Genomic DNA, 69,612 nt, shown 5'->3' on the forward strand with positions numbered 1-69,612 from the left:
TAAGGAGTGATCATGAAGAGCATCACTGAAGCATGAATAATTTTCATAGTGTCGCATAGTGGCTACTGCACATCTACCCTGCTTGGCCACCGTGCCTCCCGCGCTCAGCCCGAGGACTACCTCTACCGACCGCGCCACCAGAGGACCGATCACTCCTTGTTTGAATTTTTTTTTTTTTAAACAAGGAGTGATCATGAAGAGCATCACTGAAGCCTCCCTACTATTGCTTGGTTGAAGGATTTTAGAAGCCATGATTTGGAGTCACAAACCCTAGTTTGTTTGCGCATTTTTCTTCAAATCAGGGGGACAGTGAATTTTTTCAGCACATTGGACTCAAACAGACGTTGCCATTAGATCCAGAAGGTTGTTTGTAGTCAGGATTCATATAAAACTTTTCATTTTTAGAGACAGAGCTCTAGGAGGCAAAATTTTTTCCTTACAGGCCCTACCGTATGGTTGTACAGACGATTTGCATATCAAAAAATAATTTAAAAAAAAAAAAAGCTAGGTGCTACCAGATGGCCACTTGCACTCCACCAACCACTGGCTAAGCTATCGCAGGCAGCCCCGGCCTGGCCACCGCCGGCGGGACACCCCGTCGCAACCTGCACCAGCGGTGATGCCAACTTTCTCAACCTCCACTAGAAGCTTTCGCCTGCGTGCCACTTCTGACAACTTTGCACCAAGTCAGTGATAGTTGGAAACTTTGATCCATTCAATGGTACAATTAGCCATCTTTGTCCGCTGAGCCCACGTGGCAATTTTTGCATCATCGACGCATCCCGCCTATGACACGTGACAGTGCTTCCATGTGGTGCCTACCACATCATCTGCCTGCCACGTGCATCCACATGGCAACCATCTAGCCTCTTTTTTGTTATGACAGGCTGACTAGCCATCAATTTTAAGCTAGTGAAATGCTGATGTCAGCACTGCATCACCCACCTTCTTGCACCTCTCCTTCAAGGTCATTGTGAACCTACCTTCAATTTTTTGGCCATATCTTGAGCATACGAAGGTATTTTTCTGATCCAAAAGAAGCACCAGAAAGCTGGGTCCAAGACAAAGACATTGGTGTAGGTATTTTTAGGTTTTGATTTATTTTTGTTGTCTATTTTTCTGTTAAAGTCCAAAGTTGTGTTTTTGACTCTAGCATGAATATCTTTTACATCCCATGTCAGTTTTTTGAAAACTTTATATTTTTTGAAAGCTGATTTTGTCTACTTTTCACAAATGTTGCCTTTCTCCTTAGTTTTTAGCCCATGCTCTTTCTATCATATTTTTGGTATTTTTTCTATATGGTGGATATCTTAAATGTTTTAGGCCTGAGGATCATTTTCCTGGCATGGTTTCCTTTGTTTTGAGCTGTATTTTATTTTGTTGCAGCTTGTTTTCAGTTTTGATCATTGTAGCTATCATTTTGAAGCACTTTTATGTATCGCACTGAGATAAAGTGCCACTCTTACATTCTGGGAGTCATGAACATTGTTTTGAGTAAGTTGTACATGCACTATTTTCATAAAGAACCATGGGGGGATAGTTGTTTGCTATTCTAGGCATTCTCCCTTTGTCAAGTGAGTGTCCCTTCCATGACATTAGCCCCATGCAAAGTCAGTTTGATCGTGTCTTTATAGGTGTTTGTACCTCTTCCTCTCTCATTGTTCTTGGTTCATCTGCATGAGACTTTGGCTTGCCTTCTTAGTTGCCTGTCATCTCACCCCATCTGCATTAAGGAGGGGTTATGCTATTGTTCTAATGCATTCATGGTTTGATGGTTCGATAGTGTGAACTATGTATTTAGTGGTTGATCCTATACACAAGGCAATTGTAGTGACTGGCTACCTATGCATTGCGGTGAGATGGATCATCTACCATATAGACATGCTCGGTTCATGCCTTCTTCTTCCATGGAGATTCTTCAGATCAGCAATTTTCTTTTTGATGGCAGATTTTGCAGCTTCTTCATGCTTCAGTGATGCTCTTCATGATCAATCCTTGTTCCTATTTTAGGGGACATTTCCCTTGTTGGAGGCTTCTTCAGTTCTTCACTAGGTTATTATCTCTTTTTGGAGAAGGGTTTTCCCCATTGGGTTTCCTCCTTTGCTCCAGTTACAGAGATTGCATTGTTCATGGGTACCTAACATGGCCTCATTGTCGGGACTCATTCTACATTTCTAGATTTTTGCATTTCTTAGTTTTTTGAGCTTAAGGCATTTCCCTAAGTTGCACTTAAGGGGGGGTGTTAGAGTAAATAATTGATTTACTAATTATTTATTCTATTTACTTAAGTTTACTTAGGTAAATGCATTTTATTTATTAGTTGTAGTCTAGGAGTTTGTTATAAGTTGTTGACAATACGGGAGTTTGTTCTCTCCTAAGTCATACCTATCCTCTCACCATTGTTCGAGGACTTTCCACCTCATGTGGATTTATGCTTAGCTGTCACACTTATCTCCTAGCATCTTCTAGCTTGTTCTAGGAGATTCCTTGAGCTCTTTATATTCGACCTCCCTCATTGCATTTCACAACAACTTCTTGCATATTGTAAATACATATTTTCTTGTGTTGTAATATCTTCTTCTCTCTCATGTCCATTTAGGGTTTTTCCCTTGCTCCATGCTCTTCCTTCCTTGGCTTTCCTTTAACAGATTTTTGCATGCAGGTGATCTTGGGCATCTTCGGAGTTGGATTTCATCAACTCCAACATGGTATAATTTTTGCAGCACTGCCCAACGACCACTATGCCTCCTGCGCTTAGCCCAAGGACCACCTCTGCAGACCGCACCACCGGAGGTCCGATGTGACAACACCGCAACCCGACCGTCACCGGTGGGCCACCATCCCACCACTTCACTAGCAGATACGCCAAAGGCCACCACCACCACCAGCATCTGTCACCCACTTGCGGCCCCGCCGGCACTTCTACCTATGTGGAGTCTTCTGGATGCATGGCACTAGTCTGCGGGTGACATGTGGTAGGAGTTCCACATTGGCACTTAGCCACGTGGCCCCTGCCACGCCACTCTTTAGCCACATGGAACCCTTTTTTGCCTCGACAACTGACAGGCCATCAAATTTTTTCCTTGAAATGCTGACATTAGCACTGCATCATCATCCTCTTGCACATCTCTTAGGTCCTTTTTGACCTACTTACAATTTTTTGGCCATAAATTGAGCATACAGAGGTATTTTTCTGATCTGAAAGAAGTGCCAGAAAGCTAGTTCTGAGATGAAGACATTGGTGTAGGTATTTTTAGGTTTTGATGCATTTTTGTTGCCCTTTTTTAGTTGAAGTCTAGAGTTGTGTTTTTTACTCTAGCAAGCATATCTTTTGTGTCCCATGTCAATTTTTTGAAAACTTTATATTTTTGAAAAGTTGGTTTTGTCTACTTTTTAAAAATGCTGTCATTTCTTTCAAATTTTGGCCCATGCTCTTTCTATCATTATTTTGGCATTTTTGCTATATAGTGGATATCTTGAGTGTTTTAGGCCCAAGGATCATTTTCTTGGCATGGTTTCCTTTGTTTTGGGCTATACTTTGTTTTGTTGCAGCTTGTTTTTGGTTTTGATCATTATAGCTATCATTTTGAAGCACTTTTATGTATCACATTGAGTTAAAGTGCCATTCTTGCATTCTAGGGGTCATGAACATTATTTTTGAGTCAGTTGTACTTGCACTATTTTTATAAAGCACCATGGGGGGATAATTGTTTTCTATTTTAGGTATTCACCCTTTGTCAAGTGAGTATCCCTTCTATGGCATTAGCCCCATGTAGTGTCAGTGTGATCATGTCTTTATAGGTGTCTGTACCTCTTCCTCTCTCGTCATTCTTGGTTCATTTGTAGGAGACTTTGGCCCACCTTTTTAGTTACCTATCATCTCACCCCATTTGCATTAAGGGGGGGTTATGCTATTGTTCTAATGCATCTGTGGTTTGATGGTTCATTAGTGTGAGCTATGTATTCAGTGGTTGATCCTATATACAAGGTGATTGTAGTGGCTAGCTACCTATGCATTTCGGTGAGATGGATCATCTACCATATAGACACGCTCAGTTCATGCCTTCTTCTTCCATGGAGGTTCTTCAGATCAGCAGTTTTGTTTCTGATGGAAAATTTTGTGGCTTCTTCATGCTTTAATGATGCTCTTCATGATCACTCCTTGTTCCTATTTTAGGGGGCATTTCCCTAGTTGGAGGCTTCTTTAGTTCTTCACTAGGTTCTTATCTCTTTTTGGAGAGGGGTTTTTCCCTTTGGTTTCTCCTTTTCTCTAGTTACAGAGATTGCATTGTTCATGGGTACCTAACATGGCCTCGTTGCCGAGACCCATTCCGCATTTTTGCATTTCTGCATTTCTTAGTTTTGTGAGCTTAAGGAATTTCCCTAAGTTGCACTTAAGGGGAGGTGTTAGAGTAAATAATTAATTTACTAATTATTTATTCTATTACTTAAGCTTACTTAGGTAAATGCATTTTATTTATTAGTTGTAGCCTAGGAGTTTGTTTTAAGTTGTTGACAATATGGGAGTTTGTTCTCTCCTAAGTCATACTTATCCTCTCACCTTGTTCGAGGACTTTCCACCTCATGTGGATGTATGCTTAGTTGTCACACTTATCTCCTAGCATCTTCTAGCTTGTTCTAGGAGATTCCTTGAGGCCTTTATAAATGATCTCTCCCTTATTATATTTCATATTAACACATTCTCATTGTAAATACATATTTTTTTGTGTTTTCATATCTTGTTGTCTCTCATGTTTGTTTAGGGTTTTTCCCTTGCTCCTCGCTCTTCTCTCCTTGGCTTCTCTTTGACAGGTTTTTGCATGCAGGTGATCTTGGACGTCTTTAGAGTTGGATTTCATCATCTCCAACATTAGATATCTCAAAGTTAGCAATTTGGGGTCTAAATAAATCTAGAAAATCCTTTCTTACATGTCCATTACTTTTGCAATGAAAACAAGCACCTAAATTACCAAGTCGAGAAACTTTCCAAGAAAAAGCTTCAGCATCAATATTAAGGGAGATATTATTAGGGAATACAATTCTAGGTTTGATAGAAACTAGGACCCTAGCATTTAAATGTGAGAGAGTAGTCTTTGATTGTTCTATTTGTAGAACCAAGCCAATAGGCTTCAACAACTAGTGAATAAAGGGCCAAAATTCAACATTCAAAATCTCAATTTTGACCCGATTCGGTGAAGCCCTAGCAGACACTTCTTCTACATTCTGGGATGGTGACCATGCGAAGGCTCTGAATAGAGATTTACCCATATCCCAAAATTTCTTTCTTAGTATACTTTCTTGCATACTATGAGTCTTGACAAATACAACAAAAAACCCTCTTTGAACCATTCTACATAAAGTAACATGAATCCCAAGTTTCTTACCCTAAACACTTACAACCCATTCATCAAAAAACTTGTGGGAGGAGAAAAATCCTTTATGTAAGAATGCAAAAAAAATTGCAATATATTTATCCAAGATTGTTCAAATTTAATAGCTCTTACCATATCCTCATTCAACAAGAGAGAAAGGGTTTTTAGTTCATGGGTTGGGATCTTACCTTCCTCATTTCATCCACTAACACCAGATGTGGAGTTGCCTCCATCCCTGAGTCTATCTCCATTGGTTGTGGCTCTATCGCTTCGAATTCTTTCTAAAGTGTTGCTGCAAATCTTGCTAGAAAAGAAAGCAAACAATGGGCAAGAGGTTGAAGACTCCTCCACCACTACCTTAAATGACAATTTCTCAAGCACTTCATTTTTCTTATCTTAGTCATGGGTGTTATTTAAAATCTCATCAAATTTTATCATATCCTCATACGTGCCTCTTCCACCTTCAACCATGATTGCCTTCCTTTAGTTTCTCATGAGTGATCCAAGGTGGACATATAATGGCAGGGTAGGGAAAGATTACCAAAAAATTATCAAAGAATCCCAAATGACACACAAACAACAATCACAAAAGAAAATGGAGACTCAGAGATGCACACCAACAAAAAACAAGTACCAAAAGTAGTAAAAACAATGAAAGCTAGGGTACAAAAGAAGAAAATAGGGCAATAACCACATAGCAGGGTACAGAAGCTAAGGCACATAGGTGTATGGTTGTCGTACATAGTTGTAGAGTGCTCTCCTTTTCGAGGATTCTTAGACAACTTGTATTTGACATCATTGTATACTAAAAGAAACATGTATTTTACCAATTTGATTTATGAAAGATTACATAAGGATGTCTTAAATGGGTAAACCAATAAACATTTTTATCTCGATGCTAAAGTATGTTGAAAGATGACTTTTATTACACTTCTAGTTGTGATCTTGTAGAAGATGGCCTCCAAAGAGGCACATGTATAATTAATCTTAAAATTAATATTCACAAATTTCTTTACTTCATTGTCAAAAAAGCAAAAAGAAACATAGAATAATAAAATGAAGAATCTTCTCTTTTGTCAATTATATATATATATATATATATATATATATATACCATTAACTTCTAATACACACACACATATATAACATATTTATAGTTTATATTTATATTTGATTATAAAATAAATAATATTATTTTAAACTCATTTTAGTTTAACATTTAGAGATCTTCTTCAAGCTTGCCCCACTTCACAACTTTATGAAATGAAAAGATCCTTTTAAAAACATGATTATGTAAGTATTTGATACTATATTAAATGTGTACCATGTAGTGGCTTGTATTTTCCATAAATTTAATTAGTTTTATTAGAATAGTACATTAATCTCAATAACTAATAAGTGAATAAATTTATTTGGTAGTAATGATAATATTTATTATAATTTGATTAATATTTATCATACTAGTTTAGATGAACCTTTAACATAAAAATTCTAATATTCAATTTAAGTCTATTAGAGAGAAATATAGGATAACAGAGAAGAAAGATTTAAAAATGAGGATTTTTTTTTGTTTGATTAATTTTATGTATTTATACCTTATTTTGATGGTCATGTTGTTACAATTAGGAATAGGTTACATGATGTTTTAAAAATTCTATTGTTTAGCTAAATCAATTAATACATCCCCACTATGAGCCAAAATATGTAGAAAAGAAATTGCCAAACTTTTGTGAAAAGTAAAATTGCATTTTGAAAAAAGGAGAAAAAATGTTGAATTTGATGATACTTTTGAAAAGTAAGCAAATAAAGATGAAATAAGTGCTTATTGGGGGGATGGGGGACAAGCAATAGTACTAATCTAATGGCAAGTTATGCCAATTTTCATTTTTTAAAGAATTTGTAATTGTGCTTATCATTTATTCACACATATATGTAACACATAGTTAGTAAAGAACTATTGTAGATTATATTTTTAATTTAATGCCACAATCTTGAATATATAATTGAAGTTGATTTTTTTATAAATGTATATATATTTTTTTAATATAATAGTTATATTAAATGAACCAATCAATGTATAGTTGATGCTAAGATATATTTCTTGAAATTATACTTTATCATTATAAAAGTATAATTAAGTAATAATTTTTTTTTTTTTTAACTATTAATTCTTTCAAATTTTGTATGCCTTAATGCCATTATATATGAAAACATCATTTATAATGCTAATTTTTTTTTGTTGTTTATAAGCTATATTTTTATGATTTTAATATATAATAAAATGTAACATGAGTCTAGGTTAAATTTTAGATTTTCATATATTTGTGTTTCTTAGAATGTTTTCTCAACATAGAGGTATGCTTCCTTCAAATTCTCCCCTATAACACCTCAAGCATATGAGCCAATCAAATTGAATGAAAATAATTCTATTTATTTTAGAAATTAAAAATCTCAAATGTACATTAGAAAAATTAAAACGAAAAATATTAATAGTAGACAAATAAAGTGATTGCAATAGTATTACGATTAATACAATATATATATATATATATATATATATATATATATATATATATATTAATTCTCACATCTCATTCATAGATATTTGTAAGAATCTGCCTTAGGGAAGAATTTACCCTAGACCAAGGAACTCAAAACACAAGCACAAATTAGACCAGAGTATGATCAGAATAACTATATAGTATTCAATTCTATGTACCAGTACACTAGGAGTGCCTCAATATAAAGGCCTCTGAGATGCATCTAGAATGCCTCAGAATTAGCATCATGATAAGTCCAACAACCAGGCACATGTCCACTAGATATGGGTTATCCTCCATTATACATGAAAGTAAGTGCGATGATGAGAGGATAAGCCTACAAAGGTGAAACATGCACATCAGTGTTGTAGACAACATGTACAAAATTAGGAGTGCAAAAAACTATGTTGTCTACATGACAACTCAATGAACGATGCAAACTCTTGTGGTGTAGACACCATGTGCATAATTAGAGTTGCGTACTTCTGTGTTGTCTACATGACAACTCTAGAAGTTGCACAAACTCCTAAGTGTCTCATAAAGAGAAATAATAAAATAATGCAAAATAATAAAATATTGCACTAACCTAAGTAAACTTAAGTAAAGTGTAAATAGTAAATACCTATTTACACCAACACCTCCCCTTAAGTGCAACTTAGGGGAGTGCACTTAAGCTCACTAACGCATAATGGGTCCTGGCTACGAGGCCATGTTAGGTACCCATGTACAAAAGCAATGCTAAAATGATGCAATGCAATCTCTCATAAAGCAGAGAAAGAGGGAAAACCTCATGGGAAAAACCCTCCTCCAAACAGAGAGATAAGTTCAATAGAGAAAAAGAGAGAGAGAGAGAGAGAGAGAGAGAGAGAGAGAGAGAGAGAGAGAGAGAGAGAGAGAGAGAGAGAGAGAGAGAGAGAGAGAGAGAGAGAGAGAGAGAGAGAGAAGAAGAAGACCTCATAAGAGGAAAAAATCCCTCCCAGAAGAAGAAGAAGAGAGAAGTCAAGGGATGCCCCTATCTACAACATCTCGCACCCCCAAGAGATCTCATAAATAAGTATACTTGACCTCGGTGAAGGGTTTGGTGAAAATATCAGTGACCTACTCTGTTAGGACAATACTGAAGTGCAATGATCTACTCATGTATAAGCTCTCTAATATAGTGCATGTGAACCTCAATGTGCTTTGTTTGCTAATGTTGAACTAGATGCTTAGAGATTTCAATGGCACTTTGATTGTCACAATGAATAACTGTTAGCTTAGGTAGATTGAATCCAAACTCCTCCAAAATGTGCTATAACCAAAGAGCCTCTGTAGCTGCATTGACAACCCCTCGATACTTAGCCTCTGTGGAAGAAAGAGCAACATTGTTCTACTTCTTACTTTTCCAACAAATAGGGTCAGAACCAAGGTGAAATATGTACCTTGAAGTAGAATTTTGAGAATCTAAGTCTCCTACATAATTTGAATCTATGTATCCAATCAACTGAAGCCTTGTACCTACTGCATAATGAATCCCATGTGTATATGTTCCCTTGATTAGTGCAAAATGTGTTTGGCAGCCTTCCAATGAAGCTCATGAGGTTCTTGCATAAAGCGTGAAACCATACCAACTGCAAAGGCAATATTAGGGCATGTGTGTGTCAAGTAGATAAGGCTCCCAACTAACTATCTGTATAATGTCACATCAACAAGTGGAGTTGCGCACTTAGCCTCTAGCTTGACACCTGATAGGAAGGGAGTAGGAGTAGGTTTGCAGTCACTCATGTGAAATCGATAAAGCAAGTCAAGAGCATACTTGGGCTATGAAAGTGAAATCCCTACTGAAGACTGTATGATCTCAATGCCAAGGAAATAGTGTAGCAAACTCAAGTCTATCATGGAAAATCTATCCTGAAGAGAGGTCTTGACACTGGTGATGATGGATGTAGTGCTCCCTGTAATGATCAAGTCATCAACATAAAGCACTACGATCAAGTGAGAGTCATCCTTCTAAAGAATGTAAACATTCAAATCAGAATGACATCTTGTGAAACTTACTAAGAGGATAAATGAATCCATTTTGGCATACCAAGCCCGAGGAGCCTGCTTTAAACCATAAATAGACTTCTTTAATCTGAAAACCATAGTAGAATCCTAGACGAAACCCTGTGGTTGCTCCATATAAATTTCCTCATGAAGGTCACCATTTAAAAATGTGCTCTTAACATCCATTTGGTGTACAACCCATTTTTGAGCTGCAACAATTGCTAGTGTCAGGCGAATGGAGTTCATTTTGGCAATTGGTGCAAAAGTCTCTGTATAGTCTATACCTGGAACCTAGAAGAAACCTTTAGCAACTAGTCTAGCCTTATGTTTATCGACACTTTCATCCACTGCAAATTTGGTTCAATAGATTCACTTGCATCGAACCACTTTTCTTCCCTTAGGAAGGGGAACTAAGTCCCACGTGTTATTTTTCATTAATGAATTGTATTCTTCCTCCATAGCTTTATCCCATTCTGGAATTCCTAATGCTTCCTTAAAAGACTATGGATCTGAAGTAATGACTATATATGCATGTGGAAATGACTTGTGTTGTGACCTAATTGTTTGAGTATCTGAAGGATTTCCCACCAATGAACCTGCTGCATCAAGAGTTTTCTATGCCCAACGAGGTTTAGTGGAAGAAGATGAAGGACTATCCTCAACTATTTATTGACCCTGTGAAGGTGGTGTCTTGCGAGTCAAGGTTGGAGAAATTTTATCTTCTGAGTCACTTTCATCACTATGATCACTGTCCACATAGGAGGAAGAAGGAGGAGTTGAAGAAGCCAAACTTGGACATGTCTCTTCAAAATGAACACTCCTCTCATAGAAGATTTCATGAATCTCTAGATTCATTAATTTATATGCCTTGAGATGATTAGGATATCCAACAAATATGCATGGTTTTCTATGTGGTTCTAATGCCTTTCACTTTTGTGGAGGTATCCTAGCCCATGCTAGACAACCAAAAACTTTGAAGTGCTTAACACTTGGTTTCCTACCACACCATGCCTTAAAAGGTGTTATTCCATCTAAGGTCTTATGTGGACTTTTTTTTTTTTATGTAGTTGACATAGCACATGGCTTCAGCCCAAAACACTTGATCGAGAGACTTGTGTTGAAGCATGCAAGTAGTCATTTCCTTAAGGGTTATGTTCTTTCTTTCAGCTAGACCATTTTGTTGTGGCATGTATGCAACTGAATGTTGAGGATCTATCCCCTCATGTGTGCAATAATCTATAAGTCTAGAGTTGGCATACTCTCTGCCATTATCTATCCTTAGGATCTTGATGGCTTTCCCAAATTTCTTCTCAACTTAAGCTTTGAATGTGATAAAGTTGTCAAAGACTTCACTCTTATGACCAAGGAAAAAGACCCAAGTGTACCTTGAAAAATCATCAATAAATGTGAGAACATAGTGGGCCTTACCAAAAGAAGGTACTAGAAAGGGGCCAGCTACATCACTATGTACCAATTCTAGAACAGCAGTTGCCTTCCAAGACTTCCCCTTGTCATATTTCTCTTTGGGATGTTTACTTGCTTCACAACCCAGACATACTCCCTCTGAAAACTTGACTTGAGGTAGATCAATGACCATTTCCTTGCTGCTTAATTGTTGAAGGTAGCGATAATTAAGGTGTCCAAATATTTCATGCCATAGTTTACTTTGAGTGTTTGAATGAGTCAACAAGGCAAGAGGCATGGACATAGGCACAAAATGTGAGAAAGAATAAAGTCTAGTCTCACGGTTTGCCTTTCTAATCGCCACCATTGAATCATCTTTGAGATTCTTCACCACTATTGTGTCAGGGAGGAAGTCTACTTTGTTGCCACATCCATAGTGAATGATTTGATAGATGGAGAGAAGGTTGGTGCTAAGGTGAGAAACATGAAGTACATACTTGAAGATTCCATTCTCTAACTCAACATTCCCTTTACCTTCTACTTCAATTTGAGTATCATTGCCCACATAGATGTAAGGTACATTTGAAGGTTTTAAAGAGGAAAATTGTTCCCTTAAAGCACCCCTATGATGAGTTGCTCCTAAATCTAGAATCCATTCCTCCGCATTATTAGTACTTGCAACTAAAGCTTGGCCCTTTCCCTTTGAAGTGGATGAAGAACCCTTGTCTTTGTATGCATTTGGAACATCAATTTTGTGTTTCCTCATAATGTTAACCAATTCATCAATCTGCTTATCTTTGCACTCATGTTCCTCATGTCCATTCTTCTTACAATAGGAACATGTTTTCTTCTCCTTCTTGGTGGAATTGTTCCCCTTTTGATTGTTCTTGGAAGAAGACTTTCTTTGTTGTGAAGAAGAATGTTGAGTGGAAGAAGATTGATTTGTGGAAGATTTTTGTTTTGAGGAGGACTGTTGTGTGTCTGGTGGCTTAGCCTTCCATTGCTTCTCCTTCTTGTTTGAGTTTTTACCACTTGAAATACCTTCATTTGCTACCAAGGCTTTGGTTTTGGAAGACTTGAGAATTCCCATACCCACTAGATTGTCATGTTCAAGGATCAACATTTCTGAGAATTTCTCAAATGAAGGCTTAACATAGGCACTACCCATTGTTAATTTGTGTGTATTAAAGCTAGAAAAAAAAGGAGCATATTCAGGTGGAAGATGAGTCATGATGTGTTTGATCATCTTTCCATCTTTAATGGGTTCACCACAATCCTTTAGCTATGCCCTATACATTTCTACTTGGGTAAGATAGTCTTGAACTATGTCAAAAATTCTAGGATCCAACTTGAGAAGTTTATCCTCTATGGTGTAGGCCATCTCTTCATCTATTGTCCCGTACAAAGCTTCTAGTTTATCCTAAACATCTATTGGATCTGAAAGCCTTCTAATGTGAAATTTGAGAGGATTAGAGATATTTTTAAACATGGTGCCTAAGGCCATCCCTTGTTTGGATTCCCAGTCTTCTTTATGAGCTTCATTAGCATCAGCAGGAGGTTTCTTGGCTACACTAGTGACATAACGCCATAAACCTTTTTCTACCAATGGCTCTTTGATGTTTTCTTTCCAAGCAGAATAATTATGTGGAGTTAACTTTGAAAAAGAACCCATAATGGAAGAATACAAGATAAAGGAGACACAATACACAGTACACCCCCCCCCCCCCGGTTCACTCAATCAAAAAATCCCCCCCCCCCCAAAATAAATGATTTTGGCACGTTTTATATAGGGCATTTACAATGGGCCACTTGCCAAAATGGACAAAGTGGACTTTCTAATTTTTTTGATTACAACCTCTGTATAGAGTACAAATCTAGACTATTACAATGTAGCTCAAAAATACATCAATTGTGAAGCATTACAATGCAAAACAAAACCTATCTCTAAAAGTGATACTTTTGTCCAAATAAGACTACAATCTAACTGTAGATCTAAAAACTAGACAAAAAAAACACACTTTCAAAAAAAATAGAACCTAAAAAGGAGTCTAGATGAGCCCGTACAATGTGTTTGAAGTTGCAAAAAGTAGGATTAGACAGGTACAGTCATCAAAAAAATCCTATACTAACTAATCCATGCACCAAAACTAGAAACTAGCTGTACCACTGAAAAATTTAGGAAATTTTACCCAAAATTTTAAAAATATGCACCTGATTTGGAGTCCAAATAATCGAGTTATGGCTATTTGAAATCGAGCTCCAAAATCAAAACTGCAAATGAAGAGGGGTCTGTAGAGGAAAACACTATATTAAATTTTAATGTTTAAACAGCCATCACTGCAGTTCAAAAAGCCCTAAAATGATGGTTAGACGACCATCAATTTTAGACTCATAGTTTGATGATGTCGACATCCACGCAAGCTTATGGTGATGTCACTCTGCACGATCGATGACATGTTGATGTATGAATTGTACGGACTATTCAGACATGGACTACTAACTGTGCAGTGATGTGGCTAACAGCTAGATGCTACATCAGCGTTGATTGTGCATCCTCATGGATGTACGGCCTTCTGTGTGGAGGCTTGCGTGTCTGTGCATTGGAAGCAGACTTGGCGTTGACTATTCGTAGGTGTGGGCTAATGAATTGGCTCCACGTCTTAGAGCTTTATTCATTCGTGGGTTGCAATCTATTGGTGATGCGTGTCGAAGACCTCCCAGGTGTGCAAGTTGCAGCATCTACCACGTGTTGATGACTCTACGGATGCAGCAAGCAAGCTTCATCTGTCAAAAAGTAATATGTTGCGTTGAGATTTAAAAGGACGTTGTTGATGTGTAAAAAATGGCTGACCTTAGCATTTAGTCCCACATTCAAAGGTATGTGGGATGGAGAGGTGTTTAAATACAAAGCGCTGCGAACTCTAAATAAAATGTTGAGCGTGGCCCTCATGCCGGGTTTCTGTTGGTCGTCAGTTGATTTGTACTTGCCAGAATGAATAACGCTCCTACCGATTGGAAATGTTATTGACCGTAGGTTATTGATGACCGGAATAGACTGAATGGGCTAGGTGGATTTTTGTACAACCTGACATACTTTGCCTACGAAAAGAACAAAATATTCCCTACAAAATATTAAGTGGACAGGTCTAGCCTATGCGCTACAATAATTTTTCCTTTGTAAGCCCGACTGGGCAAAGAATAATTTTGAAAAAAATATTTCCAAAAAATATAGAGAAATAAATTGCAGAATTAATCAGATCCGAAAATGAATTTAACAGATCAAAATATGACCATACCGAATTTGCAAATTGGGCCTTCAGGTTCCGGTTTGCAAAAAAAAATTTGCCTCACGATCAACTTTAGCCTAGGGTAGGCAAATTTATAGTCAATCTTCACCGAATCATCGCTTTGGATGTAATGGCGAGGTCCGCTTTGGCTCTAGATGCTCCCAATTTCAACTGATGCTCCAAATCTAAATCGGGTCCCTTAAAGAGATGAAGCAACGAAGTCTCTAATGGCTATGTGACGAGTATCTCCCTTAGCTCTAATACCATGTAAGAATATGCCTTAGGGCAGAATTTACCCAAGACCAAGGAACTCAAAAAACAAGCACAAATTAGACCAGAGTATGATCAGAATAACTGTATAGTATTCAATTCTATGTACCAGTACACTAGGAGTGCCTCAATATAAAAGCCTCTGAGATGCATCTAGAATGCCTCAGAATCAACATCATGATAAGTCCAACAACCAGGCACATGTCCACTAGATATGGGTTATCCTCCATTATGCACGAAAGTAAGTGCGATGATGAGAGGATAAGCCTACGAAGGTGAAACACACACATCAGTGTTGTAGACAACATGTGCAAAATTAAGAGTGCGAAAATTGTGTTGTCTACATGACAACTCAGTGAATGATGCAAACTCCTGTGGTGCAGACACCATGTGCATAATTAGAGTTGCGTACTTCTGTGTTGTCTACATGACAATTCTAGAAGTTGCACAAACTCCTAAGTGTCTCATAAAGAGAAATAATAAAATAATGCAAAATAATAAAATATTGCACTAAACTAAGTAAACTTAAGTAAAGTATAAATAGTAAATACCTATTTACACCGACAATATTACAATATATATTATTATATATTTGTTGAAATTATACTTTATCAGTATAAAAGTATAATTAATTAATAATTTAAAAAAAAACTATTAATTCTTTCAAATTTTGTATGTCTTAATGACATTATATATAAAAACATCATTTGTAGTGTTGATTTTTTGTTGTTTTTTCTAAGTTATATATTTATGATTTTAATTTATAATAAAATGTAACATGAGTCTAGGTTAAATCAAATCATTAAATTAAAATCAATTTTATGATACAAATAAAATTATTATTTATTATCTATTTCAGATTTTCATATATTTGTGTTTTTGAGAATGTTGCCTCAACATAGAGGTATGCTTCCTTCAAATTCTCCCCTATAACACCTCAAGCACATGAGCTCTTTTCTATTTATTTTAGAAATTAAAAATCTCACATGTACATTAGAAAAATTAAAAATTAAAATGAAAAATGAAAAATAAAAATACTTGAATCTAATGAGTGGAAATAAAAAATATTAATAGTAGATAAATAAAGTGATTACAATAGTATTAGCCTACGATTAATACAATGGATATTTTAATTCACATCTCATTCATAAATATTATTAGTATATTTTTTAAGGGAACATAGAAAGAAATATTTGATATTATTATATTTTCAATGAATTATAATATTTGATTCACTTTCAAATTTCTTATAATTAATTTACATTTTTAAAAGTTTGTCATCTATGCAAAATGCAATTGCATTTTAATTTAGATATTTTTTCGTTTACAAATTAAACAAGTGCCATGTAATAATGTGTACTTGTCGTTATAGTTAATAGAATGCATGCATTTTATAAATATTGTTAGAATGACAACTAACTAAATCATGATAATTACAGAGTGAAATATTAAAGATAGAAATTATTGTGGTAGTTTATTATATTAATGTTGTAGGGTCCATAGGGTTTAACATTGTGAATGATGTGTCATTATTCTCATACTAAGAAAATGTTGTTAATAAATGGTATTGAATATATTTTATAAAAAAAAATTGTTAAATTTAAGAGCCATTTATGTTTCATTCTTATCTAGACTTAAGTGAAATAAGAAAGTTTGAGATTTCATAGAAACCATAAAATTTGAAAAAATTGATAGAAGTAATAATGAAAGAAATGATATTATTATATTTTATTTTTAAAATTGGAGTCACTTTTGTTTTGTTAAATTTCATAATCAATTTTGTTAAAATTTATAGTCGATCACTTATTTTGTTAATCAAATATATTCCACTTTAATTTTGTTAGTGGATGCAATAATGTTTAATTTCAATATGTACACATCTATATTTATCAATAATTTTTAAAAATCCTATCGTTTAAAATGCAATATGGAGGGAGCTCCAAAAAAGGGCTCCTATAACACCAAATGAATTGAACCAATAATTATGGAGATAAATCATTTATAATAATAAATTTAATTGATATAAAATATGTAAACTCTTGAGAAAATAAAATGAGATAAAAATAGTTGAGTTTAATTGGTTGATTATGTTCAAAATTAATTCAAAAAATGTGTAAAGTGAATACAATAGTAGTAACCTACGACAAGTACAATAAGATGATGGTACAATTGAATTTAAAATATTTATCCTTCATCTAGAGTTTTTAAAATTTTATATTATTTGATTATTATTTTCCCTTTCCTAATTGATCTTACCAATAAAAACACTAATAAATAGTATTATAGAGAAACTATAAATCTATTATAATGATCAAACCAAGTATAAATTTATTCACTTTGAAAACAATTGAATGTGATTGGTCAATTTAAAATTGATAATAATTGCATCTAACAGATATCTTACCATGGTAGGAACTAATAACTATATTGCAAAGTGATTATAAAAAAAACTTGATTCCTACAAATTAAATGAGATGATGGTACAATTGCATTCAAAACATCTATCCTTCATCCATAGTTTTGTTAATTTTATATTATTTAATTATTATTTTTCCTTGATTTTATTGCTCTTACCAATAAGAACGGTGATAAATAGTATTTTTTTAATCAGTAAATGGTCAAAGCCTTGTATTGTATTGAATAAAATAAAATTGAATTTACTGAATTCTCTGTTCAATTGGGCATTGGTAGGAAATAACAAAGCAAGAAAACCTTCAGTCTCACCTAGGACCAAAATCTAATATTATACAATTTAAAAGGGGCATACCTCGGTTCATATGAAACTTCATATAGGTTTATACAAAATTTGATAAAAAATTTAATAACAAATAGATTTCCTTTAAAAAGGGGACATAAATCAAATGAGAGGCAAGGTTCCAAGCTAAATTCATCAAGGATCCTACCATGAAGAAGTGATCCATCAACCATCTGCATGATAGAATACAACTATCTTCCAATGTGGGATTAGTACCAAATCAATGTGATTAGAAAAAGTGGGAGGAGTAAAAAGACCAATCAACATACTGAGAGACTCTTTATACGATAAGAATCCTAAATTTATCAATGGAGTTAATTATAAGAGTTTTATAATATGCTTTAAATGAATCTTTTTCTAAAATCTCATACCTTGTCTTATTGAGTTTACTATTTTTACTTAGAGTGGATTAGATATTTAGGCTTCTTATCTAGTTCGAATGAATAGATCAATCAAGATTATATTCACTAATTTCAATAATTTAAGATGTTCATTGATTCATCTTATTCTTATCATATACTTATGAGTTTAAGAGGAGAAATCTGAATTAGTAGCCAACTTGAATTCATTCATATTTCCTAACTAAGGTTATAAAATAATCAGTAGCAACGGAATCGATAAACACTTTGCTCTACTTAAAGCATAATGAGGTGCAAACTATCCATAATGATGAAGGGGAAGAAGTAGAGCAGTGGTAACTGGAAAAAATACAAATTCAAGCATACAGGCCCAGAGGTTTATTTTAAATACCTCACCAATACAAATCGACTTAATATTCTATCTAATTCTCCTTCACTAATTATTATTGAGGAAATGAAATCAATAAAATAACTAATCATAGATCAACATTAGTAGCTAAAAACTACCAGCATTTGTTCAATAATGATTATAATCTTTAATAACAAAGATCTAGCTCAATCCCAAAAGACTAGAGAGAAGAAATTGAAAGGGAACATAGGAGGCTTTAATCCAAGCTAGGGTAAGGCAACAACTAAAGTAATAAAAAAACCTAGAAACATCATCAACTGAGTTAAGGATCCTATTCCACCTCTCCTATTTGATAGCCCCTTTGAATGCCATTGTCCTCACTTCTAGAGTGTGAAAGAGGGCAATTGAAGACTCCATGCTCATAGAGAAACTATTGGTTTTATAAAGAAAGAAGAGCCATAAAAAGATTTAGTACTCTAAGCCTCAAATAACAGATTGTGACTCGTAGGTTGTTAAGCATTGATTAATGCCTACTCATATGTGTGTAGAATTATTAAAATACACTAAAAGAGACTATACTTAATGTTTCATGATTGTATCTCAGATGCCTTATAAATGTAAGTAGATTTACTTGCTACGAATGTCTGTCTAATAATTACTTCTTATAAAGGTGCGCCATACTTAAACTAAACTATCCTTTTCTCTAATCTTAGTATTCTACTTAACTTAATTTTGTCTTGCTAAATATATAAAGTATTCTCCCTCTACTCCTTTATTTGCCAATGTATCAGCTTCTAAATTCCCTTCATGATAAATATGTTGAATTTTAATCTCCTCAAATTGATCTATAAGATTAAGTACACTTTCTAGTTTAGCATTTAATATCTAGTTTGATGGTTGTCGCTTTCTAATTCCATTTAGGATCATTTTTGAATCACCTTCAATAATTAACTTCTTAAATTTTTTTTAATGCTTAATTTTAATCCTTCTTTTAATGCTTCCAATTCAGCTATATTATTAGTTACATTACCTAATGGTTTAGCTCATTTTAATATCAAATCTTCATTTTTTTATCTAACTATACAACCCAATCCTGCTTTCCTAGGATTCCCTCTAGAAGCTCCATCAAAGTTTAATTTCTTCCATCCTATTGGAGGCGCAAACCATTTACATTCTTTCCTGGCTATATTATCCTTTTTAGGATAAACTAAGGGAGGATTAATCAAATGTAGCAAGTTTTTCCTCATATTCTCATCCCATATTGAGAATGTACCTTCTGCCTTGGGTGTATTCCTGAGATGGAAATTCATAACTTTTGTGATGGCTGCCTCAACTTTATTGAAAAAAATTATCTTAATAAGTTCTAAATTTTGAAATATTCATCTATTTCTTTCCATATTTCCCACATAATGATTGCAGGTGTGATATTCCATAATTTCTCATTTATGCTAACCCTATTCTTAATAGGCCAACCCCTAAGAAATCCCTTGATATCCTAAGGTATAGGGGATATCCAACTCAATTTATTCTTAACTCAATACCAAAAATCTTGCACAAAGGGGAACTTAAACAAAATATGCTTCATATTTTTAGATTCATTTTTATATAGACTGCATTTAGATGGTCCTTCAAACCCCATTTTAGAGAATCTATCAGCTCTAAGAATCTAATTCTAAATTGTTGCCCAAAGAAAGATACCAGCCTTAGGTAAGCATGCTAAATCCCAACATAAGTCCAAGGGTATAGCAATATTATCTCATCTTTGTGATTAATTATAAGATCATATCCTAGCTTAACTTTGTATATTCCATCATTAGATGCTCCCTAGATGAGTTTATCTACTCGATTATTTTGAATCATAGATCTACCCTTGAGGATATTTTCAAGGATACTTTTATCTATACTTGGAATATTAATATTATCCAAAGATTTCCATACCCAAGTCTCGATCTCATCAATCTTGATAAGTGTTTTGGCATCTGAAACCTTGAGTCCCTAAATATTAGTAATGACATTGATGTTGTTTCTAGATATTCTAGAATTAATAATTGGGGGTTGACCATCCCATGAATTATCCCAAAATAATGCCTCATCACCTCTACCTAAATCCCAAGTTAGATATCTATTGACCAGAGGCCTACATTTCATCATAAAATTTCATTTTTTAGAACCACTTGGTAAATTTTTTTTATTCTAAAGAGAGAGGAAGGGTTTAATAGATTAAGATATTTATTATAAAGTATTTTTTCCCATTTTAAAATATTTTTCCTTGTATAGACATCATATTAGCTTTGCTCCTAATGCCTCATTTTGCTAACTGAGATTTTTTATACCCAACCCTCCTTTATTCCTAGGATGACATATCTTATCCCATTTTATTAGTGCTTGTTTCTTTTTCTCTTTTATTCCACTCCAAAAAAAAAATCTATGTTTTCGTTCCAATTTTTTACTAACATTATTCAGTAGCGAAAGTCAAGATAGAGGATAAGTGGGAATAGCTAACATAATAGATTTAATTTGTGTTACCCTCCCAGCTTTAGTTAGCCATTTTCCTTTCCATGATTATGTTTGTTTTTCTACTCTTTCTAAGATATTGTCTCATCCTTTTTTACTCCTAACTCCTTTTTCTAAGTATATCCCTAAATATTTGCATGGAAAGTTACTCTTTTTGTATCCCATATAATTACATATGTATACCTCCATGTTCCTTGGTGTGTTTTTTTTTTATTTTTTTAATATGATTTTTTTGCATTAACCTTTTGTCCTGATGCTACTGAATAATCCAATATAATTTGTTTAAAAGCTTTGATTTCTTCCTTGGTACTAATTCTTGGAAGAATGGTATCATCAGCAAACTACTGATGGGTAGTATTTGGAATATTCTCAGTAATAGTAATGCCTTTAATTAGTCCTACACCTTGTGCCTTTTGAATAGCTCTACCAAATGTTTCTGCCATAATTATAAAAAGAAAAGGTGACATGGTGTCTCCTTGTCAAATACCCCTTGAAATCTTGAAGAAACCTTCAGGAGTACCATTAATAAGTAGTGAGATTTTTGGAGTAGATATACATTTAAAAATTATATTTATCCATTGCTTGGAAAATCCAAAATTTTCTAAGCATTTACATAAAACCCCCCAATCTACTGTGTCATATGTTTTTTGCATATCTAACTTCATAAACATGCGGGCTTATTTGTTTTTAACTGTTGAATGTATAGTTTCCTAAATGATGGATATTCCATTAAGTATTGATCTACCAAGTACAAACCTAGTTTGTTCTTTTGAGATAATTTTTGGAAGAAAATTTTTAATCCTATTTGCTATTTCTTTTAAATAAATTTTATATATTGTATTACATAATGCAATGGGGCAAAAATTTGAAGGTGACACTGCTACAACTTTTTTTGGTATTAATGCTAAAAAGTATGATTAATTTCAATTAAGATTGATCCCCCATTTCTAGCTGCCTCTATTGCTTTCCATAATTCTTCCCCTAAGATTTCCCAACATTTTTGGAAGAAAAAAGCTTTAAACCCATCAGGCCCCAGAGATTTATCTATGCTAAGCTTAAAAACGGCTAATTTGATTTCTTCTTTTGTAAAAGGTTTATTGAGCTCCATGTTGTCAAATTTTGTGATAACTTCATATATATTATCAAGCATAATTTTTTGTTTAGTTAAATTGGATGTGTCATAATTGTTTAATAGATTCTCATAGTATGTGATGAAGGTTTGAACAATTTCTGCTAGATTATCAATAGTACTACCATTATTATCTTTAATTTGAGTAATACTTTTAAGAGCTCTATTGTGTATTGTACTATTATGAAAGAATTTTGTATTTCTATCTCCTTCTAACCATTTTTCCCTTGAATTTTGTCCAAAAGACTTATTCTTTTGCTAAAATGTCTTCTTGTATGATTAATAGTTCTTTTTCTTTAATGAATTTTTCATTGTCCATACCATTTTTAATAATTTCATTATTTAGTTTTTTAAGATCTTCTTCATTATTTAGTTTGTCTTGGAATATATTATTGAAATGTGTTTTATTCCATTTTTGTATGTTTTCTTTGAGCATTTTGAGTTTTGATACAAAACAATACATTTTTTATCCTATAAACTTGCCTTCATCCCACCATTGTTTAAGGTTTTCCATGAATGTTTTATCTAAGAACCACATCTTTTCACATTTGAAGGGATTTCCATTAGGTTTTATAAGTTTTGTTAATTCAATTTTGACTAGATAGTGATCTGATCCTGCAATAGGTTGAATGGAGGTAGTGATTGTGAGTTCCAATTCTACTAATTCTCCTTTGAAAAAGAATCTGTCCAATTTTTCTGCAATATAACTGAAGTCTTTTCTTCTATCATTCCATGTGAATACTCCATTGCTGGTTGCTATTTTTATCAATTTATAAAATCTGACCCATTCTCTGAATTCTACTATGTTTCTTGTTATATTCTGAGAACCTTCAAATTTTTCTTTGAGGTCAAGTATGGCATTGAAGTCACCACCTACGATCATGTTTGTCTTAGGATAGAACTTCATAAAGGTAGATATATCATCCCAAACTTTTCGTTTACTTGAAGTTTGTATTGGACCATAAACATTAATGAGAATGAATTGGAGACTATGCTTATTACTTGAAACCACACTCCCCGTCCAATTGCTATTTGATACTATAATTTTAATGTTTGTTGTTCAGGTATTCCAAATGATTCCTATTCCACCTAATGCTCCATCTGATTCCTTCAATTCTACATTCCATCAGCCTAGTCTTTTTCTTAGTTTTTCCCCTTCATTTTTGTTAAGCTTAGTTTCTTGTATCATAATTATATCTGACTCAAAGAGTGTTAGATTACATTTTAACACTCTTTGTGTACTAGGGGCATTTAGGCCCCTAGTATTCCATGTTATGATCCTCATTGCTCTTTGGGAAGGTACTTCCCCTTCCTAGATTTAAGAACCTCAAATATATTTTTTTGTTCCTTGGCTTGACCATCTACTTCTCTTAATTCCTTAAGTGATTTTCTTCCTGTTTTCAATTTTGATTTACCACATTTTGAAGTTATAAATCCTTCTAGGTTAATTGAAATACCCAAATTATCTATACTTATATGGTTACTATTTTCGTTTTTAGTTCCTTCTTTATCTTCTTCCTCATTTATTAAATCTTCTAATATCTATTTTGTTATTTCATTTTCTTCTACATATGTATCTATATCTTTTTCTAAATTTCCCTTTTCCAATGTTTTTGGGGTCTCTTTTAGTACCTAAATTCTTCCCAATTCTATGACACTTCAATAAGTTCAGTCTCTATTATAGAATCTTCCTAATTGTACATTTCAAACTCCTTTAGAAAAGCTTCAACTTCTGCAGGGATACTATATTCCTCTATTTTATCCTTCACCTCTGTAGATTTAAATCCAAAGATATATTTCTATCTATTGGTGTTTGCCAAAATTTATAACTTTTCCTTTTTGACTTTTTTCTAATTGTTATATTACTCCATTATTCTAAATCTGCTTTTGGAATTATATATTCTTCTTCCTGATCTTCTATACACTCTATTGGCTTTAAACTTTCTTCTTATGTGTTTTTCATTGCCAATTCTATGTGTTGGTTCATATCCTTATTAATCATCATGTCTTCACCATCCAAATGTATCTGACTAGTGTCTTCCTCAAAATAGTTTATATCTGATTTGTTTACCATCCTATTGTCCATATTGACCCCATTTTTTTGTCTTAGAATTATAATTCTCCTTCTCTTTTCTTTGATTTGTAAGTTGTCGTCTTACCTCATGATCCTGATGAAATTATTCTCCTAACATATCCTGATCTTCAATGTCTTCTTGTAATAATTTAATCTCATATGTCATTTTATACCATTCTTTAATGCTTCTCTCTATTTCTTTCAAGTTATCATTCTCCTTGTGACATATATTGCATTCTTTCAATGTTGCCACTGTTGTCTTTTCCTTGTATATACCTTTGGTTCTTTGTTTTGGTACTTCTAAACATTCCAATTGACTTTTTTCTTTACTCTTTTTTGCTATAGGTGTATTTTTTGTTTGTGTGCTCTTCTCAAATTTTTTCCTTTCATATAGTTTTTCTATCTTCTTATTTTATCTTTATTAATTGCCTTAATCTTCTATTCCCTCATCTTTATTCTAATACTTCTAAAGGATTCCTCTATGGTTGACAAATTATGATCAATTTCTAGATTTTTTTTAATAATGCCTTTAATTTCCCCTTCATATTTCTTAAATTCAATCTGACAAATGGATCTATTTTTTACAATCTTTGTTCTCTAATCATTTTTTGATTTTCTTCCTCATCTATTAAAATTTTAACATTACTAGTTTTGTCATACTCTGAATCTATACCTATAAGTTTACCAATTGATTTACCTATTCTAAATAATGTATATAAATGTTTAATTTTTGAATGACCATTCTCCCTTTTATGTGGTGGCATATAGATTTTTCTCTTTTTCTTAGAAACCTTAAGCACTTTTTCTAACTCTTCTTACTATTGTTTCTGCCCTAGCAGAATACAGTTAGCTTCAAAAATTTTGGTAGGTCTATGTATTGCTTGCTTACAATTTTTGTCTGCTTTTACTGGGAAAGTTACCAATTTTTCCATTCGCTTTTCTTCCTATACTGATTTGATAATTTGGGTGCAATATTTCTGGTGATTTTTATTTTCTTCCATTATTGGCCTCTTTTTTTGTTGCGATGTGTTTCTTCTTCGATTCCTATTTGAAATTGCAACTTGCCACCCATTATTATTTTCGCATGGATCTTTATTTATCTTTATCATCTTCTTATCCCTAGCTTCATGATGTTTAACCAAGGCACTAAATGTGTTTAACTTTGAATGGTCTTTGTTTAAAACTATAAATCTGTTGCTGATCAGAATACAAGGGATCACTTTTTTTCCTTTCAGCCTATCTTCTTATTGCTTATATGTTGACTGGGAAAAAGGAAAATCCTTATTAGGAAAAAATTTATTCACTGTTGATTGTTGATGTCGGTGTTTTTTAGAAAAGGAATGATTTACAAATCTAGGAAATGCTAATTCATTCTCTTTATTCACAGCTTCTGTAATTTTTACCATTTTTCGTTGCAACTTTGGTTTCGATTTAGTTTGAAGTTGTATCTTTCTGCGACAAATCTGAAAGCCATTCCAAACCAAACAATGGTAATAAATAGTATTATAGATAAACTATAAATATATTGAAATTATCAAACCATAGCATATATATGCGCTTTAAAAATAATTGAATGTGATTCATCAATTTAATATTGATAATTACATCTAATAGATGCAATAGTATCCTACCATGGTAGAAAGTAAAAACTATATTACAAAGTGGCTATATTAAAAAATAATTGATTCTTATTGTCCAATTGTAATTAAGTCGATAGGCTTATATGAAATTTTACAATTCCTTAAATTTATTTCCAACTATTTTGAACCATTTTTCAACTATTTTAATTATTTCCCATATTTCCATTTGATTCTATCTATTCTTGTACCACATAAATTATAGAAATAAATTAAAATTATAGCAATTAATTAATTTTTTCTTATTCCCTTTCTATTTCCGTTAGATTTGTTGTATCACGTTTCCTATTCAATCTTTTTTAGATTGTGATGTTTTCCATTAATTTTTGTTATATATTTGTAGTGTCATTGATGGAAGGATCTAATTATTATTTCTCTCTGAATTCCAATGCACTCCTAGAATTTGTTTCCATATATTGTGGTGGAGGGGATTCTTGCAAAATGTGCTAATATTGTAATTGGGGGAAAGAAGTAGCCAATGTGACTGAATTTGAAGAGTTGTGTAGTTAATAATTCATAACTACCGACAAATAAATAAAATAGGAAAAAATTGTTTGTATAAATATACATCAGAGAGGAGAGAAAATATAATTTAATAGGAGATCTTTGGCTATAACCTGCAAGAGTATGATAGCCCAGAATATCGCATTGAATAGGGTATTGGAGTTTTGAATGTTGAATGTTGAATAAATTTTTTTTTTCATATCATTCATTAAGGTATCGATAATCTTGTTTTTGAAATTCTTTATCTACTTTGACATCAAATTAAACTATGGATTTGGAAGACTCAAAGAACCTATTCCTATCATTTGATTTGAATGATAAGACTTTGATTTATAATCTTAGCATCAAAATTTTTTAGAGAATGAAAGTGATCTCTCTCTTTACCTTCAAATTTTGTGTCCTCTAACCTCTTATTTGTTCTCTACTTGTTTGTTTTCCTTATAATTTTTCCAATTATATCTAGACATGAATGCAATTTTGTCTATTTGTTGACTAGTGAACAATCATCAATGGTATGACTCACCTTTTCTCTATTTTGTTGAGGTTTTGGGCTTTTAATTGTTCAAATGTTTTGATATTTACAAATTGACATTGTCTACAATGTGTTTGTGCAAGAGTTTAGTTGGTGCATTGTCTTCCATATTTACTATGGGTGTTTGCTTTGCAATGTTGTTAAATCCTAATCAAGAGTTCAACATAGTACCACCACTTATTTAAAAACTTCATTCATAACATTGTAAAGTAATTATGGTAGGCTTTTGAATTTATTCTAAATAAAAGATTCTAAAATCTAGACATCACACACTTTCTTGTTACAGCCAATGAAAAGAATTTGAAATTTTTGAAATCCTTGAGATTAAAATGATTTTCAAAGAAAGATTTGTAGAAGCTTTCCTTAAAGTTTAATTTAAGTAATTTAATAAATATAAAATAATAATTTTTATATTAATATGTTATAAAATAAAATAGTAAACTACGAAACTAAATAAATGCACAAATAAATGTATTTAGTTTTAATATTAAAAAAGTATTATAATTAGAACTTTAAGTGAAGAGAATGACAAAGCAGTGGGGTGCAAGGTTTTTGAGTAGGAGGGATGCTAGTTTAAATGAGCAAGGTAGAAAGTTTCAGCAACCTTGAAGGTTTAAACCCTTCAGAAGGCATGAAGGTTTAAACTATTGGAGTAACATAAATGGAAGATGGTAGGTGGATGGAAGAAATCATCAAAAGAGTTTTGAATAGAAAAAAGTGGAGCTTCAAGGAGAGAGGAGATGGCAAAATGGAAGAGGACGGACTAGTATCTATGGAAATAGAGGTCACCCAATGCAGTGATGTACATCTTTTAATTTAGGGGAAATTTCAACCTTTGGAGGCATAGAAAAATGGATGAGAAAACTACAAGCAATGGAAAACCAAGAGAAACAGAGGATTGAGGATGAACACCATGTAAGATGAATAGTGGAAAGGTTAGTTTTAGAGCAAGGCCCTATAAAAGAGAAAAGGGGTTTTTTTGGAAAGTAATGCTTTGTTTCTAAAATGGGGAGGACCATGGTCTAGCATAGGAAAGCTAAAAGAATGGTGTGATGAAAAGTGTGGAAGGGTTAAAGACATCAAAACAATTGAGAATGAGTTTTGCATGGTAACGGTGGATTTTCCCAGGATAGGGATTGAATTTTGAATGGAGGTATGTATTTCCTAGAAAGATATGGTTTTTATATGAAAGCATGGGTTCCAAACTTTGACCCTATGAAGGAAATCATAAAGAAATTCCCTATCTGGGTAGGCTTGTGAAACCTCCCTCAAGAATATTGAAATGATCATTTTTATAGCATGATCGGCAATAAGCCGGGTACCTTTGTAAAGGTTGTGGAAATGGTTGATAAGGAAACTTTCCAAATGTTCTCGAGAATTTGTATAATTTGGATTGATTGTCACCCTATACTAGAAATGATTGAGGTTTTTTCAGAGGGGGAGTATGGAGACAACATCTATCAATAGAAGAAGGATTGGTGGTGTGTGAACATTGTCTATGTCAGGAACATGATTTAGTGAAGTGCAAGTAGGAGGGGCGACAAAAGGATAAGAAGGATGAAAGGTTACTAAATAGGACAATAGTTATGGTTGGAACATGGTCAAGGATGCAAGAAAGAAAGGAGTAAAACTCACAAGTAATAGTTGCAAAAATGGAAAGCATTATGATATTGAAAGCAAGAGAGAATAACTTAAAAGATAGTGAGAAGAAAGGAGGCAAAAAAATTGCATATGAGAAGGGCGTGTGTTTAGGAAAAGAACTTCCTAATTAGGTGTAGGAGGAAAGGCGAGAAGAGAGGGGTGTTTAAGGAGGGAAGAGTGAGTAGTAAGGAGGGGCAATAGAAGGTGGCAGAAAGGGAGAAGGGGAAAAGTCTATGATGGAAGAAAATCATGTGGATTTAGTTTGTAGAGAGGAAACCCAAAATAATGAAGAAGTTGGGGGATGGAACAAAGAAGTGGTGCATAGGGGCAACGAGGAAGAGGAAGATTATAGGATCTCCACAGAAGGGAAGAAGGTAGATGTGAGGACGAAGTCTTTAAAGACATACAAATTTCCCCAATATGAAATTTGAAGGGGTTCTAGAACTTCTAGCTCAGAAGAGAGCTCTAATGAAGATGTAATGGAAAGGGAGGATATGTTGGATGAGGATTACCTTGGTCTGGAGGATATGATGGCCCTAAAAGAAAAGAGGACCCTAGAATAATTGGAAAGAAAAGTCACAAAGTTCAAGTTAGGGAATGTCAAAAAAGAGGAAGGAGAACACTCAATGCCTTAATCCAGATATCAAGAAGTACAAGAGGCCAAAGTAAGCTAAAGTCGGGAAGGGGAAAAGCCCCCTCCCAAAAGAGATGAAGATCCTTTCCTAGAATATCAAGGGCTATAATGCCCTTAACAAGCTTCATTTGATCAAGAGAGGCCTTGATCAAGTGAGACTGAATGTAGTCCTTATACAGGAAACTAAGATAAAAGTGGAGTATGTAGCAGGAGTTAAAAGGAAATTTAGTAATGGATTAGTGAGTGGGTAGTGGTGATAGGATCTTTAAGTGGTGTAAGTTTGTTATGGAAGGAAGGCTTGATTAGTGTAGTGGTGATGCAGCAGGAAGGTAATTGGCAATGGCTCAAGGTAAGATCAAAACAACCTAGGGTGCAATTTAATGTTATCAATGTGTATGGGTCAGTTCAGAGTAGGGACAAAAAAGTGTTGTGGAAATATTTATCAAAGGTAATGGAGGTCCTATTAGATGAGATTATGATTTTGGGTGGAGATTATAATGCCATTATCGATTTGGGGGAAATAAAAAGGGGTAAAGGATGGAGATCAGTTAATTAGGAAGATTTCTCATCCTTTGTGACAAATAATGGGCTAGTGAATATCCCTTTTAAACAAGGTGAATTCACATGGAATAATAGAAGACCAGGGTTTGTTAATATTGCAAACAAGTTGGATATATTTCTCTTGATTGGACATAGGTTGATTGGATGGTCGAAGATGAGATTTTTCCTATCCATGGATCAGATCATTTTCCAATTAGTTTGAGAATTCAGGAATACTCTTCTCCAGTTAGGTGCACTTTCAAATTTGAAGCAATGTGGTTAAGGGTGGATGACTTTAAGGAATTGGTAGGACAGTGGTGGAGAAATGCTCCAACATTTGATGGGAATAAAGCTTTTATTTTTTTAAAAAAGTTACAATTTATCAAAGGGAAACTGAAGGTATGGAATAAGGAATCCTTCCAAAACATTTTTAAAAAGAAAGAGGAGTTGGAAATATCTTTAAAAGAATTAAGTGAAAGATTAATTCTATAGGGAATGAGGGAAGCAGACTTCCTAGAAGAACAAAAGTTGAAAAAGGCTTATGAAGAGATCTTATCTAGAGAGGAGGTGTTCTAGCAACAAAAATCTAGGGTGACATGGCTGAAGGAAGGTGACAGAAACACCAAATTTTTTCATAACTCAATCAAAGTAAGAAGAGTGCATAATAAGATTTTCTCAGTAATAAAATCTGAAGGATTGGTGGTAAATGACCCAGAGGAGATAAAGGGGGAGGCTATATCTTTTTCCAAGATAGGGGAAGGCTAGAGGTAGAAGGAGGGGATGTAGAGGATGAAGTCTTCGATTGTATTCCTAACTATGTTTCAGATATGCATAATAGAATGTTTTCTGTAGAAGTGACAAAAGATGAGGTTAAAATTGCTTTGTGGGGTCTAGGCAAAGATAAAAGCCCAGGGCTGGATGGGCTTACAGGGAGCTTTTTCAAATTCTTCTGGGATTTCTTGGGTGTAGAAGTGTGGGAGGTGGTTGAGGAATCTAGACATGGTTTTTTTTTTCTTAAAGACCTAAATAATACCTTCATAGTTTTAGTGCCAAAAAAGGAAGCATGTAAGACATTTGAATAGTTTAGGTTTATCTCCTTATGTAACACTCCTTATAAAATCATCTCTAAAGTGATTATGAATATATTAGAGTAGGTGTTAACTGAGGTGATTTCAAATGAACAAAGTGGGTTTGCACCTAGGAGATCTATCTTTGAAGGTGTTATTATAGCTCATGAAATGATTCATTCTATTAGAGTAAAGAAACTATGTAAAATATGGTGAAAATATATACTAGGAGAGCCTATGATGAAGTGAATAAGGGTTTTCTATTTAAAGTTCTAAATAAGTTTGGTTTCAATGATAATTTGATTAGTTGGGTTAAATGTTGTTTGAGCTCTGTTAGGTTTTTTGTATTGGTCAATGGTAGCCCTCAAGGTTTTTTTGAAATGGAGAAAGGAACAAGACAAGGGGATCCTTTATCCCCCTTTCTCTTTATCATTTTGGCTAAAGTGTTGGGGAGATTGATTAGTATAAAGAGAAATAGAGACCTTTGGAAAGGTGTTAAAGTGGCTAGGGGTGTTGAAGCTATATCCTACATTCAATTCGTATATGACACTTTCTTAATAGTGGAAGCTTCATAGTAGGAAGCTAGAATGATGAAGCGAATGCTAGAGCTGTATGAGAAAGTTTATAGACAGAAGATTAATTGGAAAAAATCTAAGATTTTCTTTATTAATACCTCTATAGGTAAAAAGGTGGTTATCTGCAGAATCCTTAATATAAAGAAAAGGTTACTACCAAGAAGATATCTAGGGATTGCATTGTTTCAAGGTAGAAATAAAGGTGAAGTGTGGAAGATTTTAGCAGAAAAGTGTTTCAAAAAGATGGAAGGGTGGAAGGGGAAGTGTTTGTCATCAACAGGAAGAAATTTGGTGTTAAAATCAGTAGTGTCAGCAGTCCCAATTTTCTTAATGATGTGCCTTAAAATTCCAAAGAAGGTAATTAGTTGCATGGAAAAACAAATGTGTAGGTTATATTGGAGTGGAGAAGTGGATAGTAATAAAACCCCTCTATTAAGATGGGATAAATTATGTAGGCCAAAAAAGAATGGAAGAGTAGGAATTAGAGATTGGAATCATATGAATGTGGCTTTAGGTGCTAAATTAGTGTGGCATATGTTCTCGAATAAAGAGCAAATGTGGACTAAGATTTTAAGGGGAAAATATCTAGACTCTAATGATGAGACAAGGATATTAATAGTCCAACATCACTTAAGAGGTTCTATTATATGGAACTTTATCATATCATGTTGACATGTTATTACATATCACGTTTCATGAAAGATTGGTGATGGTAGAAAGGCAAATTTCTAGAGGATTCATGGAATGGATATCAGGCTCTAAATGAAGAATGCCAGGATGGAGACCTAAAACATAAATTATATGTTATGTGGGGTGGTAAAGTGAGAGATTACTTGATTGAGAAGGAGTTTTTGGTAAATTTTGGGAGTGGAAGGACTGGAGGGTGGAGGGCCTTTCCTAAACAACAACAATCCTTTAAAAAATAATTCTTGAGGGAAATTTTGTTTAATTGTGAGAAAGGACAAGATTAGATGGTGTGTTACAACTTTAGGAGAGTTTTCTGTAAGATTAGGCTATGAGATGATAGCAAAGAGAGGGGATGAAACTTTTGAAGCAAGTGATTTATGTTGGCATAAAGAGATTTTTCCTAAAGCAGGGACTTTTTTTGGCTAGCTATCCAAGGTCAAATTCTGACTAGGGAAATAAGAAAGAAATTAGGATTTCAAGGCCCAACTAACTGTGTAATGTGTGGTAAAGAGGAAGAATCAGTGGATCACCTACTGTTAAAATGTGAGGTAGTAGTGAAATTTTGGTGTTATGTCCAAGGTAAGTTGGGATGGTTGGGGGCTTGGAGTTTTTCTTTAGTTGATTTCTTCAAATCATGGCCAAGAATGAGCAAAAGAAATATGCTAGAAAGTGTGTGAAGGATAAGCCCATCAATTGTAATATGGAAGGTGTGGAAGGAGTGAAATAGAAGAATCTTTTAGGAGGTGTTGGAATTTGTGGAACAACTCCTTCGAAGGATTGATCATTTCATTAAAGAAGTAGATAGTGCAGCGGTCTTTAAGAAGGACTTGTTAAAGTGTGTTTTTATGAGGGAAGATAGAGCTATTCAGAAGGAATGGATAGGGATTAAAATCAAACAAGATGGAGTGATAAAGAAGGGTATTTCAAAGAAAGAACATAGACAAAATGCAACATGGAAAGCTCCAGAGGAAGGATGGTTAAAGGTTAATTTTGATGGTGCTACAAGAAGTGACCCTGCAAATCAGGGGTGAGATGTATAGTGAGGGATTATAATGGAGATGTATAGTGAGGGATTGTAATGGAGAGACTCTTGTTATAGGGTAGCTCTATTGGAAATCAAATGTTCTAAGAAGGTGGGGGGGGGGGGGGGTTGTTAAATTAATTGTGGAAGGGGACTCCATGGTGGTGGTGCAAGCAATTAGAAGAAATAAAATTTTGGCGTAGTACTTAGAAAATTTCTTAATAGCTGTTAATGAGAAGTTGAAAACTTTGGAAGATTTTAAATTTTGTCATGTGTATAGAAAGGCTACTAGGGAAGTGGATCAGTTATCAAAATGGGCGACAAATTTCTTGGAGGTGGGAGACGAGTGTTTTGAATGGTGTAACCATTGGGAAGGAATTTTATGTGATTTTTGAAAATAAAAAACCAAAAGTTAAAACCACTATTTAAAATGATTGAGTGAAGGATGGTTATCAAGAGGAGCATTAGAATGGAATAATGATGAAGGATTTAGGCAATCCAAAATCAATGCTCACATGATGAAAGGGTAGGTTAAAAAGTAAAGGACAAAATGATTAGATGTAGTAGGAGAACGGGATAGTGTACAAAAAGTGAGCTAAGCAAAGTGCTATAAAAAAAGAGAGTCATAAAGGTTCCTTTTAACAAACTTAGATAGTAAAGTGTAGATCTTGTGAAAGTGACGAGCAAGGAAAATGATCAAGGGCAAATATGCAGGCTACCTTTACCTTTCAGATGACCAGACAACATAAAGCATTTTTTGGTCCAATCCAAAATCAAAGATTGCATTTATTGCTTCAATTCCCATCGCAAGGAGTGTTGGAGGTGGTGAAGGGAACGATTGGAGAACTATTCCAAAACTCAACCCACCACTCTAGAAAATTACCGTGGACATCGCTGCAATGGTGATGGTGTGGGGGTTGGAATTGGCTTTCTCAGAAGAAGAAGTGGAATGGGTGATGAGGTCACTATTCCTAAAAGACTTGATTGTTGCGTTTGATTCCTTGCTACAATGGGCATTGCCAAAAAAGAGCTTTGGTTATAGTGAATGCCTCATAGATGAAGAAGAGGGGGAGGCGCGAGGGAAATTTGGTTTTATCTGGTAGTGAACTGGGGTGGATACGAAAGCTTATAAGGAAAAAATAAGAATAGAATGGCTCAAGTTGATGGAGGAGATTTTCTCTTTCAAGGAGAGGGAAAGATGAAAGGTGAAGGGGTTCCTAGTCTCTCATTTGTGTTGTTGGCGAACTGTAGGAAGCTAGAAAAGGAGAATGGTGAGAGTTGTTTTCTTGGTAAAGGAGTAAGTTTTGAAAATGATGGGTGACTAAATTTTGCTTCTTTTTTTTTGCTCTTTGATGAAAACTAGAGGAAAGTGGTCCAAAGTTTTTGGGTTTCAAAATGGTTTTTTGGGTGGCAAGCTTCTAGTAGTAGATAAAGAAGGGAAAAAAAGAAGAAAATGGTGGAGGGCTGGGTGCTTTCAAAAGAAAAAGCAAAACAAAAAGCTATGGTGGACAGGTTCATGCCATCGTGAATTAGAACTTGCGGTAATGGGGATGAACATAGGATATATCTACTAATGGTGAACCTCTGGTGTGGAAAGCGGGCTAGGGCACGACAAAAATGAGGAATGCTTGCAGAATTTAAGCAGAGCCAAAGAAGGATTTGATGCAAGGTCAATCTAGGGTTTTTTTACATCAAATTCTCTAAAATTTAGACATAGTAATGTGTAGCCTCTATAAGGCCCAATTAAATGGGCAATAGATGAAAATGTGTGCCAGATAGTAGTTAGGTGAAGGTGTTATAAGTTGTAAATATTTTTTTTGTGGGAAGGCTATTGCTTTCTAGCCTCTATATGTATCTTTGAAAGTTTATAGTAAATAAAATATTATTACTAACCAAAAAAGAAAAAAAGTATTATTTTTTGTTACAATTTAAAATTAGATTATTTATGTATTATAGATGTGAATTTTCTATTAATTAAACATTTTTAATTTTATGTCAAATTTATACTTTCTTTGATATTAAATTTTCAAAATTAACTTTAAGTTTTAGAATTTTCTTTTATGCTAGATTTTAACCTACTTAATGTAGAGTTTCTCTTTATCATTCTTCTAACTTTTATTCACTTCCTTAACTATTTTTTGAAATCCAAAGGCTAATTAGTATTTACAATTGTATTGAAAGATTGACTTTGATTGAAGTGATGTAATATAAACACTATCAACCCAATGCAAACACGTAAAATAAGTTGAGTTAGCTGATTTTTAAATTTAAATTTTGCCAAGCCCTAGGACTAGCTGTATGAATATTTGCTTTATTTTTTCAATAATATCCAACTATATCACAATGTTTATGTGTAAGGATAAGTTGGAGCTAAATATGTGAATGTATGTAGGGATAGAAAAAGGCTAGGGTAGACAATGTTCATCATTTGCATATCTATACATACTTTAAGATACTCTTTCAAAATGAGGAAAAAAATACATTGGACATGCAAATTTCAACTTGTCAATAATGTGTTATTGAAGATTCATTAGTATAAATATGTGTAATTTATTTGTGTATGCATGGAGAGACAGAGGCTAGGAGAATAAACCAAACTTTGTACTGGAGACAACATCATTTGCATATGTATACATATTTTAAGATACTCTTTTAAAATAAGATAATAAAAATACATGATAATTTGAATGGATATGCAAATTTTAGCTTGTCAATAAGATGTTTTTAATGTATTTCGACAACAACCAAAAAAGAGGGGCTAACCCCGTGGTACAAAGGGCTTGAAACTAGCTTGTCAAAAAAGATGTTATTTTCAACAATACGAAATAATATCTACATGAGATTTAAACATGTGTTACATTTTATTCTATACTATTAATTTGTTCTTACTATTAATTTGAGATTTTATTTTTATTCATGTAATATTTTATTCTTGTTTATTTTGGCTCTTTTAAATTAAAAATATTATATTTTATGTTATATGTTGGAATGGAAGTAAATTGTGAAGTTTGTTCTTTGATATAATTCTCATCCCCATTAAACTTGTTACTCCCATGCTTATCATTGTACTTACAAAAATGCTAGTATAATAATCAAGCGTGCTTATATGGGGGAGCTTTGCTCCCAGATTTTCCATTTTTCCACCAAAAAATCATAAGACAATATTTTTGATTATTTAAATTATTTTTAAATTGTTTTATTCATAATTTAATTTGTTTTCTTTTTAAATTCTTTCTATTCTTATTTATTTCCATTCTTTTTATTTCCTTTAATAATATTTCTATATAAATTTCATTCTATTTTTGCTAATTTAGAAATTTCCTTCAAATCTTTTGCATGTTTTGTTGATGTCCTTCACATAGCTACATGTTTACATTTTTCAAAAGAGTTCAATAAACAATAGTCAAATGAAGAAATTGATCAAATCTTAATTTATATCCAAAATTTTCTCTAAACCCTTCTTTGCAAGCAGATCTATGGCTTTGAGAAGTTTGGAGCTCCATGCTTTACTATTTTAGTTTTCCAATTTTTACATAGAAGTATTGCAAAAAACTACAGTACTAAATTAGGTGCTACATATTACATAATTAATCTTAAGTATTAAGGACCCTTAATAATCCCCAATTAAGAATTTATTTTGAATTAAAGAATTTTAAATGTAATTTAATGTAAATTTAGTTTCTTGAGCAATTTTAACAATTTTAGAATACTATATTTATAAGATATTTAATTATATTTAAGATGTCTTTTGTAAATTGGGTAAATGAAAGAATATATGTTGCATGCAACTTTAGGTAAAATAGTAACGATGATTTTATTGTTTGATAATTTTAACCTTTTATTTTTGAATTACTCTAAATGTTTAGATATAAGGTGATTTTGTATTCATTTATTAGTTAGCTATATGATTTTTGAAGAAATGTATTTAAAATAATAATAATATAAATTTTGAATTATAATTGATATTATTTAAACTATTTTTTCTATTAATACCATAAGATAATTTAACTTAATCTAGATTTTGTAACTCTTAGATTTATGCATGAAAATAACTAAAATTAAATTATTTTTGCAATAGTGCTTTAATTTGTGTATTATGTTATTTTAATTTATTTAACCAAAATAATATATTTAAAAAAAAAGAAATTTCTTTCATGGTTTTATGATTTACTTATATATAATTCCAGTTTTGACACGTCAAATTAGAGCTTTTTGATTTTGCATAGTTTTGAACATGTTTTCATTTTTCTACAATTAGCATTGTGAATCTAAACAATTTTTTTTTATTTGTATGAATTTTTGACAATGTAAATAAATTACCTTATAGAAATAACAGACCTTATAAGACTAATAAATAAATGAATCTCTAGAGATTAAATCTTCATCTTCTACACAATTAATTATTTTGCAATCTTTAGGCTCATCTTCGTCATTGCACCTATATATTAGCACCCAACTTCTAGTATTGAATGGTTTGATAAGTATATTGCCTCCGGAAAATAAATGCAACCTTGAGAAACATTTACTCCTCGATGATGGAAAAAACATACACAATCAAGTCCAAAAGCAAAATCACCATAAACGTTTACTAGTTTGACAATGTGTTGATTAATATGAAGATTATATAATAATCGACTCCAACTCTCATTTTAGTTGAAAACCCTCCTAGGTGCGCTGAAGAAAAGAGTTTTCAATCACGATTGGACCCCATCTCCCTGCTGAAATAGGAAGTTTCTACCCAGCCGAGAGAATAGGTATAGATTTTATTATTTATTATTTAATTAAAATTAATAAATTATAATATTCAGTCCATTCAGGATTCAGCAGGATTCAAGTGTGATTTTTTCTCGTCTTTTCCGCTTCGGCAAATGATTCTGCTTTTGCCCTTTCCCTTGCGGAATTCAATGCGGGAAAACAATTATGCATTTGGTACCTAGCCAGATTATCACATTAGTTTGAGTTCCGTTCATCATACTTTTGTAAGCATAAATATCAGCCATTCTGCAGACTTCGTTCCATTCTAATTTATTTTATTTTCTGTGGGACATCATAAAATCGATTAAGCCATGGGGAAGCTCAGTAGTGCTACGGACAAAGATTTTGAGGAGCTTGTTCTTGACTGTTTAGCCAGGATCTTCTTTTACCGGCCTCAAGATTTCAGGTACAGCTCATCCCAATGTAACAATCTCTGTCATTCTTTTGTTTCCAAGCTCACTTCATATTCTGCAAATAATTGGCGTATATTGAGGCCTGCAAAAGAGGTTTGCTTCACCAGCAGCATGCTTTGCAGCACGTCTAAATTAGGGTTCGAGGGAAATAAAATTATGCAAAGGACTTGGAAAGAAGTTTATCGGGTTGTAAAAGAAGCGGAATTATATCTGAATCGGTGCTCGGGAAGTAACTGGTGGATCGAATCCATTACCTTGTCCACCACTGGAGAGGCCTACGCCATTCACGTACACGACCTCGCGTGGTCTCTTTTCTGTTTTCATCTAAATCTTCTATATTCTCAAGGCCAAACGGACGAGAGCTACACAGCAGCAGCCTGCACGAAAATGGGGGATTTCCGTGCAGAGATGTGCGATTTGATTAGGGTTCATGACGAATATGAAGATAAGAGACGACTGATTACCATCTTTGAAGAGCTGTTGAAGGCTCCTGATGAAATGAGTAAGAGTGGTGAAGACAAATGGAAGTTGGGGGTTGCAAGATTCATGTCGGCAAAGTTGCAAGCAACCATTCGAAACGAGCCTGCCATTACGGGCAGCCATTTGTCTTCATGGCTGCAAATTGATCCTAAAGATTTGGTTCCCAGGCTCTCAGTTATTGGGCAGGGTTCTTCTGGAGAAGTGTACGAGGGCTTATGGCTTGGAGTGAAGGTTGCCGTGAAGGAGATCCCCATGTTTTGCCAGGATATTGACTCTCTCCTGCAAGTGGAGATTGCCGTTCATGCAAAGCTGCAAAACCCTTTCATTGTTCAATTGATAGGCGTGTGTTTGACCGAAAAATATTGCTATCTTGTCATGGAGTTCGTTAGCTCCACCTTGGATAGGATACTGGAAGAGCGAGTGGGAGGGAGACCGCCTTTGCCACTACCTGCTGCAGTTGACACAATGCTTCAAATCTCAAGGGCAATGGAGTACCTTCATAGCCAACGAATCATGCACATGGATCTCAAGGCTTCTAATGTGCTCATAGAGCCTTCACAAGTGCCAGAATTCAAAGCACAGGGGTACGGCCGAGTTAAGCTGTGTGATTTTGGGGAATCCAGTTTGAGGCTTTATAGTTTCAGGTCCGCAGAAGTCACCAGGGGAACTTGTTACTGGAGGGCACCAGAAGTCTTTCAATATCCCCAACAGGACTTCGAAAGAGATGGGGAGATTCTGAAGCAATATACTCATAAAGCAGATGTTTACAGCTTCGGCATGACTTGTTTTGAGATACTAACGGGATTGCAGCCCTTTGAGGGAGTGGATACCAGGAATGTCTATGGACTGGTAGTTCAAAACAAAAGGCCCAAATTACCACCTTGGTGTCCGTCGATATTAGCCGATTATATAAGACAATGTTGGGACACTGATCCAGATCGCCGCCCTAGTTTTGCCCATGTTTCAGATTTTCTGAGATATGTGAAGTTCTTGCTAATAAGAGTGGACCCGAAGAATTCTCATTACCGAAATTCATGAAATGCTATTTGCAGAAAATCCGATATAGCTGAACTTATCAGGTGTGATGAAGAGCAAGGATCAGATGAAGGAGCTGTGAATTCAAACGAGGAGAAGCTCATAATTAGAGCACTCGAAGGAGAGTTTCCTGAGTTTTTTAATTCCTGCCCTGTTTATCAGCGGAAAGCTCAACCTTCAAATCTCAAAATAAAACTTTTTCTCAGTTTTCCTGATTACATTCGGCAATATTCTTACAAAGAAGTGCAAAATGCAACGCAGAATTTCTCCAGGGAAGTTTCAGGAGTTTCAGGCCTAATGTGGAAGGGTGTTCTGTCTGATGGGACTCATGTAACTGTGAAGAAGCAATTACTGGAAAATTCAGTGAAGGAGATAAGCATGCTGTGGCAACTGCATCATCCCAATGCTGTTCGCTTGCGTGGGGTTTCATCAGAGACATTTATGGTGTACGATCACATGGTAATGGGCTCTCTTGCTGGACAGCTTTTTCGGCCCAGGAGCATTCTCAACTGGAATATAAGGAAAAAAATTGGCATCGCCATTGCACATTTCATTGCTCATCTCCATGATGACTTTGGAAAACGGTTTATGAATGTCCAATTAAATTGTATGGACATACTCCTTGATGAACGGTTCACCCCCAAGTTTTGTGGCTTTCCTTTTGTGAATCCCATAGATATGAATTCTGAACATATTTCGCAAAATTTGGATCTAGCTTTGCAATATGAAAAATTCAGAAATGTACAAGATTTTGGAGTTATCTTACTAGAGCTCCTAACAGGTTGCAAATGGGAAAATATGAGAGTTTCATTGCAATCCATCTCAAATTCTATCGAGACGCAAGGATGCGACTTCGCTTTGAGCTTGTTAGACGAACAATTGCTGGAGCAGGTTAATGAAGAAGAAGCAATGAAATGGGTGAAGCTTTCCTTGGGTTGTTTCATAAGGTGTCCGAGAGAGAAACCAACCATGAACAAAGTAGTACTAGTGTTGAAAGGGATGCTGGAGCTTTCTGAATTGCTAGCAAGTGAGAGCTTTAAAGACATCAAATACACTACTTCTTCAGAACAAGATACTTTTACAAGGGAGATGGGGATGGCTTGGACTATGGTGAATAAGAATATAATTCAGAAATAAGTAGAGAACATTTCCTTCTCCGAGTGTTAATAGAAGGGCCTTTTTGGCCAGTTTGATACCTTCAGAGAAGTAGATCTAGGTTGCAATTTCGACAGCTGAAACAATTTTCTCTGCTGCAAACAGCCATTTCGAAGCCTAATTAAGGTTTCCTGCCAATATCTACCATCTATCCATATATCTGTTTCTTTTAAACACAACTTTTAATATTGCATTGCTTATCATGTCGTTCTATTTTCTGTTTCTTGTTGGGTGATGCGACACGCTCCCCTGCCCACAGGTGGTTAATTATGTGGTGTTCCATGTTCACTAACAGTCATGGCTTTTGGTGCAACGGTAAATGGGCCCAACAATTGGTATCAGAGCCTGGTTTTGGCCTGGTCATGGGTTCAAATCTCCCCGATGCCTTCCCGACCCGCGTAAGCACCTGGTATGCACGTCGAGGGGGAGATTGTTGGGTGATGCGACACGCTCCCCTGCCCATAGGTGGTTAATTATGTGGTGTTCCATGTTCACTAACAGTCATGGCTTTTGGTGCAACGGTAAATGGGCCCTACATTTCTCACTTCTGGCAACATAGGATTAGATTTAAAGATCTGATCCTATCGAGGGTTACTTGGTCTAAAATGAAGAGATGAATAGGAAGCAATTGAACTTGTCTGCAGCTGTGTTGAATGAAAGATCGAATGTCTTCAGTAAAACTGATTTAATATAGTAAATCAAATTTATATCAACCTGTGTACTTCGTATTAAATGTTGCCCTTCTAAAATGTTGATACTGATGTGTGATTTTGGCAGTTATGCTATTGGTGGTTACGATGGCTCAAAACTTCAATCCATTATGGAGGTGTTTGATCCTCGTGCAAGTTCGAGGTGAAAGGTTAATTAAGAATGCAAATGAAAAGTGCAGATCATCAAGACACATAAACACAAAGTTTATTGTGGTTCATCATAAATCGTGGCTACGTCTACACTGAGAGCAGAGGAATACTATTGATTGTGAAGAGTAAGTTTACAAATAGATGCAATCAGCCTTTATAGATCACAAGCGATCAGCTGAAGAGACAGAATAATTGGAGGGAAAATCCCAGGAGACCATTGGTCTTCACATACTTAACAATCTCCCACCTAAAGACAACGTATGCTTCAACTGATCATCCATTCCCCTCCTCTACATGCTGACCTCCTTCTTTTTAACAAGGCCAAGAGAAGTCATGGCAAATGCGCACTTCTCCTTGGCAATAACCTTCATCAACATATTCATCGGATTGATCTTTGTATCAATTTTGGCAACCTTTAATTTTCCTTCTTCTACCACATAATGAACATAGTGAGCATGTTTGTCAATATGTTTGGAGCATTGCTGAGAAGAATGATCATGAGCCCTAAAAATTGTACACTGACTATCAAAAGAAAAAACATAAGCATCTTGTTGCCAATGTAGATTGTTGAACAAGCGTTGCAACCAAATCATCTCTCTAGCACCTTCAGAAAGAGCCAAGTATTCGGCTTTAGTAGAAGAAAGAGAAACACAATGTTGCAGCCTTGAGGCCCAACTAATGGCAACCCCGACAAATATGAAAGCATAACCAGTAGTAGACAAGAATTGGCAGATTAACGGATTTTTGGATGATTGATTAACAGAGGAACAAACGTGTTCCTTATAAAGAATTACAAGGATGTTGTTTCTAAAAGAAACAGCGTAGACTGAAGATGAAATTAGAAACAAAACTGAAGACAGGATAGGAAACATTCCTATTTGGACTGAAGATAAAAGAGACAGGAGAAACATTCCTATCTAGACTGAAAGATGGACTACAGACAATTAGTTGACCATTATAGAAAGTATTAGATATTATCTTAATACCTTCCCTTAATGGTCAACGTATGGATGTCAGAACATTATGGGATAACAAAGACCCTCCCTGGATCTACAGAATGCTGAAACCAAGAAGCTTCGTCAGAAGAGTGCTATGACTCAAAAAAGATTGCAATTACAAAACTTAGTTTTTGTGGAGAAAATGGTAAAACCCAGAATCTCACGCAAGATTGCCTATTACAGACAACATGAAATGAATTTTAACGAGAAAATCAACAAACCCCGAAAAACATGAATAGAAGGCGAGAAATGCAGCTTTGCCTCGATCAGGGAGCTCGACAACTTGTGCTATTGGTTTGGTTGGAGGTCAGAGAAGTCTTTGTGCCTAGAACAAGCTCATCCAAATGACGATACTTGAAGATGGTTAACATGCGCTGCTTCAAGTGGTTATAATTGTAGCCATTGAATTGTAGACTACCCTCCAACATTAAATTAGTCAAAGATGCCATTTTGAAGAATTTAGGTACAAGATTCAAGACTAAAATTCAACAGGCATGAATTTCAAGGCAAAAATACAAAAGACCTAGAAGAGAGCTCGGAAAACCCAGAAGGAATATGCTGTCATTTTTTGAATCCGTTGGCTTGAAAATTGAGGCACAAAAATCGAGGCACTTAGAAAAATCGGACGACAACCTAGTTGAGCTCTCGAAAAACCCACCAAGAATCTGCAAACAAAAAAATTTCGAACCCAAAAATTAGGGTTTCGAGCCAAAAAACCAGTCGACGGCCATGGAGGTTGAAATAGCAAAAAAATGGAGTTTGCAGTCAAAAAAATATCTGATTTTGATCATAATAGGGGCTTTTTTGTCTAAGACAGCATAAGCAAGGAGATGTTGGCAAAACAAACTGTGTTTTCTCCCAAAAAAATGTTGCCCTTGACCTCAAAAAAATGCAGCCAAAAGAAGCACAGAAATCGCGTAGACAGCTTATGTTTTAGTCACGATTTGCAGAGGTATTAACCTATAAATCCAAACACCAACCAAGAAATATCTACAAGTTCCTTCCAAACGTGATTTGCAAAGAAGTTCGGCCAAGGAAAAATCGCTATTTGCAGATACCAGTCACAAATCTGCAATTTGCACAAGCACAGTTACAATTCGTAAAAACCCTAGTTCATGATTTTCGAATTTCTCTAGGCAAAAAAACCCTAGGTGGGTTTTAGAGAAAATCGACTGAAAAATTTTGAAAAAATTTAAACAAATAATTTCTAGAAGAAATTATTATTTAAAAAAAAAAAAAATTAAGTATTAGCTCTGATGCCATGTTACAAGATTCAAGAATTGGCAGATTAACGGATTTCCAGATGATTGACTAACAAAGGAACAAATGTGTTCCTTATAAAGAATTACAAGGACATTGTTTCTAAAAGAAACAATGTAGATTAGAAACAAAACTGAAGATAGGATAGGAAACATTCCTATTTGGAATAAAGACCAAAGAGATAGGATAAGAAACATTCGTATCTAGACTGAAAGATAGACTACAGACAAGTAGTTGACCATTATAGAAAGTATTAGATATTATCTTAATATAGACTTGCATTTTTCTCGATCTTTGGCAGGATCTGAATCACTAAATCCTTCTAGTTGAGCATGATTTCTACCAAAACATAATGCATAATCAAAAGTGCCCTTGAGATACCGCAATATCCACTTAATCGCTTCCCAATGAAGCTTCTCAAGATTGCTCATGAATCTTCTAATTACTCCCACCACATGAGCAATGTCAGGATGTGTAGAAACCATAGCATACATTATGCTACCAACTATTGATTTATAAGGAATGTTATTCAAAAATTCCTTCTTGTCTTGTGTTTCGGGACACAAATCAGAAGTTAAATGAAAGTGACGAGCAAGAGGAATAGGAACATGTTTTGCTTCAGCCATACCAAACCACTCTACAACTTTGTCAATGCATGATTTTTGTGACAAACTAGTGATAGTCATTCTAAGAATCTTTTTGGCATCCCCTAAATCTTTCATGGAAAACCAAGAGCCTAACTCTTTCTTTAACTTAATATCTATCCAAGGAGAAGAACCGACAATTAACATGTCATCAACATAGAGTATAAGAATAACAAACTCACCATTACAAAGCCTTTTATAGTAGATGCACGGATCTTATTCGCACTAGGTGAAGTTGTGTTCAGCCATGGACCGATCAAATTTAATGTACCACTGCCTTGGTGCTTGTTTAAGCCCATAAAAACTTCACTTCAGCCGACAATAGAGATGTTCTTTTCCTAGATCAAGATCCCAAATGGCTACCAATCCCAAAACTGCCCAAATTGTAGTCATTCACACAATTGGTGAGAAAATCTCTGCAAATTCTAGTCCTTTTTTTCTGAGCATACCCTTTGACAACCAACTGAGAATGGTAGCTCTTTCTTCCTCCATCTTCCTCTTTCACTTGATATACCCAATGGTTTTTAAGAACTTTACAATTGGGTGGAAGCAATATTAAATCTCAAGTTTTATTGGCTTAAGAGAATTCATCTATTCTTCCATCACAATCATCCATTGATTTTTATCACTAGTTCTACAAGCATCTTTGAAATTAACTAGTTTCACTTGATCAAAGATTAAAATCTCATGCTTTGCCTCAAAGTAAAGTAACTCATAATCTAAATATTTTGCAGGCATTCTTCTCTGCCTTATATATCGCCTTAATTCCTTGAGATGTTTCTCATTCTTAGAATTGCTTCTTAACAATTCATAGTCATTGCCCTTTGAGGATGTGCAAGTCCTCTATTGAATTTCATGGCTAGAGGTATCCATCGAAATACCTAAATTGTTCTATATGTCATTTGTTGCTCCAACTTTATGGAGTCAATGATGACTTAAATTGGAGGCCCCGACCTTTTGAGCGGACCTCATACTATGTTCTGCACAATTCTTATCAGTTGGGGGAGTTGTTGCTAATGTTTCAGCTACACTCTCAAACACATCATTACCACCAAAACTAGGGAAGCAAAACTCATGTATGTTAACACTGCCTATGTCATCATTGTAAGTTGTGTTGGAGCCTTAAAATTTAAAAAAATTAGGCATCCATTTGGGCATATTTTATGAGTATCAACTTCCATGATTAAAGTCCATTTCAGCAATGCATTTGAAGATGATGACGATTATGTTTACATGCTGATGGAGAGCTCCTTGGTCAAATACCGAAGTCAAAAGGATATAGTCACATATATATATCATTGAGAGAGCATCAAATTAGTATTATAAGATTGTATAACCACATAAGAACAATAATTCTATCACTACAGAAGCTAGACAAATGCAATTATTTATAATCTATGTTTGGGATATCATTGTTGTAAGCAACATATCAGACATTCATCATAATACAAAAGTTAATAATTTATATTAAGTATTTCAAAATGTTTCTAAGCATTGAGTGAAGAAGATTCTATGTCTATCACAGGTATTAGGAAACACATCACAGTTCAAAATACATACAAAAATACAAGTACAACAATGATGAAAATGAAGAGATTACTATAGCCCTATATAGAGGAAAAGTAGAGGGTTATATATGTTGAGATCACAACAAAGAATATAAGTTTCATTATGATAGTGGAGTGCCTAAAAAGGTTCAACGAATTTATTGGAGATGGTCTGCTATGCACAGAGTGCTTAAGTTCTATGATTCATCATGCATGATTATAGTCAAAAGACCTAAGTTCATGAACATATTGTTTTCATACAGCGAACACATAACCTTAAGAGCACAGTGCTAATTGATCCTAACGTACTCAAGCCAACAATGGAAAATCACCATGGAAGTAGAAAAATTGGATGTCAATATACATGTACGAGAAGTATAAACAATTGTATGATTAATGACGGTTATTTCTCTTTTTCTTCAATGTAGGTTTTTAGGCAGAGGAGGAAATCTTCACCAAAATGATGCAGGGATGTTCATCACTAATGAAAAATTACAAATTATCCAACATGGAAAAATATGGAAATATGTGAGTTGTGGCATGGGCACTTTTTGGATGCGAATCAGTGATTGAATAGATTTCCAAAAATATTTCCATGTGTAGAGGCAGAAGGACATGCAATGGCTGATACTTTGAGAAGATCACAAATTTCATGGGAGCCAAACACACATGCAGATGTGTCCTATGCGTACACTAAAGAGAAATTTCCTACACCACACATGGAGACAATGAGTTAAGGAATTTCAACGCCGATCAAAGAGAATTGCTTGTGGAGAGGAGTGATGGATGAGAATCCTTGTGCACATTGAATATCAAACCAAATATTCTTCACAAATATTACTCGTTGTTTGGAATCTTCTGCAATTTTCAGCATATTTTCTGGACCATATTCAAGAAAGTTTTTCCAATAAACAACGTAAGGTGGAGAAAGTGGTCTGTGTTTTTGGAAGGATCAATGCATCTATGTCTCCAATATGCATGGAGAAAGAAAGTACGCATAGGAGAATACTTGTGAAACTATGGGATCCCTTCTTGGAGATGGATACGGGATTAAAAGAAGTCTCAAGGCTTATGGTTTTAAAACATGCTAGATAATGCATAATCCATATGTATTCAACTAGTTTGCATACCCTAATAGGGAAAATTCTCGATTAGTTTTTAGTCATGAAGGGTTGCATCATTTTGAAAAGATTAGGTGTTGAACGGGTGTGTCTATTCACCCATGCACCTTTTCATTGTTTATAAATAGATGTAAAATAAACAAAGGGAGATTTTCATCTTCATTTTCATATTTTAAAATTTTGTATGGTGATGCACTTATGATGTATTAGATTTTTTGATTTGCAAAGAAATGAATTTTTTTTGAGCTAAGTCTATGGATGGTGGATTATAATTGTTTGATTTTGGAGTCGAACTGTATTGGATGGATCATCTGTAAGGAGTGTCTCCAATACAATTTTATTTCAGGATCAGTAAGAAATATTTATTTTAATTTATTTGCATTAAATTTTTAAATTATTATTAAGTTGTGTCCTTTATAAATATTTTTTATTAATTTCTATAAATATTTTAATATTCAGATAAGTGGATTGGATCATTATTGCATTCTAAATTTGATAAACATAAATATTATGAAATATTTAATTATTTTTGTATTTATGTCTAGTTTGTCTCCGTAGAAGTTAAAGTGCATCCTAGACTAGTTTAAAATTGCATTCATATAATTGACTAGTCGTGTATGAATTGCTAAAATTGTTTATAGTTTAAATATATTGAACTTTATAAAGTTGTACATTCCAACTAATAATATTGACTCTGATTGCCCATTTAATTAAGCACTGGTCTTTTATTCTTGATTCATAATCCATATGCTAGCAATTGTTTCATTTCTTTCCTTTGAAGAATTAATATATTCATTTGTTGCAGTAATCTATAATTATTCTTTATTTTAAAAATTATCACATTTATATAGTCATTTATTTTATTTTTAATTCATAATTCACAAATTTGAAGTTTTCTATAATTCTTGCCATTAGGAAAACTTGCATTGCATTCGTGTTTAACCGATCTACTTTAAGCATCTTGGATATAAGGTTGTTGTCCAGGATCAAGCACACCTGCTTCGGTTTTGCAGACCCGAAAGCATATGGGATTTAGATCGCATCGATCAATCTTGTCAAGTTGGCCTTAACCAATTGGATATCCCAGCATCGAGTAAGAAAGGCTTGTAGGATTCCAATCTGTGATTTTAGGAACCAACAAGTTGTAGAAGGAATGAAATCTGCAATGGTTTTTGCAAACAAATCAGATGCTTGTCTAATTTCATAAGGACCCGCAACTTTATAACCATATCACTCATGCTGCTTGCTACAGTCCAAACCATGAGTGCGAGGCTGAAAAATATGCCTGACCATAATCGAATCCCCACCGCTCCCAAGTTCACTGTCGAGACTTCTCTCTAGTAGCCTGCTGTAAGAACCATATCCTAATCAAAGATGCCATGTCACATAAGAATGAAAAATACGAAAAAGAAACCAATCATATCCAGAGTTGAAAAGTCAAGAACTCATTTGTTATCCATTAATTAAATATAATAAGTACAATTGATTTGTTAACTAAAACAATACATCCTAACAACCATGGTTGATTTACATTGGCATATACATCGCATGCCCATCATATACATGAATAATAGTTCATCAACATCTTAATGATTACACTTTTCAATTATCAAAAATTACATCAATCAAATGTTACCATACATCATCACCAAGATGAAGGTACAAGATCTTGAGAAAGGTTACTAAAACTTGTCATGTGTCCTTCAATGTATTCGGTCTCCAAAGCTATCAGACATCATCCATCTACTATCTAAGACGAGAGTGTGGCCTAGGCACTTTTACCTCGCAAACCACAAAGTTTTTACTCATTGGGATTCTTCCTGACATGAAGAATGCCTTGACCCTGGCACAAGAAGCCTATTTTCCCAGAACAAGATGGATCAGATGGAACCGGTGTAGTCGTGAAACATACTATTAAAATTGTGGATCTCTGATAGACAAAACAATTACAATAATGATAACAGTAGAGAATGTCCTTACTTGAATAGTTACAGTGTTGAATGTATGTTCTCCTTTATTGCTTTGCTAGTTGATTACGATCTACCTTCCTTCGAATTTAGATTGGAATAAATGGAAGTAATATATTTAATGTGAATTGCTCTGCAAAGTAAACTATTATAAACAATGTATATATTTTGATCGCAAGTATAGGAGATGTCATGAATTGATATCCCTCAACTATGATTAGAACGACATATTTATATTTGTGCAAGGGGCCATGACTCCAAAGAGTCATGACTCTATGTGGCACAAAGGCCACGTAGAGTCGAGGCATGGCAGTCCATTAACAAAACAATATTATGTGCTTAACACAAGCCCGATAATCATAAGGCCCGATAACATATAATGAGGCATAATGAATATATGTCGATAACAATATGGAGCCCGATAACAATACATTAAATGGTTGTTGTTAATCATATTCAATACATACACAACTATATATATATATATATATATATATATATATATATATATATATATATATATATATATATATATATATATATATATATATATATATATATATATATATATCAGCAGCAATTTAATTCATTTATAAGCTCAAATCAGTATATTAGATAATCCATGTTTTACTTCTACTGACGCTAAAACATTAAAACTCCCTCTTTATCAAGGGAGAAGTAAAACATCATTAGATTATAATCAAAATCATTATGTAATCAACACAATGTATATTAAAATCTTTTAACAACATAAAGTATATCCTATGATCTCTACTTGCACTTAAGCAATGTCTAGAGATGTCCATAGTGATTAAAAATTTCATGATCTCTACTTGAACTTAAGCAATGTCTAGAGATGTCCATGACACACTCATGATCTCTACTTGCACTTAAGCAATATCTACAGATGTCCATGATACACATGTAATCTCTACTTGCACTTAAGCAATGTCTAGAGATGCCCATAATACACTCAGGTCTATCATTTACAAGATCATCACCTTGCAAATAATTTTCCTCTAATGAATATGTCCATGAAAGATCATCACTTGCAAATAATTTTCTTCTAATGAATATGTCCATAAAAGATTATCACCTTTCATTTCATATCAAATGCTACTAAGTAATCAAATAGAAGCATAAACTCAATTGAAATAAACATTTAGTTCAAATTTCATTATTACAATTAATCATACCAAGTTTTTCTCTGAAGTATTTCAACTTTACTTTAGCAAGAGGCTTGATAAAGATATCAGCCGTTTGCTCATTTGTACATATATATACTAGTTGAATGACTCCTCGATTCACCATGTCTTTGATGTAATGAAACATAATTTCAATATGTTTGGAGTGGTTGTGAAATAGTGGATTTGATGAAAGTTTGATGCAACTTTTAGTATCACAATAAATCATAGTGGGCTTCAAATGTCTTTTGAATAAATCTGATAACAAAATTCGTAGCCATACTACTTCTCTAGCAGCCAAGGAAGATGTAATGTATTTAGCTTTGGTGGAATTTAATGCAACTGAAGTTTGTTTCCGACTAGACCAAGAAACCATCCCAGATCTGAGACTGAAGCAATATCCTGAAGTACTCTTCCGTTCAATAGAGCTTCTAGCCTAATTAGAATCTGAATATCCAAGAAGTTCAATGTTGACTTTATAAGATTTGATTCTCATGCCAATAGTGTCTTTTAGGTATCTCAAAATATATTTAGCTGCATGTAGATCTATCTTCTTAGGTGCACACATAAATTGACTCAAGGCATGAGTAGCATAGCATATGTCAGGATGAGTGTTTACCAAATACATTAGGAATCCAATAATCTGTCTATAGTACGTAAGATTTGTAGGTTTAGATTTGTTCATGTCATCTTTCAATTTGTGTAGATTTATTTTCCATAAGAGTAACAGCTAGTTTACATTCTATCATCTTGAATTTGGTTAAAATATCAATTGTATATTTTCCCTAATTTAGAATAATACAGCTATCTTATTGCCAGACTTCTAAACCTAGAAAGTAGTGAAGTAGCCCTAAGTCTTTCATTTCAAATTCTATTGTGAGTTCTTGTTTACATTTCTTTATGAGATGTTCCTCACCTATTATTAGCAAATCATCAACATATAATACAAGGATAATCATATCATCACCATCAGTTTTGAAATATAGATTTGGGTCAGCTTCATTTTTGGAATATCCTAACTTCAATAGGTGGTTATCTATTCTTTCATACCAAGCTCTGGGAGCTTGTTTGAGTCCATAAAGTGCTTGCTTTAATTTACAAATATGATTTTTTCCGTAATAAGTATTAAACTCTTCTAGTTGTTCAATATAGACTTCTTCTTCAATCTTGCCATTGAGAAATGTTGTTTTGACATCCATTTGATGTACCTTCCATCCTTTGGATCCTGCGATTGCAAAGATGGTTCTGACTGAAGTATACTTGGCAACTAGAGAAAATGTTTCTTCATAATCAATGTCTTCTTTTTGAGAGAACCCTCGAGCTACAAATCTTGCTTTGTATTTTTCAATACTGCCATTTGATGCATGTTTAATTTTTAATAACCATTTGGAAGAGACAACTGATTTGTTCTTTGGTCTTGGTACAACATCCCATACATCATTTTTTAATATAGAGTTATATTCTTCAAGCATCGCTTCTTTCCAAGACTGATTTGAAAGTGCTTCTTCAACATTAGCAGGTTTTGTTTTTATGAGTTCAGATAGCAATGCAACATAACATGATTGATTTCTAGTCCCTTTGCTTTCTTGAATTACTTCATCTAATTCAACTTGATTTTCTTCTATCATTTTCCTAGCCCAAAGAGGTCTCTTATTATTATTATTATTGATGTTTTCAGACTCACTATGATTAGATATGGAAGAAAAATCAGAATCATCCTCCCTCTCAATTTCTGTAGGTTGATCTTCTTTAGATATAGATTCTGTAATGGATTCATCACTGTTACTCTTCTTCAAATTTCACATCTCTACTAATTTCAATTGTTCTTTGACCTAGAATGTAGATCTTGTATCCTTTCATGGTTTTAGTATATCCAATAAATATTCCCTTCTTTTCAGAAGGTTCTAATTTTGTTGTTTTCTCTTTTGATATGTGAATATAAACTAGACATCTGATTATTCTTAGGTGAATTAGATTAGGTTTAATGCCTGTGAATACTTCCTCTAGAGTGGTGTTCTCTAATACGAAGTGTGGGCATCGATTTTGAATGTAGACTATTGTGTTAGATGCTTCAGCCCAAAATGAATAATGAAGATTTTGATCATGCAACATAGCTCTAGTTGATTCGACTATATATCTATTTTTTCTTTCAGCTATTCCATTTTGTTAAGGATTATAAGGTACATAAAACTCCCTCTTAATCCCAATAGTAATGTAGAAGTTCTTAAAAATATCATACATGTATTCACCCCCATTGTCTGACCTTAGGGTTTTAATCTTTTGTCCTGATTGGTTTTCAACTAAGGCTTTGAATTCTTTGAATTTGGATAAGACTTCAGATGACTCTTTTTATTTTAGAAAATAGATTCAAGTTCTCCTAGAGTAATCATTAATAAAAATTATATAGTAGAGACAACCATTAAGAGAGGGAACTGACATAGGGCCACAGAGATCTGTGTGAATTAGTTCAAGAATGGATTTGGATTTATGATCACTTTTAGGGAAGGATTGCTTAGTATTCTTACCTAATGCACATCCTTTACAAATACTTGAATGATCAGATTTTAGATTAGGTAGACATTTAACAATTTTCCCTATAGATGATAAAGCTCGATAGTTAAGATGACCTAGTCTCCTATGCCAAATTTCAGAGGAATTCGAAGTTTCATGACTAAGAGTTAGGTTTAGATTCTAATCATTACAAATTTTATAAAGACTTCTATCTCTAAATCTAATGGAAATGACATTCTTAATATTAGAGTTCTTGGGCCAAAAAAAACTATGTCTTCTTGAAATGCAATTATGAAGCCTTGATCAACAAGACTAGAAATATAAACTAGGTTTCTTTTGATTACTGGTACATATAAAACATTTTTGAGTTGTAGTGTAATTCTTGAATTTAGTTGTATTGAATAGGAACCAATTCCTTTAATAGGATAAGTAGAGTTATCTCCAATGGTAACTTCTTCTGAGGCTTGTTTAAAGAAGGTTTCAAATTTGTCTTTAAAGCCGGTGATGTGTCGAGATGCTCCATTGTCTATGATCCAAGTGTTGTGGTTATAATATATTTCACTTGAAAGGGCTAAGTAAAAAGAATAATTTTCTATTTTTTCTTTCTCTTTACTTTCTCCTTTAATTTTTTCTAAGGCCGCTTGTATTTTCTTCTTTTTAGGATAGAACATATAAGAGTGATCAATTTTATCACATTTAAAGCATCTAACTTTGGACCAATCATGTTGCTTGTTTGATTTGTGATTTTTGTTAGATTCATTTTTGTTATGCTTGAATTTTCTTTTATTGTTTGATTTAGCATAAAGTGCTTGGATGTCTCCCTCTTCATTTGTACTTAGTCCTCTTGAAGCTAGTCTATATTCTTCTTGAGTACATTAATTCTTTAACTGATCAAATTTAGGAAGTTTAGGTCGCGAACTTAAACCTCGAATAAAATTTTCCCATGAAAGAGGAAGACCTCTTAGAGAAATCATGCTTAGCTCCTTGTCATCAACTTGATTTTTCATAGTTGTGATTTGATCTTTTAGTTCAGTAATCCTTAAGAAATATGAGGTTATAGATTCTTCATTTTTCATCTTTATCTATAGTGGATCTTTTTTTAGAGTTAATAATCTACTAGTATTGTTGATTTGAAATGTATTTTGAATAGAGTCTTGAGAACATTTTGAATGCAGTCTGAAGATTAGCTATTGATGGAAGAATATGATCTTTTACTGAATCTATAATGATCTTCATTTATTTATTATTATGCCTTTTCCAAGTTACTTTTTCTGAATCATTTTTAGGCATGGGTAAATTTGATTCAATATATTTCTCTAATTCCATTTCTCTTAATATTATTAATAATCTAATTTTCCATGAGGAGAAATTTGATGCCCCCTCAAGTCTATCTTATATTCTCGCATGATTCACCATTTTAATAATATGTTTTAGCCTCTTTCCTTTTTAGACTCTGAGATTTCAGACTTTACTTTGTAATAGTTTTTTCTTATCAGAATAGCTCTGATACCATGTTAAAATTGTGGATCTCTGATAAACAAAACAATTACAATAATGATAACAATAGAGAATGTCCTTACTTGAATAGTTATAGTGTTGAATGTATGTTCTCCTTTAATGCTTTGCTAGTTGATTACAATCTGCCTTCCTTTGACTTTAGATTGGAATGAATGGAAGTAATATATTTAATGTGAATTGCTTTGCAAAGTAAACTGTTATAAACAATGTATATATTCTGATTGCAGGTATAGGAGATGTCGTGAATTGATATCCTTCAATTGCAATCAAAATGACATATTTATATTTGTGCAAGGGGCCATGACTTCAAAGAGTCGTGCCTCTTCGGAGGTATTGCAGTCTATTAACAAAATAATATTGTGTGCTTAACACAAGCCCAATAATCATAAGGCCTGATAATATATAATGAGGCATGATGAATATATATGTCGATAACAATATGGAGCCCAATAACAGTACATTAAATGGCTATTGTTAATCATATTCAATACATGCACAACTACATATACATAAGTATATATGTGTGTGTGTGTGTATTTATATATACTTACATAAATTTAGTTATGATAATTAGTAGCAATTTAATTCATTTATAAGCTCAAATTAGTATATCAGATAATCCATGTTTTACTTCTACTGACGCTAAAACATTAACACATACCACATGCATCCATGTGCTTAGCAGCCTAATCATAGAATGTGCCAAGGAAAAGAAATGAACAATACACATTCTACTCATATGCGATGAAAGAAAACTATAACATATCTACTCACATATACATTTCTTTAAATTAAAGCATATCTACTCATATGCAAGATGAAATAAGCATAGTCACAAACATATGCTACATGCTAGAAAACAACATATTTAAATGCAATAATAAATGGCTTGGCCAAGCACTAAATTCGTCAACATCACTGAAAAGAGAGACAAAACCTAATGAATCCTACTTTTTAGAATTTGACAAGTGGAGATAAGAAAAAGAAAAATGCATCCATCGCCCCGCCCCAATTGCCACATTACACCCTTCTACGAGGTAGTGAACATCATACACATGAAAAAAAGAAACGAATAACCAAATCAAAATCTAACTCAATCATAAACATCTAGATTCATTTATCACCTCAATTCAGTGGTTCATTCTATGATAGTTGCAATGAAATCTAAAGGCTACATTCTTTGTGGCTGATTTAAAGGTTTTAGTGTGAACTAGGTTTAGTAATGATTACAAAACATGTGACTTTGCATGAAAGAAAATAGTACCTTATGTTTGTAATTTTAATAATTTGGCTAACAAGATATCAACAATAAGATAAGCCTTCATTTATGTTTATAGATGTAGAGATACTAACAATTGGGTTTAGATTTAAATGAATAGACATAACGATTCATTAGGCTGAAACATGATTACCAATTCAAAATGGCTCAAAAAGTAAAAGTAATTAACTTTCTAAACATAAGACTTTCCTCTATATCATCATTTTCTTTGTTAAATATGTACAATCTTTATTATTTAAAGTTTCCAACTATGTCTAGGAATTTTAATAGCATAGTTTCTAACTCCAAGGTCACACTATGAATTCCCTCAATGTTAACATTTAGCATCTTTATCTCCAGGCAAAGCAAATAAATTAAACATACTGAACAAAAATTGTATTGTTGAAGATAACAGGGTGAAAATTTAGATATGTTACCAATTCGATTCATATCTAACACTATAACACAATGGGTCACATAGAGAAAGAAAACTTGTGGATTGGTTTTAACTATCAGGCCAAGCTCAGATAAATCTTGTTCACCTCATAAGCTAAGCTATCTGGTTTTGAAAAAACACCATATTGAATTTAAAAGGAGTCCATGCCTTAAATATTGTCCACTCATCCATACGGTTGTTTCAAGTCTCTGAACTAAGGTTTTAAAACAGATCAACAAGAACAGGGTGAATGTGGCATTGATGAATTAGAAGAGAAAAGCTATGCAAAAGAGGAGAAGATTTTTTATGATAGCCATGTGAAAAAAACAACTCTTACAGTCACTAATTATTAATCTCCTATCGTAAATGATTATTAAACTATCAAAAATAAATTCCCAACTAATCTCAAAAAATAACACAACTACAACTTCACTTATAAGATATGAAAGAAATGTGCAACACAATGAACAAAATATTTTCGGACAAATTATCCCTAAAAAATCCCCTAAGGGAAAACCAGTTCTATAGATGAGGAATTATATTAAACTTCATCAAATCATGAGATACAAAATTCCTTGTCTCTCACTAGTAGAACTCCGACAACCTCCTAATTTCTCCCATTGATATTCTCCACTACTATTCCCATGCTAACACTATGCCCTTGCTAACACTGCAAGACTATTTTCTAGCACTGCAAACTTACAAACTTATTTGCTAGCACTAAAAATGTTTCTCCAAACTTCTTATTCTCCAAACTTCTTGTACTCCAAATTCCCCCTAGACCCCCTTTTATACTACTCTCATTGGCAAACCAACAACCAAGATTGATTTACAATTGATGACTGAGATATAAAAAAGCTTACCAACCCTAACAAAATTGGTTTCTAGTTGCTTCTAAAAGAAGTCAATTATTTGATAAATAATTGTCCTTACTCTAACCAATTTGTTAGCAAAAACAATTATATACTAAATAATAGCATATGGACAAACAATTGTCCAAGCCACCAAAACTAACAGTCCCTCTTAGCGAGGAAGCTATTATGCACGAAACCCTACTTATCTCTGAAGAAGATGAATTTTTTCTTCCCTAATGCCTTAGTCAAAATGTCTGCTACCTGCTCATCTGTAGGTATGTATTGTAGTTGAACAACCCCCCATTGTACACAATCACTGATGAAGTGATATCTGATGTCTCTATGTCTAGACCTATCATGAAACACTTGATTCTTAGACAACTTAATGCAATGTTGATTATCACAATGTATCAAAATAGTCTCAACCTTCTGACCAAATAAAGCTACTAACAACTTTCAAAGCTATATAGCTTCACATGTCACCATGCTAGCTTCTATGTATTTTGCTTCTGCTAAACTCAGAGCCATAGACTTCTGCTTCCTATTAAACATAGAAGCAACTCCTAATCCCAAGCTAAAACAACACCCTAAAGTGTTCCTTTTGTCTATTGTACTTCCTACCCAATCTACGTTAGTATAGCCTATCAACCTAATACCTTCACCTTGAACATATTTGATCCCATACTAAACTATACCATGCAAGTAACGTAGCACATGCTTAGTCATTGTCCAATGCATTCTCTTTGGTTCAACCATGAACTGACTAAGAAAGTTAACTGCAAATGCTATATTTGGCCTAGTGTTGACCAAATATATAAGCGAACCAATCAACTGTCTATACAAGGTGGGATCTACATCCTTCTCCTTAGATGTATCTACCTTCCTCCAATTCGTGATCATGGGTGTATACATGACTTTGCAATCCTTCATCTTGAATCTCTTCAAGATTTCAATGCAGTATTTCCCTTAACCAAGAAAAATCTCCCCATCTGTTTGCCATACTTCCATGCCTAGAAAGTAGTGCATAAGTCCCAAATCCTTCATCTCAAACTCTTCTGCAAGGTTCCTCTTGTAGTCCACTATGAGCCTTAGTGAACTTGTAAGAAACAGGTCATTCACATAAAGAAAAAGAATGAGAATCTCACCCCCAACCATTAAGTAGTAGAGGTTAGCATCTGCTTCACTCTTCACAAAGCCCATTTTTTATACATATGTATCAATGTGCTCATACCACACTCTAGGAGCTTTATTGAGTCTGTACAGTTCTTTCTTCAATCTGCACACATGGGTCTCTTTGTTGTGTGCTACAAAGCCTTTTGGTTTTTCTATGTATACCTCCTTCAACTCACCATTAAGGAATGTTGTCTCGACATCCATTTGATGGATCTGCCATCCCATCTATGCTACAAGTGAGATTATAACTCATGTAAAAGAATACCTAGCAACTAGAGAAAATGTCTCCTCATAGTCTATTCCATCCTTCTGAGAGAACCCCTTTGCCACAAACTTTGCCTTTTATTTCTTGATGCTACCATCTGCACCGTACTTTATCTTATAGATCCAGTGTGATCCAACTACAACCCTATATCTTGGTTTGGACACTACCTCCCACACATCATTCTACATTATTGAGGAATATTCCTCAACCATAGCATCTCGCTATACCTAATGTTCTACAACTTCCTGATAGCTAGAAGGCTCACCATCTGCCAACTGACTAACTAATTCCATACAGTTATTGAACTTGGCTGGTTGTCTTCGCTATCTAGTACTCTTCCTAGGAGCTCCCAAAAACTCCTGAGTATCCTTTTGTGTATCTGGAACCTCATGGTTCTTGCTATCAATTGTAGAGGATGAAATGTCAACCTTTAAGTTCTCTAGATGCATTTCCTATTGCACTTGTTGCTCCATACTCTGTGAATCTTCACTACTTGAGTCTACACTCATACTGGTAACTGAACTTGAGCTTTGTTGCCCTTGACTTGGTATTGGAGCTTCTGTTGGTTGCTTACTTTGATCATCTGTTGGAAAATCTCTAGAGCTCTTGAATGCCTTATCCTCCATGAACTTGACATCATGTTTGAAAATAATTCTTTTAGTCCCTAGAATTAAAATCCTATATGCTTTTGAGGTCTCACTGTACCCAAAAAAGTACCCCCTCTCTACACTTTGATCTAACTTTTTACGTGTATCTCCAGGAATATGACAATATGCCAAACTCTTGAATATCTTAAAGTGATCAACATCTGCCTTCTTCCCTACGAAAGCCTCCTCTAGTATCATCTTTCCTAGCACCTTGTGTGGAACTCTATTCTAGATGTAGATTGTTGTATTACACGCCTCTGCCCATAAGTAAGGGGGCATGTCCTGGTCATGTAGCATAGCTCTTGCTACCTTTGGTATAGAATGGTTCTTCCTCTCAGCAACTCCATTCTACTGTAGATTGTAAGGAATAGTCCATTCTCTCTTGATTCCTTCTCTGGTACAAAACTCTTGGAAGATATTTCCTTTGTACATGCCTCCATTGTCTGACCAAAGAAACTTTATCTTCCTTCTTGTCAAATTCTCCACAAGAGCCTTGAACTCTTGGAATCGACTGAAAACCTCATCCTTAGTCTTCAAGAAATATATCCAAGTCTTTCTAGAGAAATCATCAATAAAAGTAATATAGTACTCATATCCTTTGAGAGATTTCATAGACATAGGTCCACAAACATCTGAATGTACTAGATCAAGAACACCCTCAGATCTAGTGTCACTTTTTGGGAAAGATACTTTCACAAACTTCCCAAACACACATCCCTTACATACATCATCATGCTCTGTGCTCACCTCTAGAACACCTGTCATCGTCTCACGAAGAAATCTAAGTGCTCCATGATGAATATGGTCCATCCTCCTATGTCATAGCTCTGCAAGATCTCTAGGATTACTACTACTCATGAGTGCCTTAGGAGTATCAAACTATAATCTATAAAGGTGACCACACCTAACTTTAGTAGTTATGGGTGATTTCCAATCCTTGTGCTTAATTAGCACATTTTTCCCTCTAAAGAGTACATTATACCCCCTATCATGAAGAATAGATACATAAATCAAATTCATACCTAAGCTTGGCACATGCAACACATCATGAAGTGGAATTATCTTTCCATTCTCCCTCTAAAACTAAATAGTCCATTTCCCAACTGGGTTGAGTTTGGACAAGTTTCCCATAAAAATCTGGATGTTGGTGTCCTCCTCCTTGTAATTGGAGGAGTACTCTCTAACTCTTGTCATATGAAATAAAGCCCCACTATCTATATACCAAACACACTGTGAGGTTGAGCTAACCATACAAGCTATGAGTGAAAATTCATCTTCCATTCTACTGGAGAGTTCTTCCACACTTGTTGAAGCTACCACCTGCTTCTTACCCTTCTTCTTCTCTAGGAAATCACTAACATAGTGGCCAAACTCGTGACATCTAAAGCACTTGACCTTAGAAACATCCTTCTTCTTCTCACTTTATGAATTTGATCCTTTTCTAGATCCTCTCTTTTCTTTCCCTTTACCTGCTAGGGTAACATTCTCTTGTTCCACCTCATTTTTTTGACTCTTGTTGGCCCCATTGACAAGACTTAGTCTAAACTCCTCCTAAGTGAAATCAGTCCATAGTCGATCCCAACTCGATAAAGTATCTTTTCCATTGACAACTTGAGCAAAGACACTCTATTGTTTAGTAAACCCATTTAGGTCTATTTTCACTAGCTCGTCATCACTAGGGCTATCTCCAATAGCTGCTAACTCATCCTTGACAAGTCTAAGACTAGTGAGATAACTTGTGACATCTTCTCCCTAGTTCATCTAGGTATTCTTTAACTTCTCTCTAAGAATCAACTTCCTATTGGTGGTAGTATTCTAGTACAGATTTAGAATAGCGTCCCACATCTTCTTCACCATATTTAGCTCTGCAATATGTGGAACAATATGATCCTTGACACCATCAAGGATAATATTCCTTGCCTTGGCATCCTCCTTCTTATATGTTGCAAGTTGTGTTACATCTATTGGTACAAGTACATCACTAGTAGCATAATTCTTGATACCATTATCTTCCAAAAATAAAGAAATTATAGCCTTCTAGACACCAAAATTTGAGGCACCATCCAATCTATCCTGATCTCTCAAACCAGTTAAAGTCATCTCAAGGGATTAAAGCAATAATAAATCTAAAGAGATCAAAATTTATTTCCTAGGGCAAAATGCTTCTACCCTTAACAACACTCTGATACCATGTGAAAAAACAACTATTGCAGTCACTGATTATTAATCTCCTATTGTAAATGATTATTAAACTACCGAAAATGAATTCCCAGCTAATATCAAAAAATAACACAACTGCAACTTCACTTATAAGATACAAAAGAAATGCACAACACAATGAACACAATATTTTCAGACAAATTGTCCCTAGAAAAACCCCTAAGGGAGAACCGATTCTGTAGATGAGGAATTATATTAAACTTTAGCAAATCAAGAGATACAAAATTCCTTGCCTCTCACTAGCAAAACTCCAACAACCTCCTAATTTATCCTGATGATATTCCCCACTGCTAGTCCCACGCTAACACTATTCCCTTGCTAACACTGCAAGACTATTTGCTAATATTGTAAACTTACAAACTCATTTGCTAGAACTGCAAATGTTTCTTCAAACTTCTTGTTCTCTAAATGCCCCCTAGACCCCCTTTTATACTACTCTTATTGGTAAACCAACAGCCAAGATTGATTTACAATTGATGGCTAAGATATAAAACAACTTACCAACCCTAACAAAATTGGTTTCTAGTTGCTTCTAAAAGAAGTCAATTATTTAATAAATAATTGTCCTTACTCTAACTAATTTGTTCGCAAAAACCATTATATACTAAATAATAGCATATGGATGAACAACTGTCCAAGCTACCAAAACTAACAAACCAAGAAACATAAAAATGGATGGGTTTGGATGGACATTTCCAGTCTTAGAGAAAGATAAGTGTTGGATATAAGGTAAAATTTATGACTTGTGGTTCAAATGCTATATTTCCTCACAAGCATTCTAGACAGTAAAACATAAAGATGCAAAGCCAAAGGGTAATGTCTACAACCCATCTAATTTATCAAAGCCATACCAAACAATATGTTTTAAAGAGTAATTTTCAACTAAAACGTCTAATATCAAGTTCCTTAACAAGTTTATACTGTCAATCATTTGATATTCGACAATAAATAGGAAAAGAACAACTTAAATATCATTAAAATCTTCAACCAAAACCCCATGAAATCACTTGTGTTATTCCTAAATATAGGTAGTTTGATCAGATGTTAGAAATGAACTTGGAAGTTTTGCGTGTTGTCAAACTTCACTTTCATAGCCCTTACCGTGTCGGTTACCTCTACCCCCTCTAGCTTCCAATGCCCTTCCAGCTAACCCCCAATTCCTTTAATCTTTTTCCCTTATGTAACTGACCCAAAATGTTTACTTCACTCCCAAGATAGAAAAGAATCAATAGAGCTATGTTAGATAGTATACATTCATATTTTCATTCTCCTTCTATATATCCTTATATTTCTTTGGCATCCAATTAGAAATATTTGTAAACACCTAATTTCCATTCTTTTGTAATTTAGGAAAACCAAAACATCCCAGCATGAGTTCCGTTAGCTCTATCCTTTCATCTCTATTTTCTAAGGGTAAGATAGAATTAAATATAATTAAATTAAATTCACATCTCTATTCCATTTTGAGTGTAACATCAGTATAAATGAATACAACACATCAACATCAATTAGAGATACACTTTTACTATTAAATTTCCTATTTAAAATGATAATCAATATTATTTATATTCACACTTAGATCATTTAGAGAAGGTTAGGGATAAATCTCAAATTAATTAATAATCTAATATTTTAGTAGTGTGTAGCTACAGTTGCAAGATCATCCAACTCATCCCGTTCCGAGATGCTAACCCTCTACCTCAACCTACACACTCTTGTCTCATCGATCCTACAACCACTCATAAACTTACAATAGGAAATGTGCCAGTAATCTAGATAGTATGATAAATAAAACATTAAATGTAATCATGAGTAACATAACATTATATTATATAAAATGAAATGTGACATCTCATAACATCAATCTATGCATCAATTAATCATTAATCCATCCTCATAAATGAAATTAAGTTACAATACTTAGGAAATTAGTTTATATATCTCTTAAGTGTCATAAAAAAAAAGGGTTAACTAGTCTAACTTTGACTTGATCACAACATAAGAATTCAAATGGGCATGTTGAAAAAAGAGACGTGACACCTACGTGGAACATTCAATGGTGAATGAGATGCATCATTGTCTATCCTGGCAGCTTGTTGATCTTCATTAGTGGAGTCAAAAATGTGATCCACCTGTCATGTGGAGTAATTTGTTAATGGTGTCGAAGAGACATCCCTAAAAAAAATTTCATGACCCATATTATCTCTATTATTTGTCAACAAGGGAGCCAAGTTGAAATTGACATGTGCTTTAGTTGTTTTAGAATGAGATCCTTCTGGTCTTCTACAATGCATATTAAGGTTGAACATTAATGATTCCATGTTTTTCTATGGGATTTTTCTTTGTGTGTAGAGAGGAATCCTGATAATTGTGACCATAACTTAAATATTTTGTAATATTTTTGAATGAATCACTGGTTGAAGATATAGCAAGAAATGGAGCTAAAACACAGGTAGGAGTAGAAACCATAATTTGAGTTTGAGAATTTATTGAAGAAGTGTTCTAATCAAACAGAGACATAGGAATAAAGCCTTCAGTAACTCCTTCATGTGATGATGATTGAAAAGCCAAAAAATTTGTCTCATTAAAGACCCCATCTCTACTCTACAAAATTTTCTTTGCAACATAATCCCATAACCAAAATCCAAACTAATCTTTACCATAGCCCATGAAGATACACTACTATGATTTTGAATCCAGCTTGCTCCTTTTTACTCTAGGAACATGGACGAATGCTTGACATCCAAAAATTCAAAGATGTGACTAGGAGATCCTTCTACCCAACCATTCCTCTTCCAGAATTCCAAAGTCCAAACAAGATGAAGGACTTCAATTTATCAAATACACTTTTTTATTATAGGCCTCTGCCCAGAATTCTTTGCCTAAATGGGCATTAGAAATAATACATCAAAATTTCTCAAGAATGGTTTGATTTAGCCTTTTCGCTACCTCGTTTTCTTGAGGGATGAATGACACAACTTTCACTCGTTAGATACCATGATCTGCAATTTTTTTTTATCAAACTCCAACAAATAGAATTTACCTCCATTATCTGATTTTAAACATTTGATTTTGTGCCCTCTCTAATTTTCAACAAGAGTTTTAAAAACCTTAAAATTTGAGAAAACTTTATACTTTCTAGACATCATATAAACCTAGACCTTTCTATTACAATCATCAAGAATGGAAACAAAGTAATTTGCACCTCCATAGGAGGTTACCTCTATTAGATCGAAGACATCCAAGTGCACTAACTCTAATGGCGTTGTCTTCTTGTCATGGCCATTCTTCAGAAAGCTTACACATTTTTGTTTCCCATGAAGACAATGCTCACAAAATTCCAAATCTGCTGATTGGAGACCCAGAAGTTGATCTCGATTAAGCATAACCTCTAGCCCCTTTTTTCTCATGTGGCCTAATCTTTGATGCCAAAGTGCAGCATTTGTTTCCACAATAGTCGTCACAGCTCCCACCTCACCACTAGTTTCTACAACATATAGGCTGCCAATTTTATCCCCTTTGACGATAACCATGGAACCCTTGGTATTTTTCCATGTATCTATGAGAAGTGTAAGAAAACCTTGAGTATATAGCTGACTGACAAAAATCAAATTCCTTTTTAATTTGGGAACATGCCTAACATACTTAAGCAATAATTGAGCACATGTATTCAAATATTTTTTAAGAATAAACTATATGTTTATGTTCTAACAATTTTTTTTTCATATGTATAAATTTAAAACAATTTTTAAAAAATAATATAATGATATAATATATATATATATATATATATATATATATATATATATATATATATATATATATATATATATCGATTAAATCATTCAATTTTCATATAACATATATCTTAAAATTATAATATAATAATTGGATTAATATAAGAAAAAAATTAAAAATAGATAAAGTGTTTATTATTAAAAACCAAAAAAAATTTATAATGTATAAGATCATGTGACATATTGCAAAAATTAATCAAGCTAAAACAAATAACATTAAAATAAATAATATGCAATATGCAATATGCCATTATTAAAATTTATATATAATATATATTTTAAAATTAATATACTACATATTATGTAAAATTATATTTTCTTAACTAAAATTTTTACTATATGTAAGAAATATCGAACATGAGGAAGTAGTGGGAACAAACAGTTAGAAAAAAAGAAAAAAATATATGTTATAAATTTTAAATAAATCTTCTAGCATACAGTCTAGATGCATGAAAGAATTGGATGGAATGACATGGGCAAGGGCATCCAGCCAAATGAAATTCATGGCTAGTTAGTCGCTGCCTTGGGCTTATGTGTACACTATTTTTGGTCAAACAAAAATGTTAAAGCTCAATGCTAAAATTTTAAGTTTGGTATTGTTTACCATGTTGTTGTACAATTTTGTCCCTTTTAACTTAAATACCCCAATACACTTCTTATGAAATAATTTCAAGGTGAACATTACTAATGTAAATAACCAAGCAAAACATGGATGACCTTAGTCTTAAAATCCAATGCTTTGAGTCAATTTTTGGAGCTCAGATCTCCTAGACCAAGTCTACCTTAGGTAGATGGATCACCCCCCTGATTGGTTTAGACACCTTGGCTACCAACGGGGTGGTCCTAACAAAATTGTTAGATACCTTAGAGTTCCCTTCTCGGTGTCCCCTTCCCTAAACATATGTGGCTTTGGGTTAAGGAGAAAATTGATAAGAAACTTAGTAAATGGAATGATAGATTCCTCTCCCTAGCTGGTAGGGTTCAAGTGTGCCAAAAAATCCTCTCCTCCTATAATATATACTACTCCTCTATTTGGACATTTAGCAACTATTAGGTCTTTAAAATAAAAAGGCTATTAGATGGTTCCTTTGGTCAGATGGCAAAGATAATAGTAAATTACATGATGTTAACTGGAAGTGGTGCCATATTGAGAAATCTCTTGGTGGCCTTGGATTAAAAGATTTTTTATCCAAGGTATTGCCCTTGTGGCTAAATGGATCTTCCATTCTCTCAAAGGTCAAGAACCTTGGAAGGTTTTAATCAAACACAATATTGAGAGTGTTGTCCCTAAGAATGCTAAGTCTTGGAAGGGTTTACCTTTTAATGACCTTGTGGCTAGTAGTTTTCCTATTTCTGTCTAGGGCACTTGCATGTTCACGTCTATTTGGAAAGCCTATAAACATGTCAGGCAGTTTTTGAACAACACTAGTGTCAAAAATGGAGACCTGATTCATTGAGAGAGATCCTTATGGTGGAACCTCTTTCGCGCTAGCAAACCCTTGGCCCTTACTTAAGGATTCTCGGCTAGAGCCTGGGCCTACAAAGGGATAAAATATCTTATTGATGTTTTGGAACATGATACTGTTATCACATGTGAATATCTCAGCTCAAAATTTAACCTCCCACCTGTTCAAAAAAGAACCTACAACATGATTAAGCAGGCTTGTATTGATTCCAGTCTTCCTAAAGAATGTGATGCTAATTCACATAGATTTATGTCATTTAAATGGGCTAATGGTACTCTTTTGGGTAAAATTAAGGCTTGTAACATTTACTCTATCTTGACTTATGAGGCTTCCATTATTAATCATGTTAACTTATTATGGTATTATGATCTATATGTTATGCAGTGGAAAAAGACCTTCAACAAGCTCTGGAAAAGTTCAATCGAGCCAAAAATCAAGTTCTTTAAATGGCTTATGATACTTAATAGACTTCCTCTCTTGAGGAATTATAATAATATTGATTTGTACTCTATTTGTAAACTTTCTAAGACTAATAGACACATTTTCTTTGATTGCTCAATTAATAAGGAGATATGGTTAATGTTTGGCTTTTCTATCCCTGATCTTATGAATATTATGCAAATTATCTATGGGCACATTCAAGGATTGAAAAAGGATGCTAATATCTTTTGGTTTACTTTATCTACTAATATTATTTGGTATATTTGGAAAATTAGGAACACTAATAGGTTTGAAGGCCAAGTCAGGGCCCTTACTGAGTCTTTTTGAAGACTCACATTCTTTAAAATTGCAATACAGGTTGCCTCTACTATGAACCTTGAGAGGAACAAGTTCCTAAGGTTCCTAAAGGATGCTCCTGCCACCATGTTCATCTATGATATGAAGGGCAGTTATGAGTGGAGGTGCAACATGGACAACATATCCTCCTTTGAGGAGGCTCTCAAGAAGATGAACAATAAAATTAAAGATAACATGGAGCCCTCCTACGCCCAATTTGAAATGTTGACATAGATTCAGAGCTAGAAGACCATTATTTGGATGGAAGGACCTCAGAGATGGTTCGCATGGGTTGACTCCAATGACAACATCCTATCTTGATGCTTTTGTTGACTTCTCATGATGCAATTAGTTTGTTAGTACTCTTTTGTTTTTGCTATCCTATTGCAGTGATAAATTTGTTTTGTTGAGGCATGAGCTCCTTGTATTGGATTCTCTCAATTTTTTGATATCAAAAAAAATATTTATTTAATTTTTTTATTTTTAAGAAATTAAATTTTATCATATTTAAAAAATTAAAGTTTTAATTTATATATTAAATTAATAAAATTTAATACTATTTTAAAATTATTTTTTAAAATTATTTTTAGTTTAATAAGTGTTTTTAATATTTAATTTCTTAAATATTTAAAATTTATGTATAATGATTTAATTAAACATGTCATTCCTTAAATAATTTTGAATTTTTTTTCTTTTTTTATCGGTAAATGGGCAAGGCCTTGATGTATTTTATTAATAAAAGATAAATTACAATAGCTTATCTCCATTCAAATGGGCACTGGTAGGTAAGAACGGAGAAGAAAACCTCCAATCTTGCTCAGGACGAATGTCCTATATTATTACATTTTTAAAAGGGGCATACCCCAGTGAACTAATTTACATGATTTTATTACATACAAATAGGGGCATACCCCTGATAATTACATCGTCTTAGTATATTACATGATTTCTGCTAATTGATACTTGGTCAAAAATTAGTAGATCGTCTACTAACTAAAAATTTATCCTTGCAACAGATTACCATCTAACAAACTAATCACTCAAAAGAGGTTAGTAGACATAATAAAATGAGAGCAAATGTTATTCAACCATGGAGTTTAAGATGAGTAGGATTCCAATCTAGATAATTTAATGAATAGATATTAACAAAACTAGATATATTAAAATAAAATGTAAATAAATACCAAAATAGTTAGCACCTAGCTTATTAAAAAACATAAACAAAAAAGACAACAAGCAATAAAGGAGGACCTAATAGAAAGCTTATTAAATAAACCGATTAGAACCTAAAGTTACAAGTGATAATACTAATTTACATCCTACTAAAGCTCTTGAGGATAGAGATGAAGGTCGAACTCATAATACTAAAATCATACCCTCAAATCAAAAGTCATTATACAGAAAAACATAGAGCATAGACAATCCTTATTATTAAGATAGACAGAACACCAAGATATTACTGATACTGGAAGCATGCTGAAAATCTACAAAGTTGATATGACAAAACATATTGCCAAGAACCTTCCAATTAGGAATAAAATGAAATCTTAATAAATATTGCAAACTTTAACATAGTGCTTGAATTAAAATGGTAATATAGGGAAAATATTAAGAGTGGCTAAACTAAACCCAAAATATCCCTAATTTATAGCCTTCAAGCTTGCGTTATAGCCTATTCATGTTTGAGGATCTAATTATTTAGCATGCCTCAATGAAGCAGCTTAAACCATCCAAACCATAGAGATTGCATCCATGTTGCTTAAACTGGAAAAGCTTTTCTAAAGTAGGAAATGAATAACGAATTCACTAAGGCTGAGATAGTTCTGAGAACTAAATCCAAGAATGCCCTCCAGGTGATTAAATAATCATCCTAAATAGTGAAACCAATAATATAGCAGCCACAAGCTTAAAACCAAATCCTCAAGCATGAATTAATCAAACCAAAATAGAACTAAGTAGAGAAACCCAAGAATTAAAATAATCCCATAGTATTAAAATCTTAGGGTTTCAATAATTTGAAGCAGATCTCATACATATATTATCTACAAAAGGCTATAATTACAGACCAATCTGAGAAGTGCAGTTACATAAGTTAATTACATCCCAAAACTAAGAAGCATAACAAACCAACCTAGCAAGCAACCCAAATTAGAAACTTAAGAGTTAAAACTTGGACAATTAAAATAGACACATTGAACACCAAAGACCCTGAAATAAATAGAACATAGTCCAAATACCATATATTATATATTTCAAATTGTCCATAGTATCTACAAAAATAGTAGTAAGAGATTTATAATAGAGATTTACAAAAATTACACTTAAAGATAAAGTTGAATGTCTAATATTGTAGGT

The 69,612-nt window shown here is 33.8% G+C and overlaps 2 protein-coding genes across 2 annotated transcripts; both read left to right on the forward strand.

Moving 5' to 3' along the window:
• Positions 1-37,714: 37,714 nt before the first annotated feature.
• On the forward strand, positions 37,715-40,967 carry LOC149572796 (uncharacterized). Its single transcript, XM_089813870.1, has 2 exons — positions 37,715-37,845; positions 37,981-40,967. Exons 1-2 carry the CDS (start codon positions 37,785-37,787, stop codon positions 39,600-39,602), a joined length of 1,683 nt encoding a protein of 560 aa, XP_089669996.1. The 5' UTR covers positions 37,715-37,784; the 3' UTR covers positions 39,603-40,967.
• LOC149572797 (putative LRR receptor-like serine/threonine-protein kinase At1g53420) lies at positions 39,649-40,736 on the forward strand. Its single transcript, XM_089815884.1, has 2 exons — positions 39,649-39,677; positions 39,806-40,736. Exons 1-2 carry the CDS (start codon positions 39,649-39,651, stop codon positions 40,734-40,736), a joined length of 960 nt encoding a protein of 319 aa, XP_089672010.1.
• Positions 40,968-69,612: the final 28,645 nt, after the last annotated feature.

The sequence above is a fragment of the Cupressus sempervirens genome, chromosome 2, assembly GCF_028749045.1.
Source record: "Cupressus sempervirens isolate cs-2001-9-10 chromosome 2, ASM2874904v1, whole genome shotgun sequence".
NCBI classification, from domain to species: domain Eukaryota; kingdom Viridiplantae; phylum Streptophyta; class Pinopsida; order Cupressales; family Cupressaceae; genus Cupressus; species Cupressus sempervirens.

What these genes read in the sequence shown, in the direction of transcription:
- LOC149572797 (XM_089815884.1), top strand. Translation starts at nt 39,649, where the DNA reads ATGAAGAGCAAGGATCAGATGAAGGAGCT. An exon ending in AAGGATCAGATGAAGGAGCT is followed by an intron (nt 39,678 to 39,805) that starts GTGAATTCAAAC and finishes ACTTTTTCTCAG; the next exon opens with TTTTCCTGATTACATTCGGC.
- LOC149572796 (XM_089813870.1), top strand. Translation starts at nt 37,785, where the DNA reads ATGATTCTGCTTTTGCCCTTTCCCTTGCGGAATTCAATGCGGGAAAAC. An exon ending in GGAAAACAATTATGCATTTG is followed by an intron (nt 37,846 to 37,980) that starts GTACCTAGCCAG and finishes AAATCGATTAAG; the next exon opens with CCATGGGGAAGCTCAGTAGT.